Here is a 71,153-nt window from a genome sequence, read left to right on the forward strand (position 1 = left end):
AAGACAGAATACAACAATTAACAAAGCCCAATGTCCCACGAGCCACTGCAAAAAAGACACAAACACGGCCTTATGAATATTAGCGTGACTATGTTGGACACGTTTGAGGGTAGCAACTGTACAGATAAACGTCCCCTCACAGATGCAAGCCCCACGCTGTCCTCAGGCGTGATGACCTAGAACAGGCATCAGTGTCTGCCGCGTCCTTAACGTCTGTCCTGACGATTCCGACTCAGGAGCGTTCCATCAAACGAGATGAACATTTCGAGGCTGCTCAGAGCGCGGACGTCCTTGAAACCTGCTCCTTTCATCAGTTCTGCTAGCTTAACTTCCATGCCTGGCCCCGTTTGAACTCGACTCTCGAGCAGCCAAACCCTGCCCAGCACCGTCCCGCATGAGCGAAGGAAGCAGAAAGCTAATTGGTTTTTAAGCTGCTGATTCCCTGCATTCATCACTAAGACACAACCCCCAGCTCCCGCTGGCGAGAGGGCCCGTTCGTGCCAAGGCAAAGACTCAGCAGTCTTTTGTCTCCCTCGCTTTGGCCACTGCTGGTAATTGGAAAATCACCTCGGAATTCATGTTGCAAAAACAAGGGAAGTCCAGTCTCCCGGCTGAGGGGTGCGTGGTCTCTAACTTCCCGGCAGATTGCTGGAGCCAGGCCCGAGATGACTCTCAGAAGAAAGCAGGCCTAGGGCGCTGAAACAGTGGGATAAAAGACACGTAGGTTCACATGAACTGTGGGGCCCTGCTCCCCAGTCTCTGGAACTCCGCACGTCAGAGAGGGCTCGTTTGCGAGAGCTAAAGGCGTGCGCAGGGGTCAGGATGGGGAAGAGCGAGCTGGGCAAGTTAGACTGTTGCCAAGGTCAAGAGCATCAGCTGCGCCTTGACTCCAGCGCACGGCAGGGACTCGGGGCTTAAAAGCATGTTGGTACTTGGATCCTTCCGGGTCACCCAGCCGATGAATGCCAGGTACTGCTCAAGGCTCTGGGGGCGAAGCTGAACGAGAGGGCCCTGCTCTCCGGGGCTGCATCCCAGAGGGAAGCCAACCGTAAGTGAGCAAGCGCATGACGACGATTCCAATAAAGGAGATGAAAAAACACAGGGTGTGCTAGAAATCGAGTGCTGGGGAGGGAGTGTTCTGGTGCGCGGCTACACTGGGGAAAGTACAGCTGTGATAAGAGGAGAGGCCACGCTCACGTCCCAGGGAGGAGGCCTCCCAAGTGGGCCCAGTCCGGGATGGACGAGGAAGCATGAGGCCGGAGCGTGGCCGCCCTGGGGCCGAGGGGGAGCTGGCGTGAGCTCGAAGCCGCTGGCCGGGGCGGGGACACGCTGTCAGCCAGGCTGGAACGTGCTGTCCGACGAGAAGCAGCCGACATCTTGGCCTCCTTCTAGACCAAATGCTCAAGGTCGGCAAACCAAAGACGAATCTCCCTACGCTTCAGCCTGGGCTGTTTAAAATCGTCGAGACTAAATAGGTCCCCAGGGAGCATCTGCATACTCGGTATAACCCGCCGGAATACAATCGGGGCTCCCTCAGACCTGCAGGCGGGGGCGGCGGCCAGGCCAGCGGTCACCCTCCGCAGAAGGGCCCTTCACCCTCCGCTGTCCCTCAGGGCAGACGGAGGTACAGACGTCCCCACGCGAGAGGATCGCAGTTACTGCGATGAAGTTGAAAGCACCGTCCGGAGCTCTCCAGAAGGGACCGAGAGCTGCGAGACAAGAATTAAAGGGAGAAAAGGACTTTCTAAAACATTGATTAGATTGAGTCACCCCCCCCCCACCTCCGTCCAGCTTGAGCTTCCTAGAAAACCCAGCTAGAGCCTGACTCCTGCCCGCGGCCCATGCACGCAGCCCTGCCAGAACCGCCCAGCCTCCTCCCTACCCACTCAGGGGTTCTGACAACTGGGAGAAGGAGGAGGAGAAGGAAGAGGAGGAGGAAGAGAGGCTCAGAGGGTCCTGGGGGCCCCGGGGCAGAGCAGAAAGAAGGCTGCTTTGGAGCCGGGCTCGCCAAGAGATGGGGCACGTGAACGAACACGCAGGGAGTGCGTGTGTGTGCCTGCGGGAGGATCTGTCCAGAGGGCCAGCATCAACCGCTCTTCCCTCCCGAGTGGGAAAAGCTCACGGTGTCTTCAGTTGGCCCCGGTGAGGAAGCTGCCGTGCCGCTGGGGGCTCGGGGGGGACCGCTTGGGTGCCCCGCGCCCCCCTGACTCCTTGCCCCTGCCTCCCAGCCCCGTGCCCTGCAATAAGCTCCCCATGCCCTGTCCCGCAGCGGGTGACTCCAAGACACCGCTTCGTGAGCCGCAGAGCGCGACACAAACATTCATTATGGTCATTCCAGAACTCTCACTGGAGGAAAACCGTGGCTTCATCAAGTGCTTCCAGGCGGGTGCCGACCACCCAAGTCCTCCTGTGTTTCCTTGCTCTGGGACTGAATACTCAGAATCAGTGGGAAAATGTCCCAGAATCGGGGGGCACCAGCTGGCTTGGGCAAATCTGGTCCCAGCATCAATTTTGTTCTGTTGACAAGCGGGCGTCACATTTCTTCCAATTAGTTGCCACTGTTGAAAACTCAGGAGACTTTCCTTACCCTCTAGGTCCTGGCTTCTCTAGAAAGCTGAGACAAGTGTGCCCCACAGTTGGGAGCTGGGAGTGCTATCTCCTTGGGGGAGGATACCCGTCCCGCCTCCAGCTGCCAAGAGCCAGTGACTTGCCTGGTCCCTAAAAGCAAAAGGCCTTACAACCCTCACCCTACATTTAAAAATGCATGATTGACCCATGATGTGTCCATAAGCTTGGGGGCCTCGCGTAAGCAGTCACTGCCCCAAGGCACCAGGTAGGTTTCTGGGGCGCAGGGAAGTGAACCTGATAATGCGGAGCCTCCGAGGGTCTCAGCAACCTGCGGCCTTGGTTCCCCGTTCGGAGGGATCCCCGACCTCAGACCCTCGCCCCGGGAGCCATCCCCGCTCCGCCGGCAGCGGCCGCTCCCAGCACAGAGGGGGGCTGCACCCACGGACTTAGTGAGCCCAGAGGCCCTTGGAGCGTGATCTCCTGGGGATCCGAACCAGTAAGGGTTCGGTACCATCCGCAGGGCTCCCGGGCTGCAGTACCAGAGCCCACGTAGCCTGCATATGGAGAGGAGATGGGCGGGAGCCTGGCCGGCGTCCTGGGGAGGAGTCCAGTGCTCTCTGCGGGAGGCTGGGCGCGGCTGGGAGGGGAGCACGAGGGGGCCCCGTGGCAAGGGGACTGCGGTGTCCTGACTGTGCTGCCGGGTACGCAGGTCTGCACGTGGGATAGGCGTGCTGACACACGCGCACAGAGGCGTGTGTGTGATGGTGACGATCTGAGAACCCTGAGTTGTCCCTCCGGCCGTCTGCTGGGTTGGATATTGTGCCGTGGACGCATAAGATGGGACCCTTGGGGGGTGGGGAAGGGGCACATTTCTTTGCAACGTTCTGTGAATCTATAACTATTTTCAACAAAAAATTTAAAAACCAAACCAAAATCCTTATGGTGCTCTCTGTGTCCCGGCTTCTACGGGAGGATCGTTCCCCCAACTCTGCAGATGCCTGCTCTGTGCTCACACGGATGCGGAGCCCAGCCTCACACACACACACAACACGCACATATCACACACCACCACCCCCACACACACCACACATACCACATACATTATACACCACAGCACACATGCCACACCCACATCCACCACACGCATGTACAACACTCACAACACACTATATCACACACATGACAACATGCATACATACCACATACCATGCCACACACACCACACCACACACACACCCCACACACCATACACACACCACACATACACACACACTATACCACACACACGACCATACACACATATCACATACCATACCATACACACACCCCACACACACATCCGCCACACACATATACAACACACACAATACACTATACCACACACACATTCAACACACACCATACCACACATACCACACATATCACACACATCACACACCACAGCACACATACCACACACATACATCCACCACACACACATATAACACACACAACATACTATACCATATACACAACACACATACATACCACATACCATGCCACACGCACATCACACACACCACACACACACACAGTACACACATACCATATACCATACCACACACACACCACACACACATCCATCACACACATACAACACACACAACAGACCATACCACACACACCACGCATAACACACACACCATGCCCCAAGGTCTCCGTGTGTGCACGGAGCTCGCTGGAGGTTGGGAGGAGACACACGGGACCTGTCGTTGACCGAGACCGCTCTGTAGGCAAAGTCCGAGCCACTTCACAGGACTGCCGGGCCGTCCCTCTGCCCCCTTCCTTTCTGCTCTTTGCCTTCCCTGGCCCGCTCCTTCATAAACAAACAAACAAACAATGAAAAGCAAAAAGTAAACAGGTGCATCCTTCCTTTCTAACCAGAGCGGTCCTGGTACAGCGGGGGGGGGGGGTCTCCCCGTCCCCACCCCGGGAAGCTCGACAAGGGGATCGCCTCCGTCAGCACGTTCCGCCCTCGGGACAAGTGCGAGACGAGCTGCTCCGCACAGGGTCCTCTCCCCTCGGGTCAGAGGCAGGTGCCTGGCCTCCGGGGCAGCCTCTGGGAGCCCCGGGGTATCTGCCAGCTCCCCAGTCACTCATCCAGCGCGTCCAGTCTGCTTTTCAAACTGCTTCTTCCCTCCCTCCCTCCTTCCTTCTTCCCACAAATACTTGGTTGGCTGCTCCCGAGTGCGGCCCTGAGGACCCCAGAGTCGAGGGGAGCCTGTGAGCCCCTCTAGAGCAGCTTCTTGGCAGGCAGCCCACAAAGACGAAGGGCAAGGCCACCTCTCCTGTGTCCTCTGTCACCCTAAACGTAGAACATCGTTCCACATGGAAACTGTCCTTCCTCTTTCCAGAGCAATGATTCTGACTTTCCTTCTGTAGAACATGAGTCTGGGGACGTGCGTCAGCCAAAACCCAGAGCTGCTCTGAACCTACTCCGAGCTCAGCGCGGGGATCCCACTTTATGCCGTAGTATGACAACACTGAGCCTTTACAAGTTCTGTAAACGGAGAATTTGAAGAAACGTCAGATGCCTGTTACGTCCGACACTGGAGACCACCGGACCTAAGGGTAGGCCGAGCCCGCTGCGCATTTATTTGGAACCCTCGGCTCCTGGAACCCGGGAAAAGTGTTGTGTAAAACGATCGCACAAGCCTTCCCTCGCGTCCGTTCGCTCGGAAGCCGTGGGCTCAGGGCCTCGCGGGCGGCGGGCATCGATCTGGCCCCGGGGACGGGCAAACAGCAGAAGGTGACACAGAGAGGACCCTCTCCCTAGGGGGCTCGTCTTCCAGTTACAGGTGTTACTAGCAGGCGCGAGCCTTCCAGGTGGGGACAGGGCACTAGCAGCGCTTCGACGCTGAGAAAGATTGAGTTGACAAGGGACTTCGAGGTTTCGGTTTTCAACAGGGAAGTCGGGAAGGCCTCAGAGAAGGGCGGGCGGAACAAAAAGCTGCCTGGGCCGGGGGTGGGGGGCAGAACAGCCATCCTACTGCGCGGGACAAGAACATTCCACGGGAAGGGAACATTGAGCCTCGGGGAGGCGACACTTCTTGCCCTCCGAGGGTCTCCGGCCGGGCCTCGGAATGGAGCTGATCCGAGCGGACGAACAGGAGGCTTGTGCGCCGCTTGTCACGCGCGCCCGGCCCCCGAGGGGAGATGGGGACCCGGCCGGAGCGTCTCCACGCCAAGCTGAGCAGAGCGAGGAAAAGGGAGTGGAAAAGCCGCTCTCGTGTTCGGGGAGACGACGGGCAGACAGCAGTCGCTTCAACAGGCCCCGTGTGTACGGATTTCTCTTGGCCTTGATGACCTGTCCCCAGGGATAAGAACGTCTCTCGCCTCCTGGTACCTGGAGCCCATCGTCCGTGGGGCGACTTTCGCCGCCTGCTTTCAGGAAGAAAGGGGGAGATCAGACCGCCCTCCCCGCCCCTGCTGGTTTTCAAGAGCCTGAGGCTCCAGAGAATCCCCGTGCCAAAGCGGTGTAGTTTGCGGTGGTACCTTCTGTCACCCTTCAGAGTGCAAAGTTCCTGAGGCACCAGCCTGCTTGCGGGGTGGGGAGCAGCAAGGGGCTATGTGAGGGGAGCAGAGCGGAAGAGACGGTGCTGGTCTGAGGTCCGAGAGGGGAAAGCAGGGCTGGGGTCCCTGCCCTCATGGTGCCGGGGGGCCTGGTGGCATTGAACGGAGATAAGACACAGCAGTGGCGGCCTGGGTTGGGGCGGGGGCTGGGGAGGAAAGAAGGGGCTGATTCTGGGAGTATTTTGAGGCCCATAGGCTCTGCAGATGAATGCACGCGGGTGTGAGAGAAAGGGGACCCCCCACTGAGGTCTTTGGCCGGAGCATCTGGAAGGAGCCCATTCACTGCGGTGGGAAGACGAGCTGGAGTGGGATTTGGGTGAAGGGGCTCGAGAGTTTAGCTCTGGACAAGTTGGGTTTGCCCATCTGACGGGGTCAGGGAGAGCAGGCAGGTGGGGGAAGGGTCTCCTGTCTGGAGACGGACGTGCGGGGGCCGTCTTGCACTAGCGGTGCGTGGAAAATGTGGAGACCCGCCTCCCCCCCAACGGAGGGCAGAAGACATAGAGAGAGAAAAAGGCCAGGGACTATGTCCTAGGACCCCGCTTCTTGCTAAGAGGTCGGGAGGAGGGAGCAGCAGCCCAGGAGGCCAAGGGGTAGCCCTGGAGAGGAGAGGTCCAGAGGGGTGGGGTAGGCCGGGTACAAGGGGCACCAGTTTCTTGCTACTGCTGGGACACATTGTCACAAACCGAGTGTTTGTCATAAACCGAGAGGCCTAGGGCAACACCCATTTGTTCTCGTATAGCTCTGGAGGTCGGAAGTCTACAATGAGTCAGCAGGACCGCGCTCCTTCTGGAGGCTCTTGGGCAGAATCTGACTCCTTGCCTCTTCCAGCTCCCCGAGGTGCCCACATCCCTTAGCTCGTGGCCCCTTCTTCCTCCTGCAAAGCCAGCAGTGCCTACCCCCCTCTCTCAGCCCCCATCACCGTGTGTCCTTTCTCCGGCTCTGCCTCTCCTGCCTTGTTCTTATAAGGACCCTTGCGACGGCGCGGAGCCGGAGAGGAGGAACATCTCCCATCTTGATGTCCCTACTTTCATCACATCTCCCAAGTCCCCTTTGCCCTATAACCTAACATATTGGCACAAGTGCAGGAAGTATATGAAAGAGGAGTGAGCGGGGCGCTAGGGTGGCTCGGTCGGCGAATCGTCCGACTCTTGATTTCGGCTCAGGTCATGCTCTCAGGGTCATGAGGTGAAGCCCTGTGTGGGGCTCGGTGCTAGGCGTGGGGTCTGCTAGAGATCCCCTCTCTCCTTCTCCCCTTTGCACCTTCCCACCTTGCGTGCATGCGCACACACTCCCTTGCTCGGTCTCTCTTTAAAAAAAAACCGGGGGAGGGGTGGTGGTGAGTGGCCAACAGCATCAAATGCCCTGAAAGGTTGAGTAAGGTGATGCCTGGGAACCAAGCATGGACCCATGAGTCCAGAGTCACCTTTGACCTTGGCAAGGGCAAGAATGGAACAGCTTCTGCAGAAAAGCAGGACATCCCCAAACTGTCCTTGGCACTAGATGGTGTCAAGCGTCAGCCCTGTCAAGTTCTCAACGTATCAGCCTCTAGTTAACACATAATCAGGTGCTATTTAACCACGGCCCCGAATCCAGACCTTTCTCTAGTGCTAAACCCACTTGAGAAATTAAAAAATGTAATATCATACCTCTCTATCTGTCCTGTGCCAGGAGATCGAGGGATGCCATTTTTTTTAAAAAGGACGATTTAATGTTGGAGCCAGGAAAATATATCTAGAAAGTGAAGTTCAGAAGACTTGCGGAATTCCAGTGACGCTAAATAATCTTATGATAAGCAACAATTGCTACGTAAGTGAGTGAGAATAATAATAAAAAGGTTAACATTAATTTTGCATCTACTGTATCCCAGATGCTGTGTTATTTTGAGGCACTTGATGTGGATTACTGGATTTATTCTTCACAATAGTGACATTGGGAAGATAGTATTATTAGGCTCAAATCAGAGAGAAGAAAATACAGACTCAGAGAGGGTGAGTAGCCCATTGAAGGCCACACAGCTGGGAAGCTGAGTACCATTTTTATGCCCCGGCATGCTGCCTCCTGGTGCCACATGGCAGCCTGAAGCTTGGGAAGTAGGGAAAATTGGAACACAGTCCATAAACCATCAGAATTTGTCATAGACACTTGATCCTCCAAGATTTTTTTCCAACAACATAAAAGTAGATCACCTTCTGTTTTGCACTAGCTATTAGAACTATTGAAAGAAATTATGTAGAGACAAGAAAGGCCTTCACATTGGCTCCTTCAGAACCCCAGCCCCCAAATTAACCACTGCTCCTGGTTTAGAGTACACATACCCAGATTTCTCCCCCAGGATGCTTGTTTTCAGACTCCATGTAACCAGACTAAATGTAATAAAGTTTTTATTGATGATCTATTTATTTGCCAAATGCTTCTTCTTGCAGAAGCAGGACAAGGCAGAGATTATAATGATAAAGTTCTGGAAAGTTCCGGAACACCCGGTCGACTTTTGCTTAATAGTCAAATTCCCATGCTTGGACCCTGCCTCTTCCCTTCTCATAAACATCCTAAACGATTTTAAGAATTCTTTCCTGGGCCTCCGTTGTCCCCAAACTCCTCATCCCTTGGCCAAGTCCACGGGCAATTCTGAATTGCTCATTAAATAAAAGTTCTGTGTTCATACCAAAGTTCAAAGTATAATGATCCATTTACCCAACAGGCTAACTGGCGTGTCTGAAAACGGACACTCCTTTGCCACCGATTGGTTGAAATCAGTGACCGCAAGAACGCTTTAGACAGAAGCGCTGGGCTGTTTACGTACTTTTTTTGGTACAAGTTATCTTTATGACACTTGAGGAAGCCCAACTAATCATTAGGAGTGGATTAAATCACAATTTATGTGCCCGCTATCAGCAGAGCAATACAAATAAATAAATAGAAACCAACTAGCCTGGTAGAAGGAATTCCTGGTGGCTAGGGGTGTTTAACTTCCGGCTCTTTTCCTTAGGACTAAGTGGCTTCCAGCAGCCCGCCGCTGGGGCCAGCCAGCATATCCCAGTGCTCCCTTCTTTGCTGTGTTTAATTCTCTTTCACGTAGAGCAGGCCCGTAGTCCATCCTGCGAAATGCCACATCCACTGTCCAAGCTAGAAACTCTGGGCACTAGATTACCTGTAGAAAGGCCTTCTGAGCCCCCTATTTCCCAACAGGGGACACCGCCGCGTTAGTTACAACTACCCACATCATGAAGGAACAATCGCTGCATGGAGTAAAAAGCTTCTGGAAGTTTCCTTAAAATGAAGAGCTCATAGATATTGTTTGCATAAATATCACTGGAAAGTAGGAAGAGAAAACCACCGTGATATCTTCTTAAGACGCTAGGATATAAAAATCAGCTTCACTTTCCCGTGTGCCCAAAGAGGCGTTGGAAAAGAATAGTTAAGGGGCGCCAGGGCGGCTCCGTCCACTGAGGGTCTGACTCTTGATTTTGGTTCAGGTCATGACCCCAGGGTTATGAGACTGAGCCCCATGTCGGGTTCTGCACCGAGCATGAGGCTGCTTAAGATTCTCTCTCTCCCTCTCTCTGCCCATCCCTGGGCTCTCCCTCCCTCTGTCTCTCTATCTCTCACTAAAAAAATTTAAACATTTTAAAAAGTCAAAGAACAAGAATAGTTAAGGGCTATGGACTCCGCCGTCCCGCTAGGCCACCAAAAGTTGTCAAGGGCCCTCTCTGTCCCAGGCACTTGGGCACAACTGTCAGCAAAACAAAGATCTCCTGCCTTTGAGCAACATCACAGACAGAAGACAGAGATCAGCCCCCACGAGCCAATGAACAATACACACACTAACGAGCCAGTTACACAGTATTTAAGGTAGAGACGCTCTGAATCACGGTTCCCGTCACCTGAGCAGGTCTCTTAGCCTTTCTGCTTTCTGTGAAAAGAAAACTGCCCCCTCCGTAGGCTCTCTGGATCATTCGAGACATAACACGCCAAGTGCTTAACATACTCAGCTCACAGCGGCTCCCTGGTGTAGCCCTGCTGACAATTTTGGCCTCCGTGCCCTAGTTCACTGTTGAACTCCTTTCCCACTTGGGAGCTTCAAATACTTACGTGCTTACCACCGCCTCACAAAGATTTTGCACACGAGTTAGGGGGCCGGGGAACTTTTAAGTGAGGTGGCTCCTCACCCTTAACTTTGGAAGCCCTGAGCAGACGGAAACACCTGCTGCCCCCCCTTGTTCCCTGCTGCCCCGCAGAAGACGCATTTACTTTGCACTTCTGAGTTTCATGTTGGCCATTGATCTTGTCTCTGTTTAAATCTATTACATTTCTGAGTGGTATCATAGATCCTGTCTCTCCCACGCATATCCTAGGGCTACTGGGTCAAATGTGTGCCCCGGAGGTAACACCGGTCGCAGAGGGAGCTGAGTAGAAGGTACCAGAACATTTGCTTTCCGCAGCCAAGCACTAGCTTGGCCTTCCCAGTCATTCCCCTTGTGGAGTGCACCACACCACACCACAGGCTGACCAAAGCTGATGGCAAGGAAATGCCAAGGAATGTAACACATCCCCAAATGCCGAAATGACAATGCTAGAGGGCAGTGAGAACCTTCTAGCAACCCACGGGGCAGGCAGCTGGCCCAGGACAAAAGTCATCACGAGCCAGGCACCTGGGTGGCTCAGTGGGTTAAAGTCTCTGCTTTTGGCTCAGGTCATGATCCCAGGGTCCTGGGATCAAGTCCCGCATCAGGCTCTCTGCTCAGGGGGGAGCCTGCTTCCTCCTCTCTCTCTGCCTGCCTCTCTGCCTACTTGTGGTCTCTGTCAAATAAATAAATAAAATATTTAAAAATAAGTTTTAAAAAAGTCATCACGAGCATTAGTGTCGCCTGGAGGAGTCAAGTGACCAGTAATCGTAGGACAGGCACCAGATGAGCCCAGGCTGGCCCATCAGCGCCCTGGGTGTTGGTAGGAGACGAAGCTGCTCAAATGTCCTACAGAGGATGCTGGGTCTCCGGGCTCTCAGCAGGGCCTCGCCATCGCCATGGGCACGCTGGGGGACACCTATGACGTGCCAAGCGAAGGTCTGGGTCCTTCAGCAGACACGCCGCAAAGCTTGTATCTCTCAAGGCTCCTTGGGATCCTTAGTGGGTGAATTGGAACAGAGCAGGGACAGGGAATGGCAGGAGAAAGGTTTGGAAAGAGGGACATGGGAGGGCAGATCAAGGAGGGAACAGAGGTGTGTCTGAGGAGTCTGGGTGTGACAAGAAGGTCGTGGGCCCAAGAGTTAGTTGTGGTTTTTTTGTTTTTTGTGGTTTTTTGTTTGTTTGTTTTTCATTCTAGATTAAATGCAGGCAACATGCCTTGCTCTCCGTCCTGATCCCCTAACAGCGGGGATGGCCGGTCTACCTGGGAGAAACTGCTCCACACCCCCAAGGGCCAGTGGGATCAGCTCTCTTCCGTCTCTAGTCTGCTGTGCCCTACAGGCCCTTTGGCAGAAAGCCAACATCTCCTTCCGGGGGCATCTCCTCCCGATCCCACAAATGTTCTCTTATCTAAGAACGCAGGGAGGCTTCTAGAGTCCAGAGGGAAGGGTCGGTTCAGATTCCACAGGGAGCGAGGACTGGACGCAGCGTCTCCTCTCGGCCAGCTGCACCCCCAAAGATGCCAGCTGTGCCGAAACAAGGCCCCGACTTTCCAGATCCTTCCGGAGACTGCCGGGCGTGCCCGCTGCTTTGGGATCAAGGCTGGCCTCCACACGGGCTCCAAATACTGCTGCCCAGCTCTTTTAAACCCATCCACTGGCACAGCCAGCCTGGAGCCTGCCATGCAGGCCACCTCGCGGCCCTGAGATGGTTTTTCTTCACTGTGATCCGCTCGTAAAGGCTCCTCTCCCTTCCCCAGTCAGTGGGGCTGCCTGGACACTCTTGAAGGAACACGACCTTCTGGGATGTCCCCTCCATCCCCACCTTCTCAAATAGGGCCCCTCAGAGGCTCCAAAGGGACTCGTCTTTCAGTGACAGGCCCCCTAGTGGGTCCCAAGATGACCCCTTCCGGTGACTCCTGGGAGCGTCAGCTAATAAGGAAAAGAAATGCAGTTTGTGGTGCAACTTCCCACTTAAGAGCAAAGTTGAGAAAATTGCAGGTTTGTCTCCTCCGCTTTACCCCCTGCCAGTCCCCTTCCTCCATGTCACTCCCCCCGCCCCAGGTGGCTCTTCCCTGCCGCACCTCCCCTCCCATCTCCCCCTTTCTCCTCCGAAGCCGATACTTTTCCCCTCCGAGCCTACCTTGGTTTCCCCTCTCCATGTCCGTCCTCCCACTGGTCTCAAATCATTTTCAACAAATTTGTTTTTAATCGGTAGTTGAAATTTCTAATCACAAATTTATAACATAAATAGCCGCAGAACTTTCTAGCTGCACGAGTGTTAGAGCTATAAATGCAAAATTACCAGAGAAGGCACAAAATAGGTGGTGACTGTTCAAGCAGAAAAACTCATTTAAATGATTTAAAAGAAGTTCTTAGAACACACCATTTTCCCAGCGACCTCCAAATAGTTATTGTCTCCGTATCGTACACAGATTGTAATAGAAACCCCAGACACAGACCCAAGCATCTAGAAAACAAATGCATGACCGCTGGTACATGGGTTTCTTTTAAAAAGTGAATTAAGTTCCTCTTTGTACCATCCAAAATGGGGGGGGGGGCTGTCTGCACTCTGTACAAGGATGTGAAGTAAAAGCCGAAGAACTAGAAGCAACGCGGGGAGTAAGGCGGCCGGCGGGTGGAAAGTGTTTCCGTGGACAGAGAGGGTTCTCTGGCTGTGGGCTGGGGAGAAACCCATCCCCGGCTGGTGGCAGACTCGCTCAGGCCACTTGGAAGCCAGTTCTCCAGGGAGGCTCTGGAACCACATCCCAGCTGCCTCCTTGAGACTGCTTTCTCCTCTGAGTTGCCTGGAGGGTTTGGGGTCCCTCCCATCATCTAAATAAATTTATTCACAACCAGCAAACAAGAAAATTCCACTATCATTTTATTAAAATTTTGGAAAAAGTAAAACAGGGGCGCCGGGGTGGCTCAGTGGGTTAAAGCCTCTGCCTTCGGCTCGGGTCATGATCTCAGGGTCCTGGGATTGAACCCGGCATCAGGCTCTCTGCTAAGGGGGAGTCTGCTTACCCCTCTGCCTCTCACCTAGCTCATGCTCGCGCTCTCTCTCTCTCTCTCTCTCTCTGTGTCTCTCAAAAATAAACTCTTCAAAAAATTTTAAATAAAAAAAATTAAAAATAACATGAATCCGTCAACTGCAAATGATTTTAGTCACCCCTTAGCTCCAGTCTTGTATTTATTCTGTATCTAGCTGGCGACAACAACCCAGCTCTTCCTGGGGATCATCAAAATTATTGATTTCCTTTACAAAGAATGTATTGCGGTGAAATCCGCCCAACAGGCAGGCCCTCCTGCGACCAGCCGGGGCACGAGGTGCGCTCACGTCTGGCTTCGGGGGGTGCCCGTCTCTTCCCTGTTTCTCCCTCGCTCCCCACCCGCCCCCTTTCTCCTGCCTGCCTTCAGGTTTGGGAACGCAGTGCGTAAGGTCTGCAGACCTGGGAAAGGCTAGAGCGGTCCTGCAGCTCCCGGCTCCGACCCCCGCCGGCCTTCCGCGAGGGCCTCCCACCATCCCCACCCCCGCAGGTGCGCCCACTACCCCCTTCCCCTCCATCTCTCAGCGCCCCCGTGCAGGTCAGCTCCGCTTCCCTCCTCCTGCATCCCCCCCCCCGCCTCAGCGCCCCCCGCAGGTGCCCCCCTACAATTTCTTCCACCTCCATCTCCCAGGTCTCTGTGCACCCGCTGCAGGTGTCCCCCTACTTCGCCTCCATAGCCATCCCTCCCAGGTCTCAGCTCCCCCGAGGGTACCCCTCCCCCTTCGGCTCCCCCATCATCCATTGCCCCCTTTCCCTGGCTCCGCCCCTTGCACGCCGACCCCCCCACCTTTCCCGCCCTGCGCTTGCGCACTGCCGCACTTGACCCTCGCCCCCAGGCGGCCCACGAGCGGCAAGCAGTGGCGGGCAGCACGCGGCACGAGGCAGCGGCCACCAAGACGGGGTGGGCTGGGCGCCCAGGCCACGCCTCCCGGGTGAGGGGCCGCCCCAGGGACTAGACTCCAGCCCCCTCCAGAATGCAGGCTGCTCCCACGTGGGCGGGTGGGTCCCAGGGGAGAGGCCCCCCGGGCTTGGTGGGGAGGAATGGGGTCAGGGAGGGACTGGGAGTGGGGGCGCCCCCAGGCCCAGAGGGTGGGCGTGCCGGGGCTGAAGCCTGCTCGGCTAAGTTTGCACGAGCAGGAGGCTGTAGGCTCACCCGCCGCGTGGCGCAGACGGTGCTCAGTCTGGAGCTGTGTCATGGTGGAAAGTTTGCCCAGTCTCCACCTTGCTAGTCCTGGTCCTAGCATGTGCATTTGCTCAAAGCCCACTCAGGCCCGAGCTTCCTTGGCCCAGCCTTGTGCACCCGCCCAGACGCCGCTGGCGCCCCACCTTGCTAAGCCTGAAATGTGCATTTGCCAAAAGCGTACTCAGGCCCACACTTAGTAGTTCTAGAATCTTCCGGACTAACTTCTGCCTTCCCCTAAACTCTGTTTAGGCTCTGTTCCTTCTAGGCCTAGACGGAACCGACTCCTGGGAGGCCAGGACCTTGTCATGTCTTGGTCCGACCCCACTGGGCCCTACTGGGACTGCTCTCTGGTTTCTCACACAGGCCACGTCACCATGGCAGGGACTGAGATCTCTGTCCCTTCTGAGCAGTTTACCAAAATCAAAGCACCGGAGCTGGTCCCAGAAGTCCTATTAGAGGAGGAGGAAGACCGAGCGTGCAGAGGGAGGGAGCTCCCGGGGCCCGGAGATGGGCAGGCCCTGTGCCCCTACGGACCCCTCCAGGCCAAGGGGCCAGAGCGCGAGCAGGAGCCGCTGCTTACTACGGAGGAGAGCGAGAAGCACATCCTGACCCTGCAGACGGTGCACTTCTCCGAAGACGTCAGCTGGCTCAGCCCACAGCCCCAGGACGATGTGCAGGTGACCGTCCAGCAGGCGGGCGGGGGGCCGCAGTCCCTGCTCTGGCTGGGCGAGGGGGCCCCGCCGTGCGTCACCATCAGCCTCCAGGAAGAAGTGTACTCGCTGCAGGAAATGCAGGTCATGGAGCTGCACGTTCTGGAAGGCAGCCTGGCCGGGGCCAGCGAAGAGAGCAAGTTTGTGGTGAGCCTGCCCGAAAGCACTGGATTGCTGAAGGTAGGGCTGGTGTGAAGCAACAGACCCTATGGGGGGGGCAGGGGGTGGCAGGTTGGAGGGTGGGGGGGTGGAGGGTGGGACTCAGACAACTTGAACTTTCTTTCTTGGTTGCTCTTTGTGCATGGTCAGGTAGGGACAAGGGAGCTAGAAACTGCAGTTTCAGGTACACACAGTGAAAAGGCTGCCCCGGGAAAATCTTGGAAGATCTCCTGTTCTTTTCTAAGAGTTTAAAAAGTCACGCCAAGGAGGACACTACAAGGCGCGTTGTGGCTTCAAAAAACAGTGTTCCGTTTCGTTCCCCGAGCCCTGGATGCCTAAGAATTATGGCGTCAGCATTTTGATGGCCAGAGATGATCTTCTGTGCTGCTTTAATTCTTGTGTTTTTCTCTGTGTTCTGTGGTTTCATCGAGGCAGAGGGTCGAATCGAATGTCATTTAAGAGAGCACGTGTGTCTGAAGGCTCACTTTCGTTTGTTAGCTTGAGAAAGGCCAGGACGAGGACCAGCTGCTGGCTGAAGGCGGGTTCGAGCCCCAGGCGGGAGAGCAGCTCTTCCTCGTGGAGGCGACGCCGGGAGATGGAGGAGGAGACGAAATCGTGCTGACCATCTCGAACTTACACGTGGAAGAGCAGGAAGATACGCCCGCAGCCGGTCAAGGACGTGCTGACGAAGCCGACTCGCCAAAAAACACCAAAAAGGCGAAGGGTAGGCCAGTTCGTAGCCCAGGAGATGGTGGACACGAGGGGGCCGCCGTTTTTCTCGAGGGGCGCGGGGTGGTGGTTGAGATTTTCTGTGGTTGACTTTTAGTTGCTTTCAGACTGCCAGGAAATGCGAGAAATGTTGAAGTAATGTTCCGTGCTGTGAATCCAGTCCCAAAAGAGCTGGCGTCTTGGACGTGGATGTTTTTAAAGCGGAGTAAAGACGCTCCTGCAAAGTTCCGTATAGACACAGAGAAGGGGGTCCCTGATCCGCCCCCAGTTTGCAGCCCCAGGTCGGGGGTAGTGGCGCGGGCCTGATGGAGGCGAGAGCAAGGGCGTCGGGGCCAGAAGAAGGAGTGACGTCCAGAAGGCAACGGAGGCACCTTGTAGGGAGGGGATGTTTAGGTGAGGAGAGGGAAGAGGACTCAGAAGCCATGAAGACCGGGGATCCCCGCTCCGGGGCAGCTGGAAGCAGTCCGTGGGCAGCCCCACGGGTGGGTGCTCCAAGACGGAGATTGGGACAGGTTAGGAGAGACCTTGAAGCTTAGTTCAAGTCGTACTTAAACTAAGATCGCGTGGCGGCAGCCCACAGCATGACGACCCTCAAAAATTACTTTTTTAAGCTTTTTAGAAAATACTAGTTTCTCTCTTATTTAAAGCAAGAGAGCTCACTCCCCAAATCTCGGTTTCTAACTCATTTGTACAAAGTCATCTCTGGCCACACGTGGCTGTTTCCTCCCAGCAACAGGTGTCCGGGGCCGGGCGGGGGCTCCCGTTTTGAAAGTCGTGCAGCTGCTTCTTCCTCCGTGTGGTTCAAGTCATTCATTCGGGTTCATGGCTTCTGTCTTCCGTAGGCAGCCGAGTGTGCAGTCTTTGCTGTAATATATATACATTTATATCGTCCTTCGTGCGTATTTAAATCAAGAGATTGCACCCCCGAGTTCCCAGTCCCCAGCTCGTTTTATTTTTCATCTGCTCACAGTTGTGTGCCACCATCCCCGATACTTCCGGTCGCTTTTCATCCCCCAGAGAAAAGTGAGCCGCAGGGACACTTGGGTCCCTCAGTGGGTTAAGCATCTGCCTTTGATTCAGGTCATGATTCCCGGGGCGCGGGGATCGAGCCCCATGTCGGGCTCCCTGCTCCGTGGGGAGTCTGCTTCTCCCTCTGCCTCTGCCCCTTCCGCCTGCTCATGCCCTCCTCAAATAAGTCAACAAATAGAATCTAAAGAAAAACAGTAAGAGACGTGTACCCACTTAGCAGTCATCTCTGGGTGCTTCATTTAAACGGAGTCGACACACAGAGTACGTGGTCTCGGACACACAGAGTACGTGGTCTCGGACACACAGAGTACGTGGTCTCCGACACACACGTACGTGGTCTTCTGTGTCCGGATCTCTTCACTGAGCGTTACCAGCGCTTCAGTCTTTTGTCCCTGAGTGGTCGTGGGTCGTCGGGACACCGCGGGTTTCGTGTACACTTCCATCCATCCGTCACCATTTGGGCTGTGTCTGCATCTTAGCCAGTGTGAGTAGCGCTGCTGGGAGCAACCGCGTACGCGTTGTTTGCACACTGTCTTCCTATTCTTTGGGGCATGTACGGAGGAGTGGAATGGAATTGCTACGGCATATGATCAGTCTCTGTTTCAGTTTTTAAGGACTTCCTGGTTCCCCCAGCAGCTGCACCGACTTACACTCCCCCCAGGAGTGCAGGAGGCTCCTGGGCCTCTACACTCTTGCCAGCACTTCTTTCCCATTAAAAAAAAAACAATTAGAGCCATCCTAGGGGCCATAAAGAGCGACCCCATTGTGGCTTTGATTTGCATTTCCCTGGTGCTAATTGTGGCATAGGAAGGCGGTGAGAAGTTAACTTCAAGGTGTTCTATTTTCACACGCTTCTGGGCCATTATGGGTTTTCTCTGGAGAAAGGTCTATGGAAATCCTTTGCCCGTTTTTCAGTTTTGCTTCCTTTCACCGCTGCCACAAACACCCCGGATCGGGTGGCTTAGAGGATAGGAAAGTGTTCCTTCACAGTCTCAAAGGCTGGAAGTCCGGGATCACGGCGTTGGAAGGCTCTAGGAAGGAATGTGTTCCAGGCTTTCTCTTAGTTTCTGGCATTGTCACAATCATGGCATTTTTTTAGCTCGTAGATGTGTCACTGACTCTGCCTCTTTTGTCACTTAAAATCCTCCCTCCCCCTGTGTGTCTCTCCCTGGGTTTCTTCTCTTCTTCTAAGGGCACCAGTCATACCCACCCTCATCCAATATGATCATAAGCTTGATGACATCTGCAGAGACCCCCTTTGTAAGTAAGGTCACCATTATGGATATTTGCCATTAGGATTTCAGTGTATCTTCGGGGGGGGATCACAACTCAACCCATTAACCTTCTATTTCAAGTTTGTTAGGTGTTGTATCATGAAGGCTGCTGGAATTTGCGAAGTGCTTTTTCTGAATCTGTTGAGATGATGGTGTTTTTCTTCCCCTTCTTTTTGTTAATATGTTGTGTTGTGCTGATGGGTTGTCATGTGTCGAACCATCCTTCCATTCCTGGGATAAAATTCCACTTGGTCCCGGTGCATAATCCTTTTAATAAACTGCTGGGTTTGGTTTACTAGTGTTTTATCAGAGATTTTTCCATTTACATTTATAAGCCTTATTGGTCCATAGTTTTCCTTTGGTGTCTTTGGCTTCAGTATCTGAGTAACACTGTCCTCGTGGGATGAATTAGGAAGTGCCCTCCTTTTTCGTGTGTGAACTTTGAAAAGAATCGATGTTAATTCTTTAAGCATCTGGTAGAATTCTCCAATGAAGCCTTCTGGTCCTGGGGACTTCTTTGTGGGTAGTTTTTTGATTAATGACTCAATCTTTTTATTTGCTATATATACATCTATTCAGATTTTCTATTTCTTCTTGAGTCAATGTCGGTAGTTTGTGTGTTTCTAGGAATTTTCCATTTCACTGGGTTATCTGATTCATTGGCATACAGTCGTTCAAAGTATTCTCTTATAACCTCGCTCCCTCCGTACAGTTGACAGTCCTGTCTCTACTTCCCTTCCTGATTTTGCTTATTTGACTTTTCTCTTTTGCTTCTTGGTTGCAAGTCTAGGTAAGGATTTGTCAGTGGTGATCTTTTAAATGAACCCACTTCTGCTGTCATCGGTTCTTTTGTTTTCCTGTTTTCTATCTCATTTACGTCCACTCCAGTCTTCATGATTTCCTTCCTGCTGCTAGCTTTCAGCTTGGATTTCTCTTATTTGGCTAGTTCTTCAAGATGTGACGTTAGGTTATTGATTTGAAATGCTTTATCTTTTTCAGTGTATATGTTTACAGCTAAAAGTTTGCCTCTGAGCGCTGCTTTGGCTGCACTCTGTAGGCTTTGGTATGTGGTGTTTCTCTTCCATTCGGCTGAGTATTCCACAGTGACTTTGTGATGCCCCCTTTGGCCCACTGGTCATTTTTGAGTGCGTTGTTTAATTTCCACATGTTTATGAATTTTCCAAATTTTCTTCTTTTATTGATTCTTGATTTCATGTCATCGTGGTCAGAAAGTGTATGATTTCTATGCTTTTTTAATTTATTGACTTTTTAAAAAAGATTTTATTTTATTTGAGGGAGAGAGAGAGAGAGCACACAAGCAGGGGGCAGGGAGAAGGCGAAACAGACTCCCCGCTGAGTGAGGAGCCTGAGGTGGGGCTCAATCCCAGGACCCCGACACGGGGCTCCATCCCAGGACCCTGAGACCATAACCAAGCCGAAGACAGACAGATGTGCAACCGACTGAGCCACCCAGGCACCCTTCATTTATCAGTATTTGTTCTGTGGTTTTTCCTGAAAAATGTTCTGTATGTACCTGCAAAGAATGTTCGCTGTGCTGTTGTTGAGTGAAGTGTTCTGTAGATGTCTGTCATGTCTGGCTGATAGCGTTAAATCTTCTGTTTCCTTTGCCGATACTCTAATTGTCTTCTCTGGTGTTGGAGTCTCCCACTGTTACTGAAGTGCTTCTTTCTACCCTCAGCCCTGTCCATTTTTGCCTTAGGTATTTGGGGGTTGTGTTATTCGGCGCATATATGTTTATAATTGTTCTACCTTTGTGATGGATTGGGTCTGTTGTTGTATAATATGCTCGTTTGTCTCTTGTAACAGATTTTGTCTTAAGGTTGCTTTGTCTATTACTAGAGTTGTCCCAGGTCTTCTGAGTACCGTTTGCATGGAATGTGTTTTGTTGAGTTACCCCGTGATGCTTAAAAAAGGATGTGCCAAGTTACTTCAGTGTGTTTCAATGAAATTTGAACATCTCAAGGAAGATTTCTACAAATACATAAACTCTTTATCTTCTTCCTCTTGCAGAAGAAAAGCGAACCTTCCACTGTGATAGCTGCATGTTCACCTCTTCTAGAATTTCGAGTTTTAACCGTCATATGAAAACCCACAGCACTGAAAAGCCACATATGTGTCACCTTTGTCTGAAAGCTTTCCGCACCGTCACTCTTCTGCGGAATCATGTCAATACCCACACAGGTAAACCAGAGGAGAAGGAGATTTCCCGTCAAGGATAAGTGTTAACGTTTATGTATGAATGCGAAATCTACCTATCAGCATATTAAAATAACATGTTTAACATTTAGTTTTCCTTCAGTTTTGCCTAAAAACATCAAATGTTACAAAGATTTTTCTCCTAAATGTCTGGGGTATTTGTGATTTAAAGGGCCTCTTCTTAATTTTTAAAGCATTCTGAAACTGAGTCTAATTTATAGGTTATAAGTTCCTCAGAGAAAGTGTGGTTGCGTCTTGCTTAATAGGATAAACTGTGGGATTTTGCAGGAACCAGGCCCTACAAGTGCGGCGACTGCGACATGGCATTTGTCACCAGCGGAGAACTGGTCCGACACAGACGCTACAAACACACTCACGAGAAGCCCTTCAAATGTTCCATGTGCAAGTACGCCAGCGTGGAAGTAAGTTCATTCACGTACTTGAAGCTTCAAGGTGCTCTTAGTAAGAAGTGGACATGAAAGTTAAGTTCACGCTAATAGAATCTCTTACAAAAGTAAGTTTCCGTAAGATATTATTCATACAAAATCTATGCAGGAAGTAATACTCATTCTATTTTTTGAGTGTAATATAGAAAGTTGGAGGGGCACCTGGGTGCCTCCATAGATCAAGCGTCTGACTCTTGGTTTTGCCTCAGGTCACGATCTCTTAGTTGTGCAATGGAGCCCTGCCGGGTGTGGAGTCTGCATAAGATTCTCCATCTCTGTCTCCCTCTCCACCCATCCCCTGCTTGCGAGTTCTGCGTGATCTCTTTCTCTCTCAAAAAAAAAAAAAAGAAGAAGAAAGAAAATTGTATTTTTTTCTTTGATTACCGATTAACAAAAGTACAGTAAAAGTGTACAAATTTACAAATGAAATTACTTATACTTGAGAAATGTTTCCCAAATGTGTTAGAAAGTCCTATCTGGTGTTTTATGGAGTTTGCTCTGTTCTACGAAATCCAAGGGTATTTGCTCTAATGGAACACGGAACCAGAGTTTTCACTGCAACCTTGGGCATTTCCTCAGTGGAACCCGGGCAGATACGAGGCAACTTGTGGGAAGAATCAGATGTGGCCCATTTCCCGTCTCAGGCACAGGGAGACCACCTTCCTCAAACATCGGTGGTGTGTTATGGTCCTTTCAACCAGATCATTTTATTTATACCTTCCCGGTGGCTCAGCCATGCTCCAAATGTCGACAGCCACCTGAGACACTTACTTTGCCAAGCCAGTTCCCTACGAGGAACCGTGAAGGGCTGCGTGGCTCTCCGTTCGTGCACGCTGGGTCCTGGGTCCGAGCCCAGCTGGGGACGGATCACACACTTGCGGGGAACGGAGTTAAAGGGGAGGGCTGGAATTTAATACATGACGCAACCCCATTTCGTAAACGAGGGAAGCTCACGGACCGGGTCGGGATTTGGTTCCAAGAATTTTTTTCCCACTATTACTATTTTTAAAAATTATTTGTCATCGGAGTGAAAGGTGGTGGCTGTGTATGAAACACGCAGTGAAGGTTTCAAAGCACAAAGCCATCCAAGACTCCGAGACTCGAATGGTCCCCTTGTTGGTGCCCTGCGGGTTCTCAGCACAAGCTTGCGTGTCGGCAGAGAGCCGTCTTGTCTCGTCCACACGCAGCCTGAGGAGAGGTCGACCTCGATGTAGGGGCCCTCACCACCGCCATCGCCCCTGCCCTGCTGCTCTGTTGTAAGAGCGGAGGGAGGGGGGAGTGCGTTGTAGTCGCCTAAGCTCCCCCTGCACTGTCCCTTGACACTGGGGCCTGCAGGAATGTATCCAAGCTGTGGGCAGATTACGACACTCCTGAAAGCTAGTGAACGCCCCTTGTCCCCGGCTCCCTTGGGAGCCACGGAGGACATCTCTGCCCACAGCTGCCTATGCTGCTCTCTCCACTGACCAGACCTTTCCCGCTATAATTGTTAAAATTTTCTCTTTTGCCTTCTCATATACTCGAAGACATCCACTTTGCTTGTAAAATTCTCAGCTGAAGTTCTCCGTTCAGACCTTGTTTTCCGTTCGGAGTCTTCTGTGGTTCTCGAAACGTTCTCCGGGCTTATGCATGCTTGTCCCATACTGGGGGCCAGACCAGGCATAGCTTTCCCGAGATGGCAGGCAGGGCTGACACCAGCTCTCTGACAGCGGCCGCCCAAGGGTGGCTGATTGCCCCGTGTTCTGCTGAAGGCAGATAAGGGCCCGCAGTAAGAGCGTACAGGAGAACGGTTCTAAAAGGTGATCAAACAGACAAGAAAATGATTAAACCGGAGGGAATATGCGATTTGCCTTTTAATTAATTGCTTGGGGTGTGTAATTCATCAAAATAGAAGTTGCTTCCTTTTACTTAAAAGTTTCTTCTTGGCGCACCTGGGTGGCTCCACGGGTTAAGCCTCTGCTTTCGGCTCAGGTCATGATCTCGGGATCCTGGGATCCAGCCCTGCATCGGGCTCTCTGCTCAGCAGGGAGCCTGCTTCCCCCTCTCTCTCTGCCTGCCTCTCTGCCTCCTTGTGATCTTTGTCCAAAAAAAAAAAAAAAAAATTTCTTCTTATAAAGAAACCACTAATACTCATGTGCCATTTAGGGCCCACACAGCCCGTCTCTGTGAAATGGTTCACGGGGAGGTTATGGTCCATCAAAGACCCTGTTTCAAGGCCCCCACGTTATTTACGTGAACATTCGTCTTCCGGCCTCTGCGCGCGGATCTAAACTTGCCTCCGAGACGAAAACCCCAGACTTCGGCCTTCCCTTTGTGACGTACCGTCGGGTCTGAGAGTTTCTCGAAATTACCTCTCCTCGCCCACCGAGGACCGCAGACGCACACGTCAGACGGGAAACATCACCCCGGGGGGGACATAAAGTCACGACCGGTTCACCGGGTCGGGCACGTGTAAGCCGCACTGACGTTACCGTCGGAGCGATTTCCAGATCTTCTGTGACGCTGACTCATGGGAGGCGCTCACGACGCGTAAGTGTTGACCACCCCGTCCCCCTCATTTGTCTCCCAGGCCAGCAAGCTGAAGCGTCACATCCGCTCGCACACGGGGGAGCGTCCCTTCCAGTGCCTTCTGTGCAGCTACGCCAGCAAGGACACCTACAAGCTGAAGAGGCACATGAGGACGCACTCAGGTAGCGCCAGCGGGTTCGGCCCGGCGTCCCCGTTTCAAGGGAGCCCGGACGGAATGTTCCTGGCGGCCCGCGGGAGCCGCAGACGTCAGAGCGGGCGTCTCCATCCTTTCTGGGGACTTGAGCGGCCCCTCTGCGTGCGCTTAGCCCTGGGGGGTCCACGGGGGGGGGAAGCGGACCGCCGTCCAGTGTCTGCCTCCGGGGCTGCGTCGAGGATTTCCGTCCCCTGCTTCACTGACCCTCCTGTTTTAAGGCAGAACGGAAAGCGTGCTGGTTTCCTCATGCGCTTACTTTACTTTTTAGTTATTTTTCATGGGCCTGTAGTGGACACACACACTCGTTTCAGGGGTGCAACAGAGGGACTGTCCGGTCACACACTTTACTCAATGCTCCTCGTAAGTCCCCTTCTGCCCCCGCACAAGCTGACACGCACGACGTGAATACGGGACCGCCGACCACACGCCCCAGGCCGAGCGGTTCATCCCCATGACCTGTTTATTTTATAATTGAAATTTCATACCTCTTAACCCCCCCTCCCCTGTCGGCCGGTCCCTCAACCCGCTCTCCTTGGCCACCCCCAGGTCTCTGCATCGATGAGTCTGTTTTGTCCATTTTGTTCCGTAGAGCCCATGTCTAGGAGAAACCCAACGGTGTCTTTCTCTGCCTGAATTTTTCACTTAGTGTGACCCCCACTAGGTCCACCCGTGTCATTGCAAATGGCAAGATCTCATTCTTTTTTGGTGGCTGAGCGTTACCGCGTTTTATATATAAATACACGCACGTGCGCGCCACTTCTCCTTTACCCGTTCATCTCTCGGATAGTCAGGCGGCTTCCGTGTTTGAGCTGTTGTCAGTAACATTGCAGGAAACCCAGGGGGCCATGTATCTTTCCAAATCACTAAATACCCAGAAGTGGGACTAGTGGATTAGGTGGTATTTGTAGCACTTCCTTTACGTATATTCTTTGTACGAAGACTGTGTTTACGTGTATGTCTCAGTTCTGTAGACCAGGGTGGGAACGGGCGGCTGGCGGGGACCAGTAGCTCCCAGATGGCGGGAGAGCCGCCTGTCTCAGCCCCCGTCCACACAGCTGTTCTTGACGTAATGTTGTTCGGGCTCCAGTCGTGGGGCTAAATGTCCAAGGAAGGGGTTGAGACGGGGGCCTCGGGGATGAAAGAAAGGCTTTCGGCCCCAGGGACCTCTGGAGGGGATCCCGGCTTGCTGGGCGAAGCCCCCGTGCAGAGGGTCACTTTTGTCGTCCATGTCACAGGCGAGAAGCCGTATGAATGCCAGGTGTGCCACGCTCGCTTCACCCAGAGTGGCACCTTGAAAATACACGTCGTACAGAAGCACAGCGAGAACGTCCCCAAGTACCAGTGTCCGCACTGCGCCACCGTCATCGCAAGGAAGAGTGACCTGCGTGAGTGCCTGGCTTCATGAACTTCCTTTAGGGACGGTATTGGTTGGCTCTTAGGGGGCACAGCCTGGAAACCCGTGGAGCCTGGGCCTGAGGACAGGGAGGCTCCTGGTCTGCAGGTCCAGCTGCTGAAGAGGGTTTTTTCCCAGCGGTCCTGGGGTGCCATCTAGTGGCAAAATGGCAGAAGTGCAACTTCGTGGCTTGTTTCTCGTGGCTCTAAGCCCGTTCGCTTCTGGGTACACCTGCTAAGCCGTCAGTCACACGTGTGTTAGCTCTTGAAGGGCTTCCACCGGTACTGTTTAGTTCCACATTGAGCCTGGTTTTACAGATGGTGGAGGGGCTTTGAGACGGTAGAGGGGCTTCGATGATGGAGGGGCTTAGAGACACAGCGTGAACTGCCCCACGGTCCCCTAAGCTAGGAGGGGCCCGGGTGCCCAGAGGTGGCCTGACTCTTAAAGTTCTCATGAGTGATACTGTGCGGACCTTTCTTAGACCCCTCCTGTGACCCTAAAACGTTCCGGGAGCTGAGGTTGCAAAAGGGAGAACCCAAACAGCCCTCCCCTTAGGGGACTCATGTCAATAAAAGGGGCCAGCCTGTGCCCCGACATCCTTGTCGTGACATGGGACGCCCTCTTCATGGCACGAGACAGCACGGAGTGAGAAAGGGACGCACCGTGAGAGACACTGAATGCCAGACTTAGGAGTCTGGGTTTGATCCTGCCCCCACGGAAAACCGGGCAGGATTTAGCAGGGGAGCGACGGTGAGTGTTGAGCCTCTCCCCTTTCTTTCGGGGCTCCTGGGCTTCCCGCTTTCCGTGATCTCACTTCTCTTGCCAAAGCGTGTAACACCGTGATACTCAGAACATGTTAGCACAAGTACAAGTCACGGATTCGCCCGGAGAACGTCTGGAGATGAGGTGCACAGTTTGAGAACATTTCTGGAAGAGTGAGGGTGGTATTTTGGAGCCTTAACCTTTTTTTTAAATCGGGAACGTTCTGTCAACGTTAGTATAGTTACCGGCATGCCACAAAACACAGCCTCGGGGGACTTCTTAGGGCACAAGGGCCACAAGCCTGTTCCCAGAAAGGAAAGAGGACTTTGACAGCAGGACAAAATGATGTAGGTTACGTCTCATCTCGGTAGGGGCCCCTCCCGGATCCCGTGAGATGCTTTGCGAACCCCGAAGTCTTCCTGCCTGCCCCCCCCGGGGAGGTCAGGCTCCCCAGTGACTGGGTCAGCACATCGCAGGTGGACCTCCTCCAGCTGTCCGTTGCGGTTTGGCCTCTCCGCCAAAGGGCCACAGACCACCATGCGTGGGACTCAGTTCAGTAGACATTATTCTAAAGTACATCCAATCAGACCTCACCACACGTCCTAGGTCAGTGACGACAGAGGAAGAAAATAGGGCATCGACTTCCAACAGAACATCTTGATTTTTTTTTTTTAAGTTAGGATAGAGAGGTCCTATCTTTGTTATGCAAAACCGCCTTAACATTATCCTGAAAACCCGCCTACAGCGTGATCAGGTTCTCGGGGCACTTGGTTCGGTGACCGCGTGGGGTCTGCTGTGCCGTCGCTTCCGCGGGACCTCACTGCCTAGTGCAGGGGTGTTCCGTGGACCAGCCAGGACGAGGTGTCTTCTGAGCAGCGTCCGGCATGGAAGGATTTCGTTCCCTGGGAGGCAGTTGGCAATATCGGGAGGTCTTCTGGCTGTCACAAATGGGGAAAAAGGATGCTGCTGGTATCCACTGGGTGGAGGCCAGGGACGCCGCTGAACCCACAGTGCCCGGGACAGCTCCCCCGAGAAGAAACCAGCTGCCGGGGCCAGCAGCACTGAGACTGAGAAGCGCCGACACAGGGCTCGGGAGAGCAGCCAGCAGAAATCATACGGTTTCAGCGCCCGCCCTTCCGTTTCAGGTGTCCACCTGCGCAACCTGCACACGTACAAGGCCACGGAGATGAAGTGTCGCTGCTGCTCGGCAGCCTTCCATGAACGCTACGCCCTCATTCAGCACCAGAAGACTCACAAGAACGAGAAGAGGTTCAAGTGTGAACACTGCAGTTACGCCTGCAAGCAGGTACGAGGCTCCAGGCAATTCGGGGAGGCGGAGGGAGGCCGCGGTGTGTGCAAGACGGGAGCGTTGCAGGCGGCCCTCTGTCGCAGTGAAAATACTGAACAGTCATGCTTTCAGAATAACCAGAAAGCAGCCGTGGCCGAGACATGTCAAAGCGACGGTTCTTAAAAGTATGGTTGACAGGGGCGCCTGGGTGGCTCAGTCGGTGAGGCGTCCGACTCTTGGTTTCAGCTCAGGTCATGGTCTCAGGGTCGTGGGATGGAGCCCCAAGTCAGGCTCCACGCTCAGCGAGGAGTTTGCTCAAGAAATCTCTCCTCCTCCGCCCCTCCCTCCCCATGCATGCTTTCTTGCTCGCTTGCTCTCTTTCCTCTCTAAAACAAATGAAATCTAAAAAAAAAAAAAAAAAAGTATGGCTTACAGACCCCTGCACGTCCTTGAAACCATTCAGGGCCATAAGATCAAGATGATCATTAACTAATTAATTAAGACCAACACAGTCTTTGCCCTTTTCGCTACATTGACATGGCCCTGATGGCACCAAAGCCACTGAGCTGCATGAGAACCAAGCAGGATGGGTCTCTGCTGTCTTCCTCACCGTCCTGCACTGGCAGCAAAGACAGAGGGCATTTTTACTAAGACTGGGTTTTTTTTTAAGATTTTATTTATTATTTGATGGAGAGAGAGATCACAAGTAGGCAGAGAGGCAGGCAGAGAGAGAGGAGGAGGCAGTGACAGTCACATTCAGCCTTGACCCTGAATACGTGCACTGACGAGACGTTGCGGTCTCCCGAAACCCAGCGGCGGTCGGGAGGAAAGCACCCAGCGTGTTGTCCGAGTTGCCAGCTCGACTAGCCTGGACCCCTTCTTCCCTGGACCACTGTTCCCACTTGAAAACACGAGCGACAAACTCTGCCTCTTCCGTCTCAGACGTTTGGCAACACTCTGCCCTTTTTCTGAAAGTAAATAAAACGAGTCCGTCACTTCCAGGAAAATGTGTTGCCAAAGATATGATTTCAGCTGTCAAGAGGAAATACACAATTAGAAATTTGTATTTCCACCACCGGGAGCTTGACAGCTTGCTAACACTGAAGACTTTTCTAACGAGACTGGAGCGATTTTAAGGAAGCATTTCTTCATAGAGTTTCATGAAATGTGTCAACAGTCAGAAGCTTTGCATAACTCAATAAACTGAGATTTGCCAGATGACCAATCAGTCCATTATTTTATAAAATCATTCACGTAGGTAAAAGATCCCCTCAAAGTATAACATAGGTCAGCGGGCTGGGCTGGAATGGAATACAGAAAGGACCGTCTTCCCCATTTGCCCTTCCTCTCACCCTCCTCCCAGGACAGGGTCGCTCCGTCCCACCGGGGCCACACTGTCTGGGAAGGGGGGTGCGAGGAAAGGCATGTGGGGAACAGAGTACGCATAAGAGAGAGCCTTGGAGAGACACAGTTCAGTTTCTGACGGGAACCTAGAAGTGGGCATGTGTCTCCTCTGCGAGACCATAGCATTTTAACTTTTGTTTGACTTTATATGACTTTATGTGTATTTGTGTCCTGCTTCTCCCAATTATATACTCATGTAAATCTTAGTTAAAACTTATGGTTATTTCCTCACTGAGAACAGTTTTGATCACTTTTATGCTTTTAAATAGATAGTAAGATTTGTCCTAGTGATTATTATTTCACTCCCCAAGGAATGTTCCATCACAGGCCACGAGGGGCTGTGGGACCTGCTGGGAGCTCTCTGGTGGCCTGGCAGTGGGGATGCGGGCAGGTTTGGCTCCTGGTCGGGCAGACTGTGCTCCACTCTCGGAATGCTGCCCTGACGGTGCGCGCTGCCACTTTTCCTCATCGTACGCTCCTCGCTGGGGAGGGAGGGAAAGTATAAAATAGCGTCAAGGACGAAAAAATCTACGTGAGTCGCTCAGCGGCTTGTCTCCCTCGCCTTCCCTCCTAGGAACGTCATATGACCGTTCACATCCGCACCCACACGGGGGAGAAGCCATTCACCTGCCTCTCGTGCAGTAAATGTTTCCGGCAGAAGCAGTTGCTAAACGCCCACTTCAAGAAATACCACGATGCCAATTTCATCCCGGCCGTGTACGGATGCCCCAAGTGTGGCAAAGGCTTCTCCCGCTGGGTAAGCTTACTTAAGTCCCAGTAAATCCTCCTCGAAGAGGTTCCTCTGTTTCACTGGCACTGGAACTCGGGGAGTTTAAACCCAATTATAGAAACTTGCCAGGGCTGAAGGCAGCGTCTGTCCTGCCGGAGGGAAGTGGTTCTTAGCTTTTCGGAGTCACCGAGCTCTTGAAAATCTTATGAAAGTGTGGTCTCCCCTTCCGAGAAAAAAAAAAAAAAAAAAAAGACAGTTCTGCAAAGAAAATCCTGCAGATCGTTTTAGGGAATTCTCATACTCCCCAGAATCTGCAAGGACGCCTGCTTTTGGCGTAACGTTTTAACATTGTTCCTGTGAATTAGATTTAGGCTGCTTCACAGAGGGAATGCAGTTTTTAGCACATCTCAGAGACGTTCTTAGAAAAGTGTTGTTGGTACTCTGTTAAGAAATACCTTTTAAAAAAAAAAAGGAAATACCTTTCGTCTTCCATGTTATTTATTTGTTTTTTAGGCTCTGTATTCATTATCTGTCACCATCTAACAAGTTATCTCAAAACTTAGTGGCTTAAAAAGCAACAGACATGTATTCCCACACATTTTCTGTGGGGCAGGAATTCGAGAGGGGCTTGGTTGGGTGGGTCTGGCTCAGCATCTCACATGAGGTTACAGTCTGGTTATTGTCCACTGGAGGCCGCGTCATCCAAGGCCTGGCGGGCCTGGAGGCTCCACTTCCAAAATGGCGGCCTCCCATGGCGGTTGGTAGGAGGCTTAGTTCCTCACCACATGGACCTCTCCATTGGGCTGTTCCTCACCACCCAGAGCAAGGGGGAAGCCACTGGGCCCTTTGTCAGCTAGTTTTAGAAGTGACCCATTACTTGTATTCATTAGAAACAAATCAGTAAGTCTAGCCCACGTTCAAGAGTGGGGGATGGGGTTCCTTTTTGAAAGGAAGAGTGTGGAAGAATTTGTGGCCTTTGAAAAACCAGCACAGATGATGAACCAGATCCTTAGACAATGTACGTGCTCCCGGCTAGCTTCTGTAAAAGTGTTTGAATTATCTGAAGTTGACCCTGTTCATGGGGAAAAAGCTTTATCTTTTCCCTTTGTGTTTTTCTGGGTAATTCCGGAGCGTTAATACTCAAGCTCAAAGTTTCAAATACAAGTAGTGGCAACACTCCAAACATAGCCGTGTTCATACCGAGGTAGCATTGTAAAGATTCAGCATTGTAAAGATTCTGCCCTTCAGTGTGAAGAACCAGGAAACAGAGAAAGAATGAATCCGCCTCATAGAATTCCTCAGAATATACAATCAGAAGTTTTGAAAATTCTTCTTGCGTTCAAGAAAGTGCATCTGGACTTGCTTCTAGAATACGCACGTGCCTTGGAGACAGGGTGGGCTTCGGTTCCACGGTAGCGCACTTGTCATGATAAAGTGAGCCGAAGGAATGTTTGCTTTCCCGTTGCATGTGAAAGTTGGCGCTATGCTGTGGTCTGTTAAGTATGCAGTGGCATTACGTCTTAAAAAAAAAAGCATAGACCTTAATTTAAAAATACTTTACAGCTAAAAAATGCGAACCATCCTTCAGGCTTTCGGCAAGTTGTAATCACTGATCCCAGATCACCATAACAAACACAATAACGATGAAAATTTTGAAATATCGCAAGAATCACTGAAGTGTAAACAGCATCAGTAGACTTGCTCGGTGCAAGACTGCTACGGACTTTCCACTTATAAAAAAAATGCAGTTCCTAAAAGTGCAGTAAAGCAGAGTATGGTAAACTGAGGTGTGCCTACATATAAGACCTCTTACAGCTTAAAGATGAAGAGACAAATACCCAGTGAAAAATGAGCAAAGGGTCTAAACAGACATTTCTTCAAACAAGACCTACAAATGGCCCTTGAGCGCGTGAAATGATGCTTAGCATTGTTCATTGCTTGGGAAATGCAAAGCAGAATCACAGTGGGAACACTTACGGCCGGCCTTGACGCTGGCTACAGTCAAAGGAGACAAATGACAAAAGGTGTGAAAAAATCGGATCCCTCTTATAGCCCCAGTGGGATTTGAAATGGTGACGTCACCTTGGAAGACAGTCGCTGTTTCCCAAAAAGTGAAACATAAAGTTAGCATACGATTCAGCCATTCCACTCCTAAGCGTATGCTCGAAAGAACTGAAAACACAGGACCACGCAGAAACTTGTACACAAAATTCATAGCCGTATCATTCACAAACAACCCCAAAAAGTGGAAACTACCGGCATGTGCATCAACTGATGAATGGACAGAACACTGTACATCCACACAGCAGAATATTATGCAGCCATGAAAAGGAATGAGGTATGTATGCACGTGACAACGTGGTGAACCTTAAAAGAAGCCATATATTCTATGATTCCCTTTCTAGAAAATGTCCAGAATATTCAGAGACAGAAAATAGCTTAGTGGTTTCCAGGGGCTGGGGGAGGGAACATGGAGAGTGACCCCAAGGGCTTAGGGTTTCTTTCGGAAATGTTCTCAGATTGATGGTGGTGATGGTTTTACAATGCTAGGAATAAACCACTGAGTTACACGATTTAAGTAGATGATTTGTACAGTATATGAATTAAATCTCAATAAAACTGTTAAAAAAATTAATCCATTTTTGGTTCCATTTGGAAGTTCCCACTCTGTCCTGACAAAAGTAAACACCTGAATAGATTGAAAAATCAACTCTTGTAGGATCTGTAGGAGAGGGGAGGACACGGGGCCAAGCGCTGGCCCCGAGAATGGAGACGGACAGGTGAACACAGTTGAGGCCGCCCAGAGCGGAGACTCTCGGGCAGAGGCCTTCACGGGAACCAGCGCAGGGGCGGGGAGACCTGAACAGTGATTGAGGACTTGCTGGGGGCACAGGGGGACTATCTGAGAGTTAGAAACTGCAGCCCCACTCACAGGGGCCCCACAGTCCTGAGAGTTTTATCACCAGGAGCCCGACCAGGCTCCCGCAGTGAACATCAGAAAAAGAATCCCCTTCTGCTTCCTTCCAGCAGGAGGAAGGGGAGGAAGGGATTTGAATCACCCCAGAACATTCTGCTCTCCTTACCAAGGTCTCCCTCTGGGAAAACCAGCTCACCAGAGCCTAACCCGCTGGGATATCATCAGAGCTAAGTGCCCCAGCGTAAGGGAGACCCCCGACGCCAGCCCACGAGAGCCATCGGGTCGCACCTGAGGTGGAAAATAAAGCCAAGAAACTCTTGTGAGGTTCATGGTCCGGAGGCACGGTTCACGGACACAGTGAGACCCACTCACGGGCTACAGAACACGCCCCCTCCCCCCACCTCCCCTCCGCTTACCAAAGCCCTGTTTACAGCAGCTCCTTTCCCCTGAGACGTCAAGTCCAGCTATCAGGAAAGCATTACAAGGCATCCCAGAAGAAAAGTCACGATCTGGAGAGACAGAACAGCAAAACCGGGCATGGCAGGGGCATCGGAACCACCCGGAATTTAAAACAGCCCTGATCAACACGCCGAGGCCGCTCATGGATAAAGTCGACAGCACACGAGACCGGGTGAGCAACGAGAGGTGAGCAGAGAGAGAGAAATTCTATGAAAGAACCACGAAGAATTGCTACAATGGAAAAGAAAAATGCTCTGATGAATGAGATCAAAGGAAGACCTTATAAATGGAGAACGGTCCATGTTCATGGATAAGAAAACAATGTCGAAGTGTTGGTCCTTTAGAACTTGATCTACAGATTCATGCGATTCCTTTCAAAACCCCCACGCATTAGGGATGCCCAGTGGCTCAGTTGGGTGAGCGGCTCTTGACGTCTGCTCCGGTCGTGGTCTCAGGGTCACAGGAATCCGCGCTCAGCAGGGAGCCTGCTTGAGAGTCTCCCCCCCCCCGCCCCTCCCGTGCCCACCTAAAATAAATAAATTAAAAAAAAATCCTAGCACATTATTTTGCCAATACCAACAGAATGGTTTTAGAGTTACGTGGGGAGACAAAAAAACGAGCATCACCAACGCAGTACCGAAGGGGAACAAAACTGCAGGACAGATCTGCCTGCCTTCGAGATCACCGTGAAGCCGGAGTGATCACGGCACTGTGTGCGGTGACAGAACAGACACACATGTCTGGGGGACAGAGAGCCCAGACACAGACCCACACCTCCCGTCCGCTGATGTCTGACAAAGGAGCAAAGACAGTGCCGTGGAGAAAATACCATCTTTTCAGGGGATGGTGCAGGAAGAACTCAAATCCGCATGAAAAAAAATCCAGAAGGAGACCTGACACCCTTCCCTAAAATTAATTCAAAATGGATCACAGACCGAAATGTCAAATGCAAAACTGTGAAACTCCTGAAGATAACAAGAGAAAATCGAGGGTAGGGCGGGGACTTTTCAGAGACAACACCAAAGGCGCCGTCCACGACAGAAATCTTCCGGAAACCGGCCTTCACTGAGACGCACGACCTCTGACTTAAGACGACCAGCCCCAGACGGGGAGGAAAGATGTGCAAAGCTCACATCTGATACAGGACGGGGATCCAGAATGCACAAAGAACTCTTAAAACACAACCCTAAGAAAACACACAACCCGATTAAAAAAGGGGCAAGTACTTTTACAGACCCTTCACCAAAGATGTATGGGTGTGAAGTAAGTGCATGAGACGTGTTCCATGTCATATGTCATCCGGAAACGCACGTAAAACAAGACCTCACCACACACCTATCAAAAATGGCCCAAATCCAGAGCGTTGAGGACACCAGCCGCCGCCCAGCACGGGGAGCAGCAGGTGTGCGTGGGCGTTGCCGGTGGGCGTGCAAAATGGCGCAGCCACGTTGGAAGACAGTTTGGTGATTTCTTATAAAACTTAATATACTCTTACCATACGGTGCAGCAGTCACACTCCTGTTCACCCAAAGGAGTAGAAAACTTACATCCCCATAAACACTTGTTCCCGGATGTCTATAGCCACTTTAGTCATAATCGCCCAAACTTGGAAGCAACCAGGACGGTCTTCAGCAGGTGAGTGGATAAACGGGTCCATCCAGACAATGGAAGAGTATTCAGGGCTGCGAAGAAATGAGCCATCAAGCCGTGCAGACATAGAGAAACCTTAAATGCTTACTACTAAGGGAAAAGGGCTCGCACTATACGGTTCCAACCGTAGGGCATTCTGGAAAAGGCAGAACGGACACAGTAACAAGACGGTGGTTTCCACAGGTTGGGAAGAAGGGATAAAGAAGCGGAACACGGGGGAGTTTGAGGGCAGTGAAGCTAATCTGTGTGACTGCAGAATGATGGATATGGTCATCGTACATTTTCCGCACCCACGGAACGAACGACACCAAGAGTGAACCCCGGTGTAAACCGCGGGCTTTGGGTGACTGTGCTGTGTGCATGTAGGTTCATCGGTTGTAACAAAAGTACCCCCCATTCTGGTGGGGGTGCGGATCATGGGGGAGGCTGGGGGGGGGGCAGGGAGCATAAGGGAAATCTTATTATGTCTCCCTCTCAATTATGCTCTTAACCTAAAACTGCCCTAAAATATGAGGTCTTTAAAAATAAAGAAATATGTGCATATCTGGATACTTGAATCCAATTTAATTTTTAGCAAGTACATCGTCCACCGGCTGCCACTCTTCATCACGCAGTGGTTTCCACACCAGAATATGTCATAGAGCTGTGGGCGTCCTTCCTCCCCAGTGAGGACCCCAGCTCTGGACTCCGAATGCCGGGTCCCTCCTCTCTTGAGAAACAGTCCTCTGACACGGCTGTCTGTCCTGTCACTCTGCCCCGAGTCCTAAATAATCTCGTTGTCCTCTCCATTTACTTAAAATCTTAATGCACTTACTTTGCAAAGGCTGGGTGTGTTTTTGGTTGTTCATTACTCCAAAGCCGACGTCCAGAGCCACTAGCCATGAGCTTCATGAATTGGGAGGGAGACTGTGTGTTTGTGGGCACAAGTACAGGCTTTGCTGGGAAGAGGACACTGCGATCGTCATATCCTCCAAAGAATCCTTGGTCCCAGAAGGCTTCGTTTGTGCAGAATCAGCATCTAAGTCAGGGACTGGCAAACTTTCTCCTATAGGGGCCAGGAAGTAATGTTTTCAGCTTCGCAAACCAGTTTCTGACCCAGCTACCACTGTAACGGAAAAGCATCCACAGATGGACAATTCATAAACGAATAGACATGGCAGTGTTCCAGAAAATTTCATACATACATGTATTTATTTATCTGAGAGCAAGAGAGTGAGAAAGAGAGCACAAGCCGGGGGAGCAGCAGAGGCAGAGGGAGAAGCAGGCTCCCCGCAGAGCAGGGAGCCCGATTCGGGACTTGATCCCAGGACTCCGGGATCGTGACCTGAGCCAAAGGCGACACAACCCACTGAGCCACCCAGGCACCCCCAGAAAACTTGTTTTTCAAAAACAGTTGGCCGACTGGATTTGACCCTTGGGCCATCGTCTCCCAACCCAAAATGGAAGAAGTTTCAGTAACCCGTACCATCCCTCTCCACTTGCACATGAATCCTTCCTCTTCTCCCCATACAAACCAGGACAGTCCGGCAGAGCACCACACCGAAGCCGGAGGGGAAGTTCAGTGGGAAATGTTATTTCACCGGCAAGTGGACTGACCCGTCACCAGGATCTCACTTTCCATGCGAACTTCCCAAACAGTGACAGATTTCTAGCTCACGTCATTGTGGGTGTTCCTGTGTGAGAATGCACTGTTAACAGTCTTGACTGGGAAACCCGTGACTTCCCTCTTCATTCTGAGTGTTGCGTGTACGTTCAGTAACTCCACACACGGTAGGTCAGGAGAGAGCCTGGTGGGGCGGTGAAACTCACGTGGTGTGTGAAGGATTTTCTTAAAACTGACAGTCTGTTAAGCTTCTGGTTCCACATCAAGCCTCACTTGGGAAAGTAGACAGATTCCGGAAGAATAAACGTCTTCTTATAGACTTCTATATATATGTATAAATATATAGATTTTATAAACATATATATATATTAAATAAGCTCACTTTTGGCTAGACCGAAACACAACAGAGGGGTCCCCTTTTTTAAAAGCCACCTTTTTTGTACAAGAATATACCAGGCATTGGGCACCTGGTGGCTCAGTCAGTTAAGCTCCCCACTCTTGATTTTGGCTCAGGTCGTGATCCCAGGGTCATGGGATCGAGTCCCGTGTCATGTCTGCTTGTCCCTCTCTCTCTGCTCCTCTCCCCACTTGCACGCACTCGCTCACTCTCTCAATTTAGAGTAAATAAATATCAAGAAAGGAAGGAAGGAAGGAAGAATGAATGAATGAATGAATGAATGAATGAATATACCAGGCACATGTTTCCCTGCTTTCCAATGGCTGGGACTTTACCCGTGGGACTCTAAATGGCATTCTGTCCGTGCTGCTGACCCGCTGTGTACCCCGTGTCATTCCTCCAACAGAGTAACATGCAGAGACACTCGGCGAAGTGTGGCGCGGGGCCAGGAAAGCCGGCTGCCTCGGGGAAAGTGAGAAGAACCGAGAGAAAGCTGGCCGTCCGAAAAGAGGCAGTCCAGGAAGACGGTAATTCTTTTTCAACAACCTGGGTTCTAATCTGAGAGTGATTTTCTTGGGATCACGGCCTGGGTGCTGAGTGTTACCATGCAGGGGACGCACCAGCGTGTGCTGGGCCCACTCTGTGGCCTCCCCCACCACCTGAGGCAGGTTTTGAGCTCCGTTTTGCACCCCTCCCCGCCGGGGGTGGGAGTGGTCCCTGGCCCAGTGGGCGCAGTGGCTTCTGCACCTGTCCGAGCTGCAGAGCGCCCCCTGGTGGGTTCCACACACCCGTCACGGGGGCTCCTGACGGGACTGGCTCAGGAGGCGGAAGGCTGCCCTCCTCAAGCCAGCGGGCTGTTGCCTGTACCTGGCAGGTGCCGTGTAAAGGTCCTGGGGCTGCTGCGGCGGTGGCCACAAACTGAGTGGCTTTAGAGCAACGGAGGCTCACTCTCTCTTAGCTCTGGGGCCCGGAAGTCCTAACTCAAGGTGTCAGAAGAGCTTGTGCTCCCTCTGAAGGTTCTGGGGAGATGTTCTCCTGCCTCTTCCTGCTGGTGGCTCCAGGCTTCTCTGGGCTTGTGGACACCTCACTCCAGCCTTCCTCCCTCTCTGTCTCTCCTCTTCTTTCCAAGGACGCTTGTCCCTGGATGTAGTGCCTGAAAAATCTGGGATCTCATCTTGAGACCCTTAACCTAATTAGATCGTCACAGACCTTTGTTTCACATGAGGTTACAGTCACAGGTTTGGGGGGGTTAGGATGTGAACCTCTGTCCCTTGGGGCCACTGTGGGCATCACAGTCTTTATCGCTGGCCTCAGGGGAGCAGACGTGGGTTCCCAGGTTAGAGCAAAAAGGGCCCGTCTTCCCTGTGAAAGGTTCTGTTCCACGAGGGGACAGACCTAACTCTTATGGATGCGATTTCTTACGTTCTCCATTCCTGTCCTACGAGAGTCTTTGAACTGAAGAGCGTGGCCGGAAACCACACAACCTTACGGCGAAAACAAGCGGAAAATGTTTGGCCAACAGCCTCATTCTTAAGTCCCCTATGTCTGGATCCCAGCCCCAGTCCTTGAGTGTGAATGCTCCTCTGGGTAGCAGCCAGCCTATTCCTCGCTTCTGAGCTGCCAGATAAAACAGGGGCTGCCCAGCTAACTTTGAATTTCGGATGAGCAACGGATACTTGTTTAGGGTGAGTATATCCCACGGGGTATCTGAGATCTGCTCGTACTGACCAGTCCCCGCGCTTGGCAGGCGGGTGGTCGGACTGCAGTTCTTCCGAACCGGGCACGACGAGCTGTTCGGACCTTCCTCCACGTTCCCGCGTCTCGCCACCCGGGCTGGAGCTGGGCCCGGAGTCCCGGCCGTCCTCCCCCAGCTCCCCGGCTTCTCCGGCCGCAGGCACAGGCCGGCCCGCCGTTCTTGCAGGGTACGCTCAGAAGAGAAATGAGCGCCCCAGGGCAGATATAAAAACGACAGAGCCAGTCTGGACCAGATTTGTCTTTTCACTGACGATGTCATAAAACACCACTTTCCATGGTTTTCCGGAGGAGTCCCCCCCCACCCCCGTCTGAGGTCTGAGCCCCCCATGGGGACTCTGCCTGCCACCCGCCTCCCTATTCTACCTCCTCGTGTCCCCTCCCCCTCCCGCCAGCCTGTCGCTCGCACCCAGCCTGCCCCCACCTGCCGGTCCTGAGCACAATCCGGTGTCCTAAGGACAAATGAACCCCCGCGCGATGCCCACCCTCCCTGGCCCATGAAACTCCCATCACGTTCACGGCGGGCTCACTCCTCCCCCTCCCGGGCCCCTGCATCTGCCTTTTGCCCTCACGCCACAGAGGTCCCCCGAGGCTCCCTGTTACCACATCCCACCGGTCTCTCCCTGCTCTGCAGCCGTGGCACCACTGACTGGTCACCCTCCTCTTGACCCAGTCCCCTCCTGCTTGCTCTACATGCCTTCGTCCTCCTGGTGTGTTCCCGCTCCCCCAGCCGCCTCCACTTCTCTCCTCCTCCTACCCACCCCTGCTCCCACCTTGCCTCATGTCCACAGCTGCATCACCGCCACGCCTCTATCACTTCCGCACCTGTGCTCGTGTCTGCACCTGCGCCCATGTCTGCACCTGCACCCGTGTCCGCACCTGTGCCCGTGTCCGCACCTGCACCCGTGTCTGCACCTGCACGCGTGCCTACACCTGCATCTGTGTCTACACCTGTGCCCATGTCTGCACCTGCACCCATGTCCGCACCTGCACCCGTGTCCGCACCTGCACTCGTGTCCGCACCTGCACCCGTGTCTGCACCTGCACGCGTGCCTACACCTGCATCTGTGTCTACACCTGTGCCCATGTCTGCACCTGCACCCATTTCTGCACCTGCACCCGTGTCCGCACCTGCACTCGTGTCCGCACCTGCATCCGTGTCTTCATCTGCACGCGTGTCTACACCTGCATCCGTGTCTACACCTGTGCCCGTGTCTGCACCTGCGCCCCCTCCCCCACCTGCATGCACAACCCTCACCCTCTCCCGCAGCAAGTCCCTGGTGATCTGGAACGGCAGCAGCCTCCCCAGGCCGGGAGCAAATATTCCATTGCCTGGCGAGCATCGCCTCTCTGTGGTCTCCAACTGGGTCGCAGTCCCTCTCACCCTCAGCCTCGTTCTCTCCTGCCACCCTGATCTGTGCTGGTGTTTGAGGCCACGACACACTAGCAGACCCTCACCCACTTCTCAAGGCCACAGACGTGGGACCGGGTCCACCCTGTCTCCCCAAGATGTCCGGGACCCCATCTCAGTGACTCTCCCCTCTGTCCCTGCTACCCATCATCAACCACCTCAACCCCTTCCCTGTGCACTCAGCGTTCTGAAGACCGGGACTCCGGGCCTGGCTCGCCGCTCCCACCATCTAGGGCCCCCAACCAAACTGCTCCCCCAATTCCAGCCAGGCCAGACTCCCCCTTTCCTTTGCCTGGAATTCCTGCTGACTCCCCCCCATGGATCCCCAAGATCTCACTTTTGGATCCCGGACATCTCGGTTCTGACCCCGACCAGGTCAGCCCCACCCCACGTACAGCCCAGGACCGTGCCCCTGCTTTGCACATCCCCACCTGGTACTCGGTGTCACATCTGTCTGATTGTTTACCAAGCGCCAGCTCTCACCTGCGCCAAGGTCCTCTAAGGCAGCCTGGCCCGTGAGCCCACACCAGGCCTGGCATTGGCAGGGTTCATTCATTCCCACTTAACCAAACAGGCAAATACGGAACCCAGCTCTTTATCGGAGAAGAGAAACAGGTGAGACCCAACTCAAATCTTTCGGCCACATTAAAGAGATCCAGGGGCCAGGCTTCCGGGATCCACACTCTAATTGTGTTGGACCCCAGATCGTCCATATAAATGTGTGACTTCTTGGCTAGACACCTGCTGGCTCTCTTGACACCTAAATGCAGTATTTTTTTTGGATTATCTATTCAAGCCTCTAAAAACCTTTGGCCAACTTCTCTCTTCAGAAGACCAGAAGACCAAATGATTGGGGACGGAAGGGTCTTTGAAAATGTTACCCTTGGTTGGTGTCCTGTTGGCCGTGAAGCACAGTTCAAGGGCACCTGCTTCCACGCTGGCTGTGGCCTTTGTGGCTGGGTGGCGGCACCTTGCCCGTGTCAACGCTGAGCTTCCTGGACGCTGACCCTGAGCTAAATGAAGAACAAAATCAGAGGGATGAGAAGTGGGTCCGCCCCGATAGCCTCTACCGCTGGGCCTTATGCTGGCGTTTGAAACAGGAGCATGACCTGGTCATGAAGGGCACGCGGAACACCGCCCGCCCTGAACGCTCGCCTTCCAGAAGGGCAGAAATGGGAAAGCCCTCATAGGTTTAAAAAGGGACAGTGATAAAAATGGGCGTATTAAAACGTGTCTCATATTTTGGATGGTCAGCTCCCTAAGCAAAGGATGAATGGAAACAAGTAACCCGGTTTATGGTAGAAAAAAATACTTGATTTGCATTCCAGGGGCTTTTAACCTGTTTTATCTGGGTAGTGGTCTGGCTTCTACTTTGCCGTGCTGGTGGGTCAGCTGTAGGTCACCGGGCCTTTCAGGGTAGGTCTCTACAAGTCCACGTTCCTTTGCGTACGCAAGACCCAGTCTGAGTGCCCTCCCTGCCCTCCCCGCCCCCCCCCCCAATGCTTCAGGAAACCACAAGCAAACCCACCTTCAGACAACCTTGAACCAACAGACGGAGCCCTGGTGAGCATGGGTTCTGTGTTGGCCCTTCCCCTGGGCAGCCAGTGACGTTCCCTGGGTGTTCTCGGGGAGTCATTTGGGAACTGGGTAGAGGGGGCGACTATAATCAGATTTACAGCCATCTATTCTTAAGTTCCAAAGTTGTGCCGACAGGAATCCGCTGGAGGGTGGGAGGGGATGGTTACGGATCCCAGCGTGGCCCGCGGTGGGTGCCCAGCACCATGTGTGACCCCGAGCCTACTCTGTGTGGGTTCGCCGGCAGCAGGGACAAGTGCCCCGTGAGCAGCTGGCTTTTCTAATTCCGGTGGGGTCATCCCCTGAGCTCCGAAACAAGACAGGTGAGTGGCTTGGCCACTGTAGAGCTCCGTGGGACCTGCATTCTGCAGAGAGCCCCGGTTCTCAGCCGGGGCGAACCTGCTTCCCAGCAAACATACAGCAGTGCCTGGAAACGTTCTTGGTTGTCACGAGTGAGGAGGAACGTTCTGGCATCCAGTGGGCAGAGAACAGGGCTGCTCCAAACACTGCATAACACATGGGACAGCCCCCAGCGGAGAATCATCCAACCTTAAAAGCATAGCGGACCATGGTTTAGAATCCTCTGGAGCTCACAGGTGCCGTCCGAATATTTACACAAATGTCGTGTAAATGGGGAAAAAAAAATCATTGTCTAAAACGTTTGCTATGTTAAACATTGAGGGATTATTTCCAAAAGGTACGTGCACTGATTTCTTACCTTTATTTTAAATTTGCCCAAACCCTGTGCCTTTTCCCCCAAGAAGTTGCCGCTAAGAAGGTGTCTGCTGGGAGGCTGAAGCAGTGCCCGGAAGAGGTGGTTTCTGTCCCCTACGGAGGCGTCGCACCTGAAGGAGTGACCTGTGACGGCTAAGCAGCGGAGATTGAGAGTTCCCGTTTGCAGCGGTTACCTGCTCAACGAGTTAGAAGTTTGTAGAGTCTTCTTTGAAACAACTAAGTTCATGACACTGGAGGGTCTCGATTTTTCCAAAGTTTGGGGTTAGTGCCAGGAATTGTTTGCCTTTGTTTCTTCCTTTTTTTTTTTTTTTTTTTTGGTCCTGGATAGTTCAAAAAGCATTGCCGGTCTTTTATAAGAGGCCCAGATTTTGACTTGGAGGATAAAACCTCAAACCTATGAATTCATTCACTTGATATTGGCAGGGCGGCCTGCCATGAATGGGCAATGATCTGGGGGGGACACTGGTTATTTCAGCTGTAAGTACAGACTATTTAGTCCTTCAGCCAACAGCCAAAGCTAAGATACCTTATGTTAAATTGTACACACCCTTTCTATTTCTAATATGATTTTTTAAACCTTTTAAAAACTAATTTTATATCATTTTTGAATACAGATGAATTTTCCATAAAAATTTAAGGTTACCGTAATATTCTTAATTAGTTCTAAATTCAGCAAAAAAAAATCTTAATATTGGGGGGGGGAAGCTGAGTAGAAGATGAAAACCTTTCAATTAGACTAGATGGTGATGCGTAATTATTTTACTTTGGTCTATGAGCAAGGTTCACTTTTAGAGTTTACAGGTTTCCTAAATTATGTTTTCTAGCAGGTATGAAATTTCCCTGGTGACATTCCATTGTCACCTACTAGGATAGAGTTCATCACCCTCTTCTTTTACTAAAACTACTTTGTTGATGCTTTTTTATATAAGTGGCAGAGTGAGAAGAAACACAATGAAATGTTACTGATAATGAAATGTTTACTCGTGAGGAAATTGTACTTAGCATGTCATGCCCTATAATTGGTATTTCTCCTTTGCCAGTGGAGAGACTTTTCTCAGCTCCGAGCAGCATGCAAAATGCCTCGAGTACTTAAAATTAACTAGTACGCATCTTTATAATGATATATTTTTTCCATCCTTTTCTTCTTAGTGAAGCAGTTGCATTTGTTCTGATCGTCTCTCCCCCTAGTTTAAAATCATCCATAGGTCCCCAATTCTGGTTTTTTGCCTTTACTGAGATGTTATTGGCAAATAAAGTTGTGAGACAGTAAACACGTGCGTCACGATGATTTGCTACACAGGCGCATTGTTAAGGACACCCCCCCCCAATCCGTTTAACTAAACTCAAATTCTTAAAATGCTGATCTGCTGATCTTCAAAGTCCAGCAGCCCCCTGTAAAGTGAACACGTAGAGGCCCTTCCGGCTGGAAGGGCATTATATTCTTTTCATCAGAGCCAATTAACTGAGTTCACATAATGAGGCTTAAATTCTATAGTTGATTATATGCTATTGTGACTGTTGGACTTTTTGTAACACCGTCTTTGTTGTTTGAAGCTGTTTTGCATAACTCAATAAAATGAAACGACTTAAATTGCTGTCTTTGTTTTCTGTGAATGATGGGTCTAAAAAATATCCCCTTTGCCTGGTCAGGAGGTGGAGAATTTGGGCGCTGTGGGTGGGACTGGAAAATGGTGCAGCCACTGCGGAGAGCAGTGGGGATCATCAAAAAATTAAAAATTGAGGGCGCCTGGGTGGCTCAGTTGGTTGAACGACTGCCTTCGGCTCAGGTCATGATCCCGGACTTTCAGGATCGAGTCCCGCATCGGGCTCCCAGCTCCTTGGGGAGTCTGCTTCTCTCTCTGACCTTCTCCTCTCTCATGCTCTCTTTCACTCATTCTCTCTCAAATAAATAAATAAAATCTTTAAAAAAAAAAAATTAAAAATTGAAATTACCATCTGAGCCGGCATTCCGGTTATGGACCCGTAAGAACTGAAAGCAGGGTGTCCGGGGGAGACTTGTGCACCCGTGGGCTCAGCAGAATGACCCACAATGCAGAATGACAGCCAGAAGGTGGAGACAACCCGGATGTCCATCAGTGGACGAGTAGATAAATAAAATGTGAGCTATCCACACGGGAGAACATAATTCAGCCTTAAAAAGGAAGGAAACTCTGGCCCCGGCTACAACAGGGATGAACCTTAAGGACACGACACGCAGTGAGATAAGCCAGACGCAAAGGGCAAATGCCGCGTGATTCCACTCCCACGCAGTCATTAGAATCATCCAATTCATAGTGACAGAAAGTAACATGGTGGTTCCGGGGTTCCGGAGCTAGGGGACCGGGAGTCAGCGTGTAATGGAGATAGAGTTACCGTTTTGCAAGACAGTAAGAGATCTGGAGACTTCTTGCAAAACAATGTTATGTACTCAACACTACTGGACTGCACACAGAAATGGCTAAAAGAGCCCATTTTTTTAAACTGTGTATGTTACTACAATTAAATTTGTTTCATTTAGAAAGAAACATGGTCGAAAACGCCAAGCCCATTTCGTATCCGAACACCATCAAAAACTTCAATGGTACCTTCTAGGTCATTCGCAGTGTTTTGCACGCAGCACACCTGGATGAGATAGCTATTACTCAGGGCTAAGTGTGCACGCTTGGCTTTGACTGGGTTATGTGCCCAGACTCCCACCAGACAGACATTCGGACAGGAGGAGAAGCTCACGTGGTCCTAAGTGCACCACGCGATCTCCGAGGCAGGAGCAGGGACAGTCGTCCCCACAAGAGGGCAGGCATTTCTTTCTTTTCCAGCATCGGGACAGACTCTTCTGCTATTGGAGACTGGTAAGGACACGGAGGTGGAACAAAGCCTTGGCGGTTAGTTTGATGGATTTTGTCCCATACAGAACGATGAACCAAAAGCAGGTCTGACTTCCAGGGGAGCGCGAGGATTTCTTGCCCTTGAGGTGGCTGAGAAGGGGCCTTTACAAAAGTCGCTTGGGAGGCCACTTTGCTGGGCTCTGCGTTTCTGGAACGCCTTACAACGGTTTTGCGATCCAGCAGGAAACCGTTCTGGAATGCCCACCTCTTGCACAATTTAACGTCTCTGTTTGGGGGAACGGGTGTGTGGATTACGACAGTGTTTGACAACAGCGTTACTGTATGAAGTCCTGACAGATGCCGCAGACTGTCCCCGGTCAGTCACTGAGAGGTTTGGGGAGCTGGGAGCAGTTCATACTCCAAAGCGCCCACCTTTTGAAAATGGCAAGAAGCTCTTCTTTTCCAGATGTTGTTTTCTTTTAGAAATGTTAACGCTTTTTGATAACCGTTGAGAAGCTTACCGACCAGCCCCGTGGATGCCTTCTGCAGGACAGCCCAGCGTTAACGGGCAGCACTGTCAGACACGTCCGGTCAGAGCCTCAAAGAATCGACCGTCTCCCCAGACCCCATCTCCTTGTGGCAGCTGATTTTTAATTGAGTGTATCCGACAAAACACGGACTTGAAGCGGCAGCCTAGTTCATGATGCTATTTTAGCAGCTTTTGTATCATTTCCAAGGCATGGCTGTGATTAGGGCCTCATTTCCATCAATCCTTGTATTAGAGCTTGCACAGTTTGGGATTTCCAAAGACACACACGCTGATTCTTCTGTGCATTTGCAGAGAGAGTCCCACACGGGACACTCGCCGTGCTCACAGGGACCAAAACCTGGTAAAACAAAACAAAATAAGCCCTCTTAACTGAGCCGCCGCGGCTGGAAGCCAGCCACAGGAGACCGTAGAGGATGGCTGCAAATAGCCCTTTCCGTGCAATATTCCCCATAGGAACAAGCAAATGAGCTGAAACAGCATGGGGCTGTAACTTCCTGCTAATGAAATATGACAGTTTGTATATGAGTCCAAAGGTCGCTGATTAAAAGACTCATCCTGATAGTTACTATAATCACATCCTAAGGCCTCAGCTATCAGAATCGGTCCAGTGGTAACAGAAAAGATGATGCTAGACAACGCATTGCTTTAAGTCAATCAGCCATCAGTCGCTCTATTGGTAGGAAAAGCTGTGTTTTCCCGAGCAGCCCTGCTCCTTAATGGCCACCTGGAAATTGGAAACTGGAAACACGCACTTGCTCGTGGGGAGAAGCTCAGCTAGTAATTCAGAGCCTGAGAACTTCTTTTCCCCCCAAAATGAGTGTAAGGTGCTTGCAGCATTGAAATTATATGGGAATACTGGCAAAATACTTTTAAAAGGGATTCTAGGATTTTTCTCTTCGATAAAAACAGCTATGTAATCAGTTAAATAATTTGTCGTAAGCGGGGGAAAAAGAAGTTGCCTTACAGCGGCTTGCCCAGCTTTGCTGCTGGTACAGAGGGATTTAAATACGGCTGCTGCCAGGAGTTCAAAAATTGATTTTAAAGGAAATCCAGGAATGAACAGACTTGTTCTGTCCCAGCCCTGGAGCATCGTTAAGCCAGCCGAGAGCTCGGGAGCCGGCTCCTTTACAACTAGTACTTAAGAGTAGGACACTTTGGGAGGAGGTGGAGAGAACGAGACTTCCCAGATGCACGTGTCCCACCTAGCAGTGAGACCGCTGGAGCATGGACCCCCAGGACGAACCTCGGAGAGACCACAGGGTCAGCGCCCCCCCCCCGCCCTCCCCCCGTGACTTCCCCTAGAAAGGGGCCACAATGGCTGACCTTGATCTTTGTTGACTTTGTCAGTCTGGAATTGAGAACATGATCCTGAGGATGTGGATACACGATCCCGTATGAATGATCCACGTGCTGACGACAGGACGCCCAGTCCCTCCGAAGACCCCAATCTAGATGCACGTGATTTTTAAGCAACTGAGAAGAGCCCTGTTCTTCCCCAGCCGCCCGGTTGCAGCCTGGAGAGTTTGCGGGAGGAGCTGGGAGAATGGAGTCTGCAGGGAGGGGCAGGACTGGTAGGAGCAGGTGTCCCGCCTGCAGCAGGGGACAGAGGGCAGCACTCCCACGTGCTCTCCCAGGGACCGCTCCCCGCGGCCACCTGTACCAAGCTCCAGCGTCCTGCTCAGAGCAGCGTCGCCTGGCATTCGGTTAGGTGCTTGTCACTGTGCCGGTCACCTGGTCACTCCATCTGCCTGGGCGAGCAGGTCTCCTCCTGAATCGTGGCTCTGCGTGTGTCTGGCCACACAACACACCTGAGCTTCCTCTGATACCATCAACCTTGGGGGAATTTCCAGTTCCCCCAAGGCCCTCCACAATGGTGGTTCAGAAATCTCCAGGTGTTGGGATGATCTAGGGAGCTTGGGAAAAATACGGACTCCCGTACCGGACCCCCGCAGGCCCGCAGAATTAGATAGACTCTTGGGGGATGGGAAGGGGGCCGAGGGCAGCTGCTCTCCAGGCTGCTCTCTTCCCTGTTCTCACAAATGTTGGAAAAACTGAAGGTGCTTTCAGTAGCCAGGCCCTAAGGATCTCATTCTAGGTGGTTCTACCCAGAGAGAGCGACTCAGCTGTCAACTGACCTGTCAACTGGTTTTTGTTCCAGAAGGAACGGAGGAAGGCAGAGCTCTGGGAGGGACCCGAGCCCCGTGTTGTGGAATTTGCTGGGCCTCCTCTGTGCTTTAGCACTGAGATCACACACTCAGGTGACCGGGGAGCAAATGTGACAGCTGTTTGACAGTGACAGAGCGTAGCTTGTGGGAAGGGGAAGGAGATGGCCAGAAGACTGGGGCTCTGTCTGCGGTGCAGGAGTGACCCTTCCCGGCTGACAGGACACAGATCACGCAGAGCGCGCCCAAGATGGACTGACCGCTGGAAAATGCACTTGTCTGACCCGGCAAACTGTTCTGTCCTGTGTTGAGGCAAAGTTCCACTTTGAGTCACCTAGACCCATTTCAGAAAGAGAGGAGCTGGGTCTTCTTAAAAATTATTCCTACCTTTGAGGGGGCTCAAAGCCTGGGGGCTCAGTCGGTAAAGCGTCTGCCTTGGGCTCAGGTCATGATCTCAGGGTCCTGGGATCAAGCCCTGCATCGGGCTCCCTGCTCAGCGGGGAATCTCCTTGTCCCTCTCCCTCTGCCCCTCCCTGTCCCCTCCTTGATGGTGCTCTCTGCTCTCTTTCCTGCTCTCTCTCTCAAATAAATCAATAAGATTTTTTTTTTAAATTATTCCTACCTTTCATTTTGACAGGTAGGAGGATCTCAGCATGGAGCGCTAGATGTGTCCAAATAGGTAACGTGCTCATACTTTTCAAATTTTTTTGTTTTAAAAAAATTCCATGAGAAAACAAAAATTAGTCATGGGAAGGTGAGGCCTTCAAATGGTAGTCAGCTGCAAATTAGTTAACTAATCAGATTTTTTATCTAAGTGAAATGAATATCAGAAACCTTCTTAGTGCCATTTTACAAGAAGGCTTTTTTTTCTTTTTCTTACTTTTTTTTGGAAAAGAATTTTTTTCAAAAGAATTATTTTTCAAAAAAATTTTTTTTCAAAAAAAATTACAGCGTAATTCCCCCCTTTGTATGCAATTCTATGAGTTCTGACAAGTGCACGGTCGTGTAACCATCACCAGGGTCAAGACTCAGAGTATGTCGCCACTCCGTCTGGCTTTGGAGCCAGCCATCCCTTATTGCCCGCCCCTGGCAACTACTGATCTCTTTATGTCCCCCTTGTCACTACCAGTGTGTCGCAGAGAAGGAATCATACACTGTGTGTTTGGGTCTCGCTTCTCTTATTCCACAGGACGCCTCCCAGTTTCAACCCTGCTCTCATATGGATCACTAGCTCCTTCCTTTTCATTTCTGGGTCAGATTCCATAGTGCAATGTTCTACAGTTGGCTTATCATTGCACAACTCAAGGACATGTGAATTGTCCCTAGTTCGGGAAGATTATGGGTGGAGCCATCATCAACACTGGTGCACTGACACGCATTTTCATTTCTCTCGAGTTGAAAATCCAGAGTCTCCAGGCAGCTATATGTCTAATTTCATAAGAAACTGCCGACCTGTTTCCCGAAGTGGATGCACCGTTCCACCTGCCGCAGATGAGCCTTCTAGTTTCTCCACGGCCTCACCATCACTTGGTTTTGTCAGGGTGTGCCCTGTTTTGTGTTTAGCCATCCTCGTTGGTATGCCGTGGTATCTCGTGGTGGTTTTAATTTGCATTTCACTAACAACTTACAATTTTGAAAATCCTCCCATGGGCTTCTTTGTCATCTGCATATCTTCTTTGGTAAAATGGTCAGCTCTTTAAACTCTTTTTTAAAATTGGGTTGTTGGAGGGTTATTTATGGACTCTGGACACAAGTTCTTTATCAGACATATGTTTTGCACATATTTTCTCACGGTCCATGTCTTGCCTTTTCCTTCTCTTAATGGTGTTGTCAAAAGAGCAGATTTTTTACAAGTTTTCATGAAGTCAAATTTATCCTATCTTTGATGAATCCTCCTGTTAGTGGCACAGATAATCTCTGTATAACTCAAGGTCATAGGATATTTTCCATAGGTCTATTTCTAGAAGTCTTGTAATTTTATGCTTTGCAATCAAGTCTGTGATCTGTTTGGAGTCAAGTTTGCAAGGTGTGGATCAAGGTTCCTTTTTTCACTGAGGATGACCAGTTGTTCCAGTGCCCCTGGCTGGAAAAAACTATCCTTTGTCCATTGAATGCCCCCAGCAGCTGTGTCGAAAGCAGATTGGTCACACATGTGGGGATCTGTTTCTGGACTCTGTTCTTTTCCACCGATCCAGCCTTCTTTCATCAGTTCCAGGCTGCCTTGATTACGATAACTTTAGAGTAAGTAGCAAAACAGAAAATGTGAGTCCTAACACTCTTCTTCTTTTCCTAAATCGTCTTGGTTTTCCAACAACTTTTGCCTCTCCCTATAAATTGACGAATACACTTGTTGATTTGTGCAAGAAAATGTTGCTGAGACTGTGCAGGGCTATACATTTTTAGATCCTTTTGGAAAGAGTTCAGCATTTAACAATGTAGTTTTTCAATCCATGAACATCGTATATCTCTCCATTTAGTTAGGTCTTTGATTTCTTTCATCATTGTTTGTAGTTTTCAGCATATAGATCTTGAATGTTGGATTTATACCAAGTTTTTCATGGATTTTTGGTTTGGTTTGTTTTTTGGTACTATTGTAAATTGTACTGTTTCTGAAATTTTGATTTCTTATTGTTCATTGCCAGTACAGAAATATGCAGTTGAGTTTTGTATATTGACCTTGTATCCTGTAATCTTGCTAAACTCACTTATGGTAAGTTCTATTAGTTTGTTTGTAGATTCCTTTATGTTTTGTGTGTAGATAATAATGCCATCTGCAAATAGAGACAATTCTATTTCTACCTCTCCAATCTGTCTCTGTTTTTATTTTCCTGCCATATTACACTGTCTGGGACCTCTAGTATCACGCTGAATAGAAGTGCTGAGAACAGACATCTTTGCCTTGCTCCCAATTTAGGGGAAGAACATTGAGTTTTTTGCCATTAAGCATGATGTTAGCTATAAGTTTTTTGTAAATGCTCTTTATTGGGTTGAGGCCATCTCTTTCCATTACCAGTTTGCTGAGAATTCATCATGAATGAATGTTGCATTTTGTTAAATCCTTTTTCTGTGTCAATTAAGATGATTATATGCTTAGTCTATATCTGCTGATATGATGGGTTACATTGGTTGATTTTCTAATGTTGAACCGGCCTTGCATTTCAGGATAAACCTCGTTTGGTCATGATGTATTCTGTTTTATATTTTGTCAGAGTTGATTTGATAATATTTTATTGAGCAGTTTTTTCATTTATGTTCACAAGCAATATTATCTACAGTTTTCTTGCAGTATCTTTGGTATTAGGGTAATGCTAGCCTGTTTTCTAGAAGAGTTTGTGTAGAATTAGGATTATTTTCTCCTTGACTGGTAGTATTTACTAGTGAAGGTGCCTGACCTGGACTTTTCTTTACTAGAAAGTTGTAACTGTGAATTTCATTTCTTTGGTAACTATGGGATTATTCCATATTCTTTCTTTTCTTTCTTTATTCCTACCCATCCCCCACCCACCTCCCCTCTGGCAACCACCAGTTTGTTCTCTGTAATTATTGAAGAGTCTGGTGTTTTGGTTTGTCTCTTTTTTTGCTTTGTTCATTTTTTCCCCCTTAAATTCTACAGATGAGTAAAATCGCATGATATTTATCTTTCTTTGTCTGGCTTTTTTTGCTTAGCCTTACACTCCCTAGATCCATCCATGCCGTCACAAATGGCAAGATGTCATTCTTTTTTATGGCTGCATATTCTTGCCTGAGCAGGCTTGGGTAGTTGATGTCTTTCAGGCATCTGCCCATTTCATCTCAGCTGTCAAATTCTAGGGAATAAAGTTGCTTGTGATATTCCTTTATTATCTTTGTCATGTCTGGAGAGCCTACAGCAATTCCTTCCTTCCTTCCTAACGCTGCTAATTCTGTCTTCTCCCTTTCTGCCGCAGACTGTTCTGGCTGGAGGCTTATCCATTTTGTTCATCTTTCCAAAGAACTAGCTTTTTGTTTCATTAATTTCCTCTCTAGTTTTCCTGATGTTAAGTCCATTGATTTCTGTTCTTATCTTTATCCCTTCACTCCTTCTGATGAACTTGGTCACTCTTTTTCTAGTTTCTTAAAGTAGAAGCTTGGGTAATTCATTTGAAACCATTTTTTTATTTTCTAACGTAAGCACTTGATGTTATAAAATTCCATCTCAGTACTGCTTTATTTGCATTTTATAAATCTTGATATGTTGTGCTTTATTTTTAGTCAGTTCAAAATATTTTCTACTTTCCCTTGAGATTCCCACTTGGATCCCTGGGTTACTTAGAAGTATGTTTAAATTTCAAATCTTTGGGATTTCCCAGATACCTTCCTGTTAGTGACTTCCAGATTTATTACATTATGATCAGAGAACACTTTATCTAATGTCATTTCTCTTTAGTCTGTTAGGATTTGTTTTATTGTCCAGAAAAGTCTACCTTGGTGTATGTTCAGTGTGCACTTGAGAAAAACGTGTGTCCTGTTGTTGGGTGGAATGTTCTAAAATGCCAGTTAGGTCAAGTTGACAGTGCTGTCCGGGCCTTTTGTATCCCTACTGGCTTTCTGTCTTTTTGTTCTTTCAGCGGCTTACAGTGGAGAGTGCTGAGGTCTTCAACCAGAATCGTGGCTTTGTCTGTTTGTCCTTTTGGTTTCTGCTGCGCGTATTTTAAAAAGCCACGCCCCCCTCAACTTGGGACTCCGTGTTATTAAATGCTGTGCCCATGCACTTGCTGAGATCACCTTGCAGAGTTGCAAGCTGCCAAGAAATGAATGCTCAAAACAGAGGCCTTGAACATTAGGGCCACTGGGAGGAGCCGCCTGGCCTTCATTGTGGGCCCCAGGGCATTTTGGCCCAGCCTCCCGCAGGGCCTTTGAGTCAGCAGGGGTCAGAGAGCACCGCTCAAAAAAGAACTAACCCCTGGTGAGGCTCAGGATCCGGAGCAGCTGAGCCCACGTCCTCACCCCACCCCAGATGACCTCGGGCAAAGCCCTTGACTTCTTGGATCCTCATTTCCGCAAGTCAATCGACAGGCATAAACGGAGCCTCAGGTAGATGCTGGGAAAACTAAAGGAGATAAAGGGTGGTTCTTGTCCTGAAGATGCTTCCACACTCTCCTTCCTACTCCTTGGGGTTCCCGAAGAACAGACGCGTCCCTGCATGTGTTATCGAGCCTCCTCTCTGCTGGTAAATGTTCAGCAACGGCTTTGGGTGGGAGAACCCTGCTGGTGGGTTTCCCAGATCCCCTGGTATAAGGACTCCCTCCACGGCAGGTTCCAAGCTACCAGCAGGCTCCCTGGGTGTGGAGTTGGGAAGAGCCGCCCAGGCACACACCAGTGGGGCATTTCCACTGTAGAGAGACAACCGAGGTAAATCGCCCCAAGGGCATAGATAATAGTCAAGTGTAGCGAATTAAGCCGGGGAGTGATTCGTTCTGGGTATTTACTACCTTTGGTTTTAATATAATTCATTTACTTATAAACTTATGTCATTTAATTTTGATATTGGCCATGTTTAACCACCGGTATGCAACACTCCTGATCGTTCAGCCATCGGACCTTTGCTCACAGAGACCAATCCTGACGCGGACAAGCGTCCGACAAGCTCCGCCAGCGGGGAATGAATGGGTCCGTGGGACGGGAGGTTCCACAGCAACTCTTCGGCAAAGGGTTTTGGGTTTCGGGATTCCAGCAACGTCAACAGTCACCTCCCTGTTAGAGGCCAGCCCCAGCCCGAGAGAGCCGGGGACATGCCGGGCTCTGATTGGCCAGCCGTGGCCACGCCCCTCCCCGGGCTGGGGGTGGGGTTAGCACCCGGGGACCAGAGCCTGCCGCAGGAGCCCCGGGGAACCTCTGGGTGGTTAGGGTGGAGGGCGGCAGGGGCCGGGTGGTCGTCGGAAACAGTGAGGGTCTGCTACTCGCGGTCTTGGAAGCCCTCGTTCAAGGAAATTCCTTAGAAACGTTCAGTTTGAGGCTTTTCAGTCTTGGGATGTTTTCAGACCTTTGGTGCTCGGGGTTTTCAAATTTCAGAAGTAACACAGACTTGTTTTAACAAAGGAAACGGTAAATAGAAACCGCTGATAAGAGCCCACAGGGTTCCTCATGTCCCCAGCCTCAGCGCCACCCCACCCCCGACCCCACCCGCAATCCCGCTGTTAGCAGCTTGGGCAGAGGGGGCGCCCCCGCCCCCCACACCCCTCTCCTGGCTCTGCAGCCCAGACAGGGCTCGCATGTGGGGGGGTTACTGTGCTCTTGCGGAAGTAGCCCCAGACCACACCCGCGATGCAGCTTGCTTTGTCTCCCCTCCAGACAAATCTCGGGCTTCCCGACCCGTCCGCAGAGAGAGCGAGGCCGGCAAACGCTGGCTCTAGCCAGACTGGCATCTGGAGGCCTCTTCATTCATTGCTCCTACTGAGGGCGGAGAAGTGCAAAGACCTCTGCAGATTTCTAAATTTGGTCAGAGTGTAGGAGGCTGCGCAGGGTGCCTGTGTGCTAAAAATACCAGCCCGGTCTGGGGTGGAGGCTGCCCTGGGTGGCAGGGCACCCAGGATTCGGGACAGCTCCGTTTCATCTCCTCCTACGACCCTTGGCACGCCCACAGGAAGCCGTGCCCCAGGCTACACAGACAGCCGCTAGGAGCTGGTCTCCAGGAGCTGGTCTCCAGGCGACCATTACAAAAGCTGCCCCACCCTGGGGTCTGGTTACCCCATCCTTCAATAGGACTGCAGATCTCGGAACAGACCTAGGTACCACTTCCTTGACATTTACTCCTTTTCAACTCACTTTTAAAAATCAAATACGTTGGGGCACCTGGGTGGCTCAGTGGGTTAAAGCCTCGGCCTTCGGCTCAGGTCATGATCCCAGGCTCCTGGGATCGAGCCCCACATCGGGCTCTCTGCTCAGCAGGGAGCCTGCTTCCCCCTCTCTCTCTGCCTGCCTCTCTGCCTACTTGTGATCTTTGTCTGTCAAATAAATAAATAAAATCTTAAAAAGAAAAAGAATCAAATACATTTATTTTTAAATAAAACCTCACAACAGGGCAGTAAATGGAAAACCAACATCACCTGTTAGAAATAGTAATTATATGTAGACAGCAATGTGTAGCATGATAATAAATAACGTTATTGACATTTTTGAGCATTTATTCTGAACCAGGAGCGGCTCCAGACTCCACAGTACTAACTCACTAAATGAGTTGCCATAATGTGACTCCCTTCCTCTGTTGTCCCTTTCGAGGGGCAGGGGCAAGTGCAGGAGAGAAGACACTCAGAGCAGCAGCCCTGAAAAGAGACGTGTCATCACCTAAACCAAAGGCCAGGACGACCTCCAGCACCCAGGGCCCCCAGCTATGCCGGACTCTGATTCTGACTTGCTTTCCGCATTCGCTTCCTCTATTCAAGTTGCTCAGCCCCCCCAGTGTGCCCGGGGCTGGGGAGGGGGAGTGGGGGGACTCCGCCCCTGCCCCGGAGAGCCCCCTGCTCGAGGAGAAGAGTGCATGTGGACAGGCCTGTGGTGGGCGTCTCCGAGCTACAGAGGTGGGAGGGAGAGGGCATCCTCCAGTCTAGACTGGGGGGCAGAGGGGTGATGCTGGGCAAAGTTTCTCAAACTTTAAGGGTGATCGGAGATAGGTGAGTGGAGTCAGGGACGGGGACAGGGCAACAGGGCAATTCAGGTGCATTAAAGAGATGGATGGAAGTAGCTTTCACGTCCTCACTGACACCCCTATTGTTAACATACTAAGAGGACTGGACCTCAGTTTCTTTGTCTGTCAAATGGGCATAATGGAGCCAGCCTCCTAGAGTAACATCCACGAGGAGGAACACGTCGTGCACGCTGTAAAGCATTCTGGCAGTTCCGGCAAGGGAGTAAACGCTCAAAGTGTCCTTACTAATAGTGACAATGATGATTTTGGCTTTTGGTTTTTCCATATATCCATATCCCCGTGTTTGTGCTCATGTGCACACACCTTGGAATTTTACCAATTCACAACAAAAGTCCCCTGCGATGTCCACATGTCCCTTTTCTCTCCCTGAGACTTTATTTAGAAAGAAGTGGAAATCCAAGGCTATCCTTTTAAGCTAATAGAAATTCATTTCCTTGATGGGGAATTGAAATTCCTTACCAAATGGTAAAAGGAACCTAATAATAAGCAATATTTATAAGCAGTACAACTCCCAGTGTGGGGCTTTCTAAGTCTAATCTAGGCGGGCACAACGTTCATCTTTTACAACCGATGTTTCCCTTTGCAACGTGCCATGGCTTCACAAGGACATCTATCCGAGTAACCGGGCTCCAGCCTGGAGGCAGTGGCTTTTCCTCCTTCTCTCCCCACGTCCAGACGTGCTCAGCATGGCGTAGAAGAGGAAGATGGTGCTTTGGGAGAAATCAAAAATCTGGAATTACTGTTTAATCAGGTGACAGAAGAAAGAGCGCAGGCTGAGTAAGACCAGCCGGGTCTCGGATTCCGGCCACCTCCTCCCATTTGTAAGGGACGCCAGGCTAGTTCCCTCTCTGTAAGACAGGCCACCCCTTGAATTCCTGATTGCGCTTGGCACAGACCCTGGTACCTGGGAAGTGTTAAGTGAGTATCTCCTATTCATTACTGTCCGAATAGACTGAGGATAAACCCATCTTTCCTGCAAGGGACTTGGAGGATCCCATGGGATAGCCCTAGACAGCATCTGCCCTTTAGATACAGCCTTGGAAATTTGGCCAGAGTGGTGCCTAGACGCCTCCGGTGCTGAGCAGGGTGAGATCCAAGGTCAAAGCCAAAAGAGAAACAGAATCCCAGGTAAAGAGGGTTAGAGTTGCCGCTTTTAGAACTTTTCTTTGCGGGGAGTACAAACCAGGGAGACACCTGTGCCAGCTCCCTGTCTCCACCCCAAACACCCCGTGCCCCTGCACACATGATGCCCAGACAAAACCTTGGCTGATCCGGGACACCCACCGAACCCACAGCTGGAGTGCGAGTGGGGAACGTGTGCTGCTCCCATGACAGTAATCACCGTGGGATTACCAGCCCATGGTGAACGTTCCAGGCGCTCCCCAATGCAAACAGCTGGTGCTGATTATCTCATTTAATCAACCATCCCTTGAGGGAAATGCCACCATTATTCATCTCTTACAAGAGAGGAAAGCAAGGCACAGAAAAGTCAAGAAACATGCTCCAGGCTCCCCAGCTCCCAGGTGGACCCAGGATTTGAACACGGGCCGTGTGACTCCAGAGCCCAGGTGCCAGAGCCCCCAAGGCCGGCCTCCCCCCCCCCCACTGCCAGAGCTGGGTGCTGATCTGGGCACCCCGCCATCTGGGCCTCAACGAAACGAACGCCCTTGGCCACTTAGTCCTTGACCTCAGAGGCAGAGCTGTCCTCTGGGAGAGTGGGGCCGAGGGTGGGGACAAGAGAGGCTCTCTGCCTGGGGCTCAATCATCAGATGGGGACGTGTGTTCAGGAAGAGTGGGCTGGCCTTGGTGAGCTGTGGCAGGGAGGCAGGGAATTCCTGAGGCCAGAGTAACAAGGACCCGTCCAGGACAACTCAGAAGTGGGGAGGAAAGGGACACCGCGGCCCCCGGCTCACACCTGAGCTTCATCTGACTGGCTTCGTTCAGACCGAACACCACCGGCTAAACCCAACGGCTAAAGGACAATTCAGTTTCTGGAAACAAATCCGTCCGTTACCTCACAGGCACCCAGGACTTGGTTCCTGTGGGAAGCAGACTGCTGCCCTCCCAAGACATCAGGCCTCCACCCGCCGGGCTCTGGGTTCTGCCAAAACCCAGATGAGCAGGAAACGGACTCCCCCTCCCCCCAGCCTCCAGAAGGAACGAAGCCCCTCGAGGCCGTGTGGGACTCCTGAGCTCTGGATGCGTAAGAGATCAAGCCCCCAAGCGGATGGCCCTTTGTTACATTAGCAGCAGGAGGAAACAGACCCAGTTCTTGTTTTATTTTGGTTAAGCTGTTGATCCTCCGGTGGGGCTGGCGTTGGTGCGGGGTGTGCTGGGAACTTGGTAGTCGCCTGGTCCAAAACCTGCATCTGGGTGTGGCCGGGAGGAGGGGGCCAGCCGGGGGCAGCTGGGGGAAGAGGTGGTACAAGGAGCCAGGAAGGCTGCTTCCCTGGGCCCTTCAGGACGGGAGGCCTGGCCGGCCGGACACCAGAGACACACCCCACGTGCCGTGCGCCCGTTTTCTTTGTCTATCGCGACATTCTCTGTGTCTGAAAAGGAGACAATCCTTAGATTCGTGGCAGAGGAAGCTGCCAAAAGACACCCTAAGACCATGTTATTCCACTTCAGTTTTTTGAAGGTGAACAAGAGAGGCCCAGAAGGGCCAAGGGGCTCATCGGAGGCTACGCAACTGATCACCTTAAATGGAACAACACTGTTTGGTCGAGCTCCCAACTGCTGCCAGATGGTCCTTCTGAACAGATCAGATTTGGCAGGACATAGTAGAAAGTGTGGGTTGTCCCCAGTATCTGTGTTCCTCTCTCGTTCCACTTACAATTTTAGCTGATCGCAGGACCACCCAGTATAAAGATACATTTTCCTTGCAGTGAGGTGTGGCTGTGGGACACAGCGGTGTGGAAAGTGTTCTTAAAAGGAGCAGAGGACCCCCTTCTGTGTTCCTTCCTCCCAGGTGGAAAGGAGATTCGATGGCTGGAGCTGAAGCAACAATTTTGGAGCATGAGGATGGCAGAGTCACAAGTTGAAAAAGGCTAAGACCCCAAAAACTTTGTGAAACCTCCCTAGCCAAAGCTAAGTTAAGCAATAAAGGGGGGAAATTAGCAGGTTTTCTAGAAGATAAAGACAAGATACTTCCCAGATAACTTTTTAGGAAAGGCCTTTTATGCCTTCCATGCTCATTGCCGACCCTTCTCAATTCCCACCCTGGGGAGGAGGCTATTGGGTCACTTTCCTGAGGTGATGCTCTGTCTGCAGGGTCCAGGATGGTTCAGCTTGGCGCAACCCTTGCCTCAAGAGTGCTTCCCATTGGCTATGCCGGTCACATGACCATAACTAACCCCACCCCCCCCCCAGGGAGGCTGAGAAATGTAGAGTATATCCTGGGCAGCCCCTGCTCACACTTAGGGGTCCGTTACTATGCACAGAAAGGATGTTAGAGGTCACTAAGGTCCTTGCCACATGAGGGCGTGACAGCTACTGAGGAAAAACAAATTCAGTAAGGAAGTCCCTTCTCGTCCCATAGGCACAGAGCTGTGTTGTCCGTAACTCGCTCTCTTAGGCAGAGACAGATACTGAAATCAGGGTTGTCCCAGAGAATCCAGGCTGCGAGACCTTGTTTTCCCTTCCAGGAGTCAGGCTGCCGGCATTAGGGACGTATCACCATCGCTGACTCAGCTCGGCAACCTTGTGGGTTTCCTTCAGCTGCTGTACGAGGCACCACAACGTCAGTGTCTTAACACAACACACAGTTGTCTCCTTATGGTTCTGGAGGCCGGACCTCTGGAACGGGTCTCCCTGAGCGGCAGTCAAGGTGTCGGGAGGGCTGCGCTCCTCCTGGAGGCTCTGGGGAAAAATCTGTTCCCAGTCTCTAGCGGCCTCTTCTCTCACCTTCAAAGCGAGGAAAGGCTCATCTTCGCTTTCTCACACCGACACTGGCCCTCCAGCCTCTCTCTTCCACGTGTAAAAGACCCTTGTGATGACTCTGGGCTCATCCGGATAATCCAGAATAATCTCCCATTCAAAAGTCAGCTGATTAGCAATCCTACTGCCGTCTGCGACTTTCCTGCCGCTGCCTGCCGTGGAAGGCGTCGCCTCACGGGTTACAAGGACTCAGAGGGGGACACGTCTCGGGGGCCCTTATTCTGCTCCCACGGCAACCTCGGGGAAACCACTTGTCTTGAGTGTTTCCTCGTGTCTGACTCCCACGGAGACTGGCGTGAGCAAGAAGCAAAGGCACCCAACCGGCCACCTGCGGGCTTCGTCCGACCCCCGGCAGGACCGGCCCTCCCCACCTTCTTTCCTCTGAGTCAGCCGCTGACGTTGTTAAACCGGCCCCTTTCACGTGAACATCCACTATTTCTCTTGACCTGAGGGTAGATCCTGCACCCTGGGCCTGCTCGCTAGGATGATGGCAGGGACTGCCCTGAGCCTCAGCTCCCCGCAGGCCCCCCTGTTCCCTCGTGCTTGTCACCTGGTCCGCTGCTTCCATCACGTGGCCTGCCTGACCCCGCAGGAGAGCAGTTCGTAACATTTGCAAAAAACCAAAAAACAAAAACAAACAAAACAAAAATATACACACACAAAGAAAACCCCCAAAATGAAACAAAACAAAACAACAACAACAAAATCCAGTATGCAGAAGGTGCCCGATAAAGGGTGGTTAATATTACCCCTATTGGCAAAGATGCATTAACACGCTGACTCACTCTCGAGGCTGGGTGTGCATGAGAATTCCCGAGGGAACTTTGAAAACACTTGGTGTCCAGACCAGTTGCACCAGAACCTCCGGGGTGGGGCCCGGCTCAGGGTTCAACTGCCAGCATTCCCAGGAGCAGACCTCCCTCCCCAGCCGTCCCTCTCAGAGAGAGAGAGGGCAAATGTGAGCCTTGTGGAACCATTCACCAAATGCCCGTGGCTCTAACAAGCCTTTGCTGCCTGAGTGTCCATTTCCTGCTGCAGACACCTGAAGGCTGGCTGGAAGCTTCTGGAAACTTCCAACAGTGACTGGTGTGGGCTCCTCGGATCAGTGAGGGGCAGATTCCAGACCCCATAGCTCTATTCTGTCCTAATCACAAACCCCTGGGGTTAGAGCCTTGGCGTGGGCCCCGGACACCCCAGGAGGTCCGTTCTGGCTGCTTTTCCGGTGATTTCAAGTCCTTTCTGCTCCTCATTTCAGGGATTCCGAGGATGGGAAACCAAGGAGAAAGAAGCACACCATTTATGAACCGTGTTGACTACCTCCGCAAGCATTTATGGAGCTCCTACTGTGTGCAGGGCTCTAAGTGCTGGGGACAAACCAGGCTGAGATCTGGCCCTTGGCAGAGCTTACGTCTGATGGCAGGAACAGACCCCAAGGAAAGAATCAAGGGGTCTGCTGGACGGGGCCGGGCAGAGGGTGGTGGAGTAGGTATGGTGCCGGGGGCTGGGGGACAGACAGCACACATGCGGCGGATGGGGAGAGGAGGCCGGACTGAATATGTTTCCCCACTTTCCAAAAAAACATTCTAGCATGAGTTCCACGGAGAAAAAGACTTGAGAGAGAGAGTGCATCTGAAGGGAGAGGCACAGAAACAGAAGAGAGAACTCTCAGCTGCGCCTTCGGAAGGAGCCTCGCCATATTACACGCTGGAGGCCCCGCTGCCCTCCGCCACCCCGCTGGCGTGTGACCACGTTCCTGCTACGTAAGCCCCCCGGCAACCACTGGGCCCCCCACGAGATCGAGCCCGCCCAGGGCCACAATTCAAACACCTTCCAGGCCGGGCAGGTGACCAGGATGGGCAGCAGAAAGGGAGACTGCGTTTTCACGTGAACATGGCCCGTTATTCTTACACACCGGCCACTAATTTGTAATTTTTAGAAGGAGTCCCGTTTGCTAGAAAACACCATCTGTGTTAACTTTGCCTGTGGACTTCCATCTCCCCTCCTAGTTGACTGCTCTGGGTTCCTCCCGGTCCTCCTTGGAACACGGAGTCTCCCCGAGGCTTCCCATGACCCAAAATAGCCATAGGCCGGCTATTTTTACGGGACTGTAATGGCACAGGTCTGAGGGGCCAAGAGCCAGGGCGGTGCTGGGACTCCAATCCTGTATTACACTTTATCATGCAGCACGGCTTGGACTCGGGGGCCAGGGGGCGGGGCTGGAGGCTTTCAGAAGCCCAGGAATGTTCCCACCGGTGACTGCAGGGTGGGGGAGTGCAGGCAGCCCTGGGGGGCTATACACCGGACACCCCAACAGGTGGAGCCCAGCAGGCGGGCGGCCACAGGGAGGAAGGCAGTTTCCTGCCCCACATCCACTCAATCTGGTCCTCTCCCGCGGCCTAAGGGAGACATTTCCCTAAACATTTGCACGGCAGTTGCCTGAGTCCTCAGTCAAAATGCATGCAAATCCAAGGGCTGTGCCCCAGAGTTCATCCTTGCCAGATGCCCTGAACTGAATGCTCCAGGGAGAGGGCTTTCTTTCATCCCCCAAATGCATACTAAGCACTGGTTTTGTGCAGGCGGTGGGGGAGGGGGGGCTGGGTTACCAGAGGGAGCAGAACGGCCTGGGCTCGCACGCCCAGGGGGGAGACGGACTCACAGAACCCACGCCGCGCCCCTCGCAGGAACCGGTGTCCGTCAAGTGCGAGGGTAAAATGTGAGGCAGGATTATGCTAGAATAGTCTTTGCAGCTTCATTTACAAGACCCTCAGACTGGAAATGCCCATCGACAGGGGATAGGGAAGCAAAGGGTGCCTTCTCACGACAGGATATTCTAGATTGCTGAGGACAGAGGAGACACCGAGCCGCAGGGACGCAGCTCAGTACAGGCCGCGAGAGCATACTGTGGACTCCCACACGTACATGCCTCCAGGGCAGGAAAGTTAATGCGTTGGGCTGGGAATAAAGACAGTGGTTAGCCGTTGGGGGGGCGGGGGCGGAGGGGCCGAGGGGCACCGGGTCAGGTTCCATCTCTAGCTCTGGGCGCTGGGTACATGGTGTGTATTTGGGAAGCCTCACGCACCCGTCAGTTGGGATTTGCACCCTGTTTTCACACCTTATCAATAAAAAGTTTACATGAAATAACAAAGCAGGGAGGGGGCTGAGGAGGGGAGGGTGGGCCAGGAAATAGCGCTAAGACACAGGACGCCCAGTTAAATTTGAATTTCAGGTAAACAAGGAATCACTTTTGAGCGTAAGTATGTCCTGAATATTGCCAGACCCAGAGTCCCCAGAACTGGCTCCCTCCGTCCCACCCTCGACCTCTGGGCAGAGGTTGGCAAACAGCACATCTGTTCCCCAGATGGGCCGTGCTGGGGTGCTGCCCAGGCCGTGGACCCCAGCGCTTCAGCGACCCCCAGGGCAGCCCGGCTCTGCAGGGAGACCTGGGACTTGCGGGCAGGAAGCAGAAAAACAAAAGCCCGCAGCCGCCGACAGGACCTCGCAGCCTCCCGAGAAAAACATAAAATGGGGATGACAGCCAGTGTCATCAGAGCCCGATGCATAATGACCACAATAGGTCCTGAGGGGTCCACAACTATTAGGTGCCTCTGTTGTGATCAAAATGCCTGCTGTGTGCCCCACATGCCGATGGGATCCCGGCACTTACCCAGAGGAGAAAGACGTTTGGTAAAAACGTGATAGTCACTGAACGAATGAGTTTTGGTTTGTTACCGTAACCCTCACGGGGGCTGTCACAGCCCCCATATACCACACGGGGGCGGTTCAGAACCCTCCCCCGAAGCCTTGGTTTCCTCCTCTGCAAACAGATGACAGCAACTGGCCCACAGAGCACAGTCTCGGCCTCGCAAACAGTCCTTTGGGCCGGATGACGCTCAGCCTTGGGGCTGTCCTGCATCGGTGGGGGTGTAGGGGCCTTCCTGGCCTTGACCCCCAGGCGCCAGCCACATGCCCCTCCCAGCTGCAGCATCCACCGACCCGCCTGTCCCCAGATACCACCAAGCATTCCAGGGGGCAGACTGCTGGTTGAGGGCCTCTGGCTTGTTATGAAGATGAATGGGGTGGGCCGATGTTGGGGAGGGAGGGAGCAGAACCCCCCAGCACTTACTAGTCGCTATTGATGGGGCATCTCACGCCAGGGCTGGCTTCTAAGCCTCACTGTGCGCTCGGACACCCGGGGCCCGCTCGGAGGACAGGCTCTGAGGTGGTGGGTCTGGGCCAGGACACATCTCTAACCTGACTTTGTTTACTGTCTTCTGTTTTTGTATATCGTTGGCCGGGAAGGGGAGCTTGGTTTTTTGGCTTTTGGTTTTTCTCGGAGTTTTTTTTGCATTTTGATTTTTTTTTAAGTTGCCTTCGAATAATATTTATGTTGAGGATGGCGTTTCCTGTGCCTGAGGGACTGCCTCCGGGCCTCGTCCTAGTCCCAGCCCTGTGGGAAGGGCTCCAGGAGGGCTCCGTCAGCCACGTGGGAAAATGCGCACCCAGAAGCGACACTGTCCTGCATCTAAAGCCCACTGCTGTTTCCTCCTGGCTCTTTGGCTGTGGGCAGCAGCCTGAGCTCTGGGAGCCTCAGTCTTCCCCACTGCAAAATGGGGCCAGTGGTGCTCACGCCCCCCCGCTGTCAGGGGTCTTGTGGGAATTAAACGAGATTATATACACAGAAGCTCTTGAGAAGGCTGAAAAACAACAGTCACTGTCAACTGGAAGGCAAGGTCATGTTCAGATCCATGGCGTGGAGGCCAAGGAGATGCTGGAAAAGCCTGGGACAGGCCAAGGGGGCTGTTGCTGGTGACTCTGCGGGTGGGTCTGGAGGGTAAGGATGGGCTGAGAAGATCCATGACGCTCCGGTGAAGGGGCCCCTGCAGGACGAGGCTTGGAAGAAGGAGCTCTGGGGTCAGACAGGTGCAGACAGGGGCAGCCCGGGAGCGGAGAGGCCTGGCTGGAGAGGCCGGTGTGTCTGCCCACCAGCAGCTCAGCTGCCTTCTCGCCACACCGGTGGGAGGGGAAGTCCCGGTCCCCCGTGGAGAGCCGCGGAGAACAGTCACCATGCCAGCAGCCACCTCCCCAGGTGCCAGACCTGAGCGAGCAGAGAGGGACTCGCCCAGCACCACTTCCTCGGTCACCAACCCCATGTGCCATTTTGGAGGCTGGTCCGGGCCTAGGGGCAGGCAGCGACTGACCGGGTGGCCTGGATGCGGGAAACCAAATTGAAAGTACGGAACACCATTATTAGCCCCCCTTACGAGTGAGTAAGTTGAGGCTCAGAGAGGTGGGTAACCTGCCCGTCGGTCACCAGCGAATACACAGCAGAGGGCCCTGACGGACGCCTTCTTCCCCACTGGCCTCTCCCCCCCAAGGGACTCATTTTTGGCCCAATTCCTCTCAAAAGATGCTAAACATTCTCCTGCACCATCCGGTTTCTCTGTCTGTGAGAGCTGCCTGAGGGGAGACCCAGGACGGAGGCACTTGGAATCTGAAGATGTTGTTTCCCCGGGGACAGGGACTACACACCTCCACCAAGCAGCCTCCTGTCCTCCTCAACCTGAACCGGTTCCCTTTCCAAAGAGCCCGGGGGGAGGGGCGGCCTCCAGGAAGTCAGGCTGCCGGGGGCTCTGTGCTGTGCCGAGGTCTGATTTCAGCAAGGAAATTGGCCAAGTCAGATTGCAGATGTCAGAGAAAGTTCCTCAAAAATCGTGTGGCAAGGGAGGCAGAGAGGAGGGTGTCACACACCTCCCACACTTTGGGTTGACATCTGCGTCCATCTACCTCAATAGATTTCTCTCCTGCAGCTAACACGCAGGCCTGTTCTCTTTCCAGAATTGCTTAAGAGTAAAAACAATGCCGCTGGGATACCAGGTCGGCCTGACAGAATGTGACAAGACCATTCCGCCTCTGCCGTCTTTTTGCAAAACCCCGTAGCCCTGGTCCAACCATGAAAAAACACCAGGCAGACCAGGATTGGAGTGAGTTTCACAGAAGTCCTGAGCAGTGCTCCCCAGGATGCCCAGATCATCCAAAGCACCGAATACTGGAGAAAGTGTCACGACCCAGAGAAACGAGGCATCTCGAACGCGTCCCGGACCGACCCTGGAGCAGGAAAGGGAGGGGAATATTGGTAAACTCTACACGACGTGTAGAATTTAGTGGATCATAACGTGCCAGTGTCGGGCTCTCAGCTGGGACAACTGTACCCTGGTCGGGTAGGATGATAACATTACGGGAAGTTCAAACTGACGGAGGGATATATGAGAACTCTCCGTACTGTCTTTGCAACTTTTATTCCAAGTTCAAGGGCACCCTTGAAGTGCACAGGGAGCCCCAGGGAGCTTGTATATACAGAACTGTGCAAAGCCAAAAATTCCAACATCCTTTTCAGCCCTTCTGCCCCACATCCACTCCCCAGTAGCTAAAATGTGATGTGTGGCTTTTCCTTGCCTTCGGGAGTTCTTTCACTTTCTTTTTTTTTTTTTTTTCTAAGATTTTTTATTTATTTGAGAGAGAGAGCACAATCAGGGAGAGGGGCAGAGGGAGAGGGAGAAGCCGGCTCCCTGCTGTGCTGGGATCCAGACTGGGGGCTCGATCCCAGGACACTGAGATCGTGACCTGAGCTGAAGGCCCACAACTACCCAAATAAAACCACCCAGGCGCCCCGGGAGTTCTTTTAAAATGTTCTTCCAATGCCAGAGGACCCATCCTTTCAGAGGAGTCCCGAAGCAGGGCGGGGATGTCTCCGGAAAGGTCCCACTTGGTCTCACTTCAGATGACATAAAGCCCGCACAGTCTGAGCTTCCCCCTGGCGCCAGGCCCGCTGCCTCCTCGCCTTGTCCCACAAAGCAGAGACTGTCGTTAGCCCCATTTTCAGGAGGAGGAGACTGAGGGCCTGAATCACAGCCAGCAGGGATGGAGCTGGGATTCGGGCTAAACCTGATGGCAAAGCCCTCACCAGTCACACCACCTCCTGGGGCTTCTCTTCCACTAGGGTACATGCCCCCTCTGCCTGTCCCTGTCCCCACAGACCAGCCACATCAGTGTCACCTGGGGGCTGGCTAGAAATGCCTCCAGCTGCCCTAGCCTGCTGGGTCAGAATGTGCATTGTAAGGAGCTTCTGGGGCCCCGGTGGGCACACAGAGCCTGAGAAGTCAGCTTGGACACTCTCCCCTTGTAAGGGACTCCAGCGAGAGGACCCCGGACCCACTGTGACTCCGGAACCCACGCTGAGAGCGGGGACAGCCAGGCCAGGAGGCGCGGTGATGTGGCTCAAGGACATCCGGGTCTCACGCTTCAGCCGGGCACTTAATTGGCATTTTCCTCTTTCCGGCCCAGGAAAACGGCTTTAAAAAGCTCCCTTAGAACACAGCCCTGGGAACCCTGGCATGGCCAGTCCCTCGGGTCTCTGGGGAGGCCACTCTGCCAGGCCGGGCAAGGCCAGGAGAAGATGCACGGATGCAGAGGTCCGGGCTGGCCCCACACAGGGCTCCCCTGCAGCCCCGTGGGCAGCTGACCACCCACCCCAAGGATGCAGCCACGGCGGTGCCCACGCATTTTGGGGACTTATACCACCTCCCGCACAGAGTATGCCCTGGGGCAGGGAGGCAGCTCGAGAGAGGGTGTAGACGCAGGACACGCTCTTCTCTCCCCCGACCCCTGCCCTTTGTGGGTTCTGGAGCTCTGCAGACTGGACATAGGACTGTTTCAGCCACCCACAGCCCGTGGCCTCTGCAAGCTGCTGCACCCACATCCCAGCCTCGACTTCCCCATCTGTAAAATGGAACGTCTCCTGAGACGAAGCAAGAGGGTACCGTAGAAGAGGGCAGCAAGCCCTGGCTCAGACTCGATGAATGCTAGAAAGGTCAAAAATTGACAAAAAAGCAGGAGGATCAAAATGGGGTGTGGCCGGATACCCGGACAGCGCCCGAGGGGCTCTGCACCCAAGTGAGGGAGCCACGTCAAGGGGACACCACACGGGAGGACACAATCCTTCCTGAATATGGGCACGAGTGCTCTCCCCATGGTCGGGGCCACCGCAGGGCCCCCACCAGCTCCAAAATCCAAGGGCAGGGCCTGGTGACGAATGAAAATTCAGGGCACTTGTTTGAAAAGTTCTGAGAATTTCAAGACAGTGACCGCAGAGTGTTAAACCAAGCGTGGGGGCCTCAGAGTTCGGGGCCCTGAGGAGCTGACCAAGTCACAGGCCCGGGAAGCCAGCCTTGCCTAGGGGCCTCTCTGCCCTGAGAGTGAAATCTAGAGACCGCTGCGGACAGAGGCCTTTACCTTCCCCCCAGCCAGGCCCGTCTGGCCTCCCCTGGTGGCTCCCCCTCGGTTAAAGTGCAAATGGGTCCGGCGGTCAGTGTGGCCCACACCATTATCAAGAGGGGCAGGGGGAAGAGGGGAGGAGGCTCTGAGAAAATTCAAACTGTCAGCAGACAGCTACGAAAGATTGAGGCCCTTGGCGTTGGCGGCCTGCTGGCTGTCATGACACCTGTCGTGATACCAGCGACGGCACTTCTCTGGTTCCTGCGGTCCAAGAAGAAAATCATCTCATACAGAGGGACACCATCACCCCCTCCCCCATTCCAGGCAGTGGGCCGGCAGGCCCTCCGAGCCTTCTATACAACCCTTGGGCACCCTGCAGGGGGGAGTCCGGCATCGGGTAGAACCCCGTAGCGTGGGGGGGACCTTCCCAAAACAGCCCTGGGAGACCTCCGGCCAAGGGCAGCCAGGGGGACAGGCCTGGGGCCTACAGACTGGGAGAGGCACGCTGGGGAAGGCTCCTGCTGAGGACTTGACACCTCCTGGAGCCCTTCAGATGGGGGCACACAAGGGAAGGGAAGAAAAGGAAGCGAAGGGATTCTGGGGGTGCCTGGCTTGCTCTGTCGGTGGAGCCTTGCAACTCTTGAACTCAGAGTTGTAGGCTCGAGCCCCATGGTGCACGTAGAGATTACTTTAAAAAATGATAAGGGGCGCCTGGGTGGCTCAGTGGGTTAAAGCCTCTGCCTTCGGCTCAGGTCATGATCCCAGGGTCCTGGGATCGAGTCCCGCGTCGGGCTCTCTGCTCAGCAGGGAGCCTGCTTCCCTCTCTCTCTGCTTGACTCTCTGCCTACTTGTGATCTCTGTCTGTCAAATAAATAAATAAATACTCTTTAAAAAAAATAAAAAATAATGAGAATAAACTCTTCAAAAAGAAATAAATAAACAAAGGATTTTGTCAGGGGCATCACCAGAGTGGCAGGCAAGGGTGGCAAGGCCAGGTGACAGGAGGAGCATGGGAATGGAGGGCAGGGGATTCACTCCTCCCCGCCGGTAGCGGTGGCCACAGAGAGAGACCGGGCCCTGCTCTGGGGGTGCCCAGACTCTGGGGCGACCACAGGCGGACAGCACCCCCAGCCAAGCATGCCCCATGCCATGTGTAAGTTCTCCCTACAGACATGGTGACCAGCACTGTTCCACGTGAGCTCAACTCACCTGGGAACAGTTCCGCGACACACCACCACCAGTCGCTAGAGGAGGAGCCTGAGGGTCAGAGAGGAGCCTCCTCTCTGGGCTCACGCAGCTGGTCAATGGCAAAAGCCGGACTTAGCCCAGATTCAAGTCACATTCATTTTCTTCTGCCGTCTCGCTCCTCCCAGCATGCACAAGCGGAATCCGTCTCTCCTTACGGCAGCTCAGAGAAGTCAGGGGTCCAGGGGGCTTGCCTGGGGTGACAAGGACGCAGCAGTGGGGGCAGGAGGCATCATTTGACCTAATTCTTCTTCTAAGTGACATTTGATTTTTGGAAGGAAGTCCTGGGCTCCCTCCCCCACCACTGGTGGGCTTCAAAGGTGGGCTTCCCCACGGGGTCCCATGCGTGTGCTCAGAAGGGCCTGTTCTTGGTTAATGTTCTGCTGTCAGCATCTGGAAGTTCTCCATTATTTCTGAAAACAGGCCTCCATTTTCATTTCACATTGGGCCCTACAAATTCTGCTGCTCATCCCATCCCACTGTGCCAGGGGTCATGCAAAGGCAGGGTCTCACCCCTGGTGGAACATTCCAGGAGCTGGCTGGCCAGACCACATTCATTGCCTTGATGTGCTCATTACTGGAGCCCGAACTGCCCCTTATAGGGGCAGATCTGCAGCCTTTGGCTGGGCCGGAACTGGGGAACTGGGCTGCAGCTAGAACACCTCAAGACGGGCAAGGCCTTACCAGATGCCCCAGGAAGATGTTCCCCCTCCCCAGAGATCCTGCTGTCTACCCCTCAACCCCGCACTTCAAGAAATTTGCCAGCCGCTCTCCCCTTCCCAGTCTGGGGCAGGGTCGCTGTCCCAGGAATGGCCGTGCCTCCTTCTTCCCCAGTTTCTTCCCTCCATCTCCTCCTCCTGAGTCCGAGCACACACATCCTCAGGCTGTAGATGTTCCCTGCATTGGTTTCCTGCCCCTGGGTGGGGTAGGATGGGGAGGTGTTTATGCCCCTCCATTTGTCTCACCCAATGCAAAGACAGTTGTCACCTTTGACACCACTCTCACCACCCCCTTCCTATCCCGCAGTATGCATTCCCACATCTTCTGGAAAGAGTACTTAGAAAGTTCTTACAGGATGCCCATCCCACTTGAATCCCTGTGGCTTGGGCAGCAAAAGCCCTACTCCCAGAATCCAAGGGTGGCTGTGAGGCCCAGGCCTGACAGATCAGGTTATTCCATCCTCTAGGCCTCGGCAACTAATTCAGGGAGAAGAACGTGACTCAAATTGATATGATCTGAGTTAATTCTATGAAAGTGTTGGGAAGAAAGAACCTGACTTTCTAGTGGAAAGGGAAAGTGGGGAGAGGTAAACTTTGAGCTGTCTGGGGCCGATGGGAAAGGAAGACAGAGCCAGAGATGGAGAGAAATTAAGTCCCGATGACAGCATTTGAGCCCCTGGATCCAGCCGTGCCTGAAGCTGGACCAGATCATTTCAGTCACACGAACATTGTCTTTCTGGGGCACCTGGGTGGCTCAGTGGGTTAAAGCCTCTGCCTTCGGCTCAGGTCATGATCCCAGGGTCCTGGGATTGAGCTCCGCATCGGGCTCTCTGCTCAGCAGGGAGACTGCCTCCCCCTTTCTCTCTGCTTGCCTCTCCGCCTACTTGTGATCTCTGTCTATCAGATAAATAAAAAAAATCTTTAAAAAATAAAAAACAAAAAACATTGTCTTTCTTATGGCAGTTGAGTCAAGGTTTGTGTCACTCCTGCCAGAAAGAGCCCTGAGCAATGTACTGTCTCCCTCTGTTGTGAAGGATACAGCTGCACATGAACAGAACCCACACTCGGCTCTCCAGCACAGTTGTCCAGGACTTGGAGAAATTACTAAAGCTGGCCAAAAGAAGGTTTTGGAAACCAGCCCGTGCCTCACACTGGTTTTTCTTTCTAAGTCTCTTTGGCCAGGAGTCCTTCCAAAGAGAGCTCTTGTGCTGTCCTGCAGCACGGAAGAGGTTACATCCCTTATAACAGGGAGAATCCTGGTCCCAGTTACAGGGTCCCTGAAGAATTCCCGTCCCCTGAATGTGGGCAGGACTGTGGCTATGACTAAAGGTCACTCCCATGAGTAAGTTACTGATTCGTTGACTTGGAGTTCGCCAAAAAGGAGATTATCCTGGATGGGCCTGACCAAATCAGGTGAGCTCTTAAAAGGAACCAGGCCTTTCTGAAATTAGGGATTGAAAATGTGAGAGAACCTAATGAGGGCAGTCACCTGGCAAGACCTATGAGTAGCCTCTAGAAGCTGAGAGCCATCCCTAGCCAACAACGAGTGGGACAATGGGGTCTCGTTCCTGAACTGCCAGCAACTTGCGGGAGCTTGGAGGTGGGTCTTTCCCCACTTAAGACTCCGGATGAGAACACAACTCAGCCCACAACTTGTCTGTAGCCATGACTGACCCTAAGCTGAGAACCCAGCTAAAATGTGCTGACTCCTGACCCACTCACTTATAACCCTGAGATAATAAATGGGTGTTGTGTAAGCCACTGAGTTTGTGGGAATTTGCAGCATTGGGGGCCCCTGGGTGGCCCAGTTGGGTAAGCATCCGACCCTTGGTTTCGGCTCAGGTCGTGATCTCAGGGTGGTGAGATGGAGCCTTGTGCGGGACTCATGGG

The 71,153-nt window shown here is 52.1% G+C and overlaps 1 protein-coding gene across 1 annotated transcript; it reads left to right on the top strand.

The window, feature by feature from the left end:
- Positions 1-14,907: 14,907 nt before the first annotated feature.
- CTCFL (CCCTC-binding factor like) lies at positions 14,908-39,585 on the top strand (the record flags this gene model as incomplete). The annotated part of the gene is made up of 12 exons (XM_080814728.1): positions 14,908-15,423; positions 15,901-16,126; positions 20,466-20,636; positions 20,940-21,073; positions 23,664-23,784; positions 25,052-25,201; positions 27,117-27,277; positions 29,238-29,420; positions 36,826-36,946; positions 37,182-37,293; positions 38,167-38,341; positions 38,902-39,585. 12 exons carry the CDS (start codon positions 14,908-14,910, stop codon positions 39,583-39,585), a joined length of 2,754 nt encoding a protein of 917 aa, XP_080670854.1.
- Between the last annotated feature and the right edge of the window lie 31,568 nt (positions 39,586-71,153).

This window comes from Martes martes (genome assembly GCF_963455335.1).
Source record: "Martes martes genome assembly, chromosome: 9".
NCBI lineage: Eukaryota > Metazoa > Chordata > Mammalia > Carnivora > Mustelidae > Martes > Martes martes.